The 72,089-nt window shown below is 38.5% G+C and overlaps 4 protein-coding genes and 1 long non-coding RNA gene across 5 annotated transcripts in view; 1 reads left to right on the top strand and 4 right to left on the bottom strand.

The window, feature by feature from the left end:
• Positions 1 to 1,962: 1,962 nt before the first annotated feature.
• LOC129276528 (uncharacterized) lies at positions 1,963 to 11,992 on the bottom strand. The gene is made up of 2 exons (XM_054912906.2): positions 11,727 to 11,992; positions 1,963 to 5,764 (listed from the first exon to the last, which is right to left on the bottom strand). Exon 2 carries the CDS (start codon positions 5,731 to 5,733, stop codon positions 3,811 to 3,813), a length of 1,923 nt encoding a protein of 640 aa, XP_054768881.2. The 5' UTR covers positions 5,734 to 5,764; positions 11,727 to 11,992; the 3' UTR covers positions 1,963 to 3,810.
• Positions 11,993 to 16,770: 4,778 nt separating this feature from the next.
• Positions 16,771 to 49,192, top strand: LOC129275759 (uncharacterized). The gene is made up of 11 exons (XM_064109110.1): positions 16,771 to 17,299; positions 24,197 to 24,669; positions 29,657 to 29,803; positions 33,213 to 33,389; positions 38,858 to 38,964; positions 41,253 to 41,539; positions 42,001 to 42,353; positions 42,913 to 42,995; positions 43,904 to 44,181; positions 45,739 to 45,884; positions 47,393 to 49,192. Exons 2-11 carry the CDS (start codon positions 24,274 to 24,276, stop codon positions 47,705 to 47,707), a joined length of 2,289 nt encoding a protein of 762 aa, XP_063965180.1. The 5' UTR covers positions 16,771 to 17,299; positions 24,197 to 24,273; the 3' UTR covers positions 47,708 to 49,192.
• Positions 49,193 to 50,850: 1,658 nt separating this feature from the next.
• Positions 50,851 to 57,278, bottom strand: LOC129275756 (nucleolar complex protein 2 homolog). Its single transcript, XM_064109143.1, has 7 exons — positions 57,244 to 57,278; positions 56,740 to 56,851; positions 55,022 to 55,135; positions 54,214 to 54,315; positions 53,283 to 53,426; positions 52,527 to 52,640; positions 50,851 to 52,241 (listed from the first exon to the last, which is right to left on the bottom strand). The coding sequence occupies exons 1-7, from the start codon at positions 57,276 to 57,278 to the stop codon at positions 51,666 to 51,668; spliced, it is 1,197 nt and encodes a 398-aa protein (XP_063965213.1). The 3' UTR covers positions 50,851 to 51,665.
• A 4,294-nt stretch (positions 57,279 to 61,572) lies between these two features.
• On the bottom strand, positions 61,573 to 67,937 carry LOC129283035 (uncharacterized). Its single transcript, XR_010295706.1, has 4 exons — positions 67,841 to 67,937; positions 66,476 to 66,551; positions 65,708 to 65,905; positions 61,573 to 64,353 (listed from the first exon to the last, which is right to left on the bottom strand). It is a non-coding gene; the product is annotated as an uncharacterized LOC129283035 (long non-coding RNA).
• Positions 67,938 to 68,177: 240 nt separating this feature from the next.
• Positions 68,178 to 72,089, bottom strand: part of LOC129275757 (nucleolar complex protein 2 homolog) — a 10,181-nt gene continuing 6,269 nt past the window's right edge. Inside the window, exons 6-10 of the mRNA XM_064109502.1 lie at positions 71,350 to 71,422; positions 70,423 to 70,533; positions 69,614 to 69,727; positions 68,944 to 69,132; positions 68,178 to 68,354 (exon numbers count right to left, since the gene is read on the bottom strand). Coding sequence (XP_063965572.1) covers positions 68,211 to 68,354; positions 68,944 to 69,132; positions 69,614 to 69,727; positions 70,423 to 70,533; positions 71,350 to 71,422 — 631 coding nt within the window. The 3' untranslated portion in view covers positions 68,178 to 68,210. The remainder of the gene's footprint in view (positions 68,355 to 68,943; positions 69,133 to 69,613; positions 69,728 to 70,422; positions 70,534 to 71,349; positions 71,423 to 72,089) is intronic.

Here is a 72,089-nt window from a genome sequence, read left to right on the forward strand (position 1 = left end):
TAAAATATTATTGAAGTGAATCACTTGAATTTTTATAAAGAGCATGCAATTTAAAGAATGGACATTCAAAGTAATTTTTCCACATGTGAATTCATTATAATTGCAACATTTTCTTTCTTCAAATGTGTTATTTCTATGTTAAGTAGGTGCATGGAAATTAAGAAATGGGCATTCAATATCAGATGCATGGCGTGGCAACTGTTTAGTCAAACGAATTCTCGTATAGGCAAGCATGTTTTAGATCAATGCATTTAATTTAAGATGTTAAGCAACTCACTTAAAATATGTTGATTATTCGGCAATTATATATCATGTATAGGCCTACTTTTCCCGTTATTAATATTTGAATTAATGTTATAAAATTTACTAGAATAATAATTTTTTTTTTGAATAAAGGCATAATAAAGGCATCGGTTGATGGTGTGGAGCCATCCCTTCCAATCCGCCATGCTTGATATACAGAGGATCACCCATGAAATTTGATAAATTTGAAAATATGTATAAAAAGGGACATGTCAGTGCATGACGGGGTTACACTTCGTAATTCCGAAGGTTCTTTATTCCGAAGGTTCGTAATTCCGAAACACGTAAATTGCCTATACCTCGATGTTCGTTAATCCGAAAACGAAAAAGGGTTCGTTAATCCGAACATTTGTGGCGTTATTCCGAAGGTTCGATAATCCGAAAACGAAATAAGGTTCGTTGTTCCGAAGGTTCGTTAATCCAAAAACGAAATAAGGTTCGTTAATCCAAAAACGAAATAAGATTCGTTATTCCGAAGGTTCGTTAATCCGAAAACGAAATAAGGTTCTTTATTCCGAAGGTTCGTTAATCCGAAAAATGAAAACCGGGAAAACAGAGGAAGGGCAAGTGTGGTGGTGGGGGGGGTGAAACACCGTTGCTGTTCAATTGTTATGAGGATGGGAAGGCAAGGGCGGCCGAACGAATTTTCGTTTGGGGGGCAAAGCCAAAAATGACACTCGTACGTCAAAATGGGCACTTTGGTGATATTTTCACCATGAGATTATTATCATCTGCGTGAAGTCATTGTGTGATTTATAGTAATTAAGTAGAGAAAAACCTTTTTGAAGTGACTTCTGATTATGGAAAGATGTATATTTAGGCTTTATTTTTCGCGAGAGAGTAAAATGAGCGAGCGGTTTGGAAAAAAATTCAAAGCTGAAGTTGTAAAACTCGTTTTGGGGGTCAATTACTGTTAAAATGGCATTATTGCGAAGTGTTGCGAGCGTGAATCACAAGCTCAGACTTTTGGAAATTTCATAAAGGCCTAATAAGACATAATAATAATAATAATGATAATATTATTGGCATTATTTATCAAGGGAAGCCACGTCATTTCTGAAAACTGTTCTCCCAGCGGGCTATTATTATTACCAACCCTAAGGCGTTGGAGCGTTGTGGCCCAGTGGATTAGTCTTCGGACTTTGAAACAGAGGGTCGTGGGTTCGAATCCCAGCCATGGCGTAATTTCCTTCAGCAAGAAATTTATCCACACTGTGCTGCACTCAACCCAGGTGAGATGAATGGGTACCTGGTAGGAAGAAATTCCTTGAATGCTTTGAGCGCCTAGGCAGCCCAGCTAAAGCCGGGGTAATAATAATAGCAGGGCCCGCTGGGAGAACAGTTTTCGGAACTGAAGCGGCTTCCCTGGGTAAATATACCTGTATTATTATTATTATTATTATAAGGCGCCCAAAGGAAGGCATTTAATGAATTTCTTCCTACCGGGTACCTATTCAGCTCACCTGGGTTGAGTGCAGTACAGTGTGGATAAATTTCTTGCTGAAGGAAATTACGCCATGGCTGGGATTCGAACATACGACCCTCTGTTTCATAGTCAGAAGACTAATCCACTGGGCCACAACGCCCCACATAAAAAGTAAACATACCGAGCATTTTTTGTAAGCATGAAAAATGAATTAACATTGTTAACACTACGCGTAACGATCAATAAAATTTTATTAACATTCATATTTTTAATTACCATAGTTATGATCATCGTTTGGATTATCATGATCATCATTAGTATAACTTTAATTTTCATTACCAGCAGAAGCTCTTATTAAAAATGACATCCCCTCCAATACAAATCCTATTATCTGGAGGTTACTCGCACGCGACCAACACACTTGAAAATCATATAATAAAATACAAAAGAAATAATGAGTGATGTCATCAGTTCCCCCATTTCATGCATACCGAATTGGGATGTTCATATAACTGTTTTGTGAAATTAAGCGAAACTTTAAAATGTCACAACTTTCTTATTTTACATCCGGTCTTGATGAAATTTTCAGTGTTATGCTTGTTTGATTTTTCTCTTTTTATTCAAATCAACTTATTGTTGGGGTGGACTTTTGCTCAGCGCCGAACGGAGGATTCAAGAACACAGTAAATGTGTTGAAAATCCCCGTCAAATGAGAAAGCAGAGCTGGGAGGTTTAAGTCAAAAATTTTGTGAACCAGATTAGCAGTTTCGTCCCAAGTTTCAGAGTTAATGAAAACACGCAAATTATCATTTTTTTTTAAAATTAGGACTAAACTGCTGTTTTCATTCACATATCTTCGACAAAGACTTCTTTGTTGTTCTTGACGGGCGTTTGGCAATACATTTTCTCTGTTCTTGGATCGTCGTCGCGTCGCTGAGCAAATAATCTTTAGTTTAAGGAACACAGGGGAGAGTTTCATCAACATTCTGTTGTCTGACAAGTTATCAGATCCGAGAACTTTCCTTGGTTTTGACTGGCTATAGGAAGCACTGTTACTAAATTAACTAACGGATAAAACAGGACTTGTCCAACAAAACATCCGACATATCTTTTTTTTAAACACTTCACTGGTGGGTGTTTCATAAAGCTGTTCGTAAGATACGAATTACTTTATGTACAACTGGTGATCCTTTCTTGTGCTATGTGAGATCCCTATGTAATTGATTTATGACCTAAGAACATGTTCCAGTCATTCGTAACTTTACGAACAGCTTTATGAAACACCCACCCGGTATCATAGGTAGTACCCCCCCCCCAAAAAAAAGAACAGTTATGAGAATTCAATTTAAAATCCGTAATTGACTAAAATGATAATGCTGAAGGAATCTGACCAACCCAATAAGCCAATGGATAGTGGTGAATTGAACAAAAGTTTGGAAAGTTTATTTCCAATCCGTCTAATGCCAATTCGTCCAATTACCAACTCGTAAACTATAATTTGGTCTACCATCGGTTCGTCCACTCACCACATGGTCTACTTTCATTTAGTCTAATGCCATTCCGTCTAAACACCAGTTGGTCCAATAGCCATTTAGTCCAATACAATTTCGTATATTTGGACTCAGTGTTAAATTGTGCAAAATGAATGAAAATGAAATGGATATTAGACCAACTGGTTATTAGACGAAATGGTCATAGACGAAATGGTGATTAGACGAAGTGATGATTGGACCAAATGGTTGTTAGACGAAATGTTGATGGACAGAATGGCATTAGACTAAATGAAAGTAGACCATGTGGTGAGTGGATGAGTTGGCAGTCGACGAAATTCGGAATAGGCAATTTACCGTTTGGAAGACCAACTTTCAGTATGTACTTCATGAAGATGAATATCAATTAGGCTGTAGGAAAATGGCTTTCTTATACATGTTATAACAAAATAGACGCTGTGTTTTTGTGTAGTTATGCCAATATGATCACTTCATCTTCAATGGTAGGGTAGACCGCACGCCCTCCCCATGGACCCAACTTTGCCCCGTATATCTCTCCTCGGGCATGTCGGGAAGGAGGGGTGGCGGCAATCAGACTGATATGATATTAATGGCGTCATCGTCGATTTCCGAGAGGATAGAGTCGTGACCTAAACTGAAACCAGAGTCCCAGTCCTTGTCGGACTCACTCGCGTCCGGTCTCGTTGCATCGATGAAATTAAGCGAGGCGACATCCATCTCCTTGTCAGGGTCAGCATTCACCGGTTCATCAATGTCGCTTTGTTCAAAGATAACATGACCATTAGGGATAGTCTGCTGGGTAGTTAGATCTTGATGTGGTTTGATATGAAGATCATTCGGAATGTTTCCACTATGAATGGTAATAGATTGATCATCAGGAGAAAATCCTTTGTTGATGACGTACCCGTTTTCGCGTGAGACTGGGGGTGACGATCTTCCGGTTTGACGCTCGGCGTGGTTTTCGATCACTGCATTGAATCTCAAAACCTGTGGCGTCTCCTCGTTAACATGTTTCGAGTACCCATTACTCCTACGAATTCGGGAGTCCTCGATATCTTCTCGAGTCAGGGAGCCGTTGTCGTCATCGCTGACCACAGGATCGATGGCGGTGGTCTCAAACACGACTAAGGGGTTGACGTCGGTTTCCCATTCGAGCCTGCCTTCGATGCCACTCGACGCGACTTCGGCCTGACCACGCCTCGATGACGCCGACGATATCGTCCAGTCTCCTTTCCTCCTCCTCGCGTGCTTCCTGAACATGAGAGCGCATAGGACGACGATGGCGACGAATAAAAGCAATCCAATCACCAAACCGATGATGAGGTATCGTGTGTCTATGATTCTAAAAGTTCTGACATTGACCATTGAGGTGGTTATTGTTGGGCTTCTAAAGTAATTACCTGTTGTTGCTGGATATTCGGTTGTACTTTGATACACCATCGGTGTCACAGAAGATTCTGTACTATTTGTTATCGCTACTGTTGAAACATGACTTGATGTTGCTGGAAGTTCCGTTGTAGTTGCCCCATCTACTTCCACCACAATCACTGATGCATACATACTGGTTACTAGCCTTTCATTGTACTGCAGCATGCACTGTACTATGGGTTCTGTGTAATTCATTGTTATATTCGAGAACACGATTTTGATGTAGGTATCACTAAAGCGCAAAAGGGTGTGTTGGATCGCCTCTGCTGATGCGGTTGGAGCTACCGCCAGTCTGGCTCCGCTCAGAGTCGTAGCACAGGAGTAAGTCGCAGAACCACCGGGATTTATAGTTTCTTGTAAAGGTGTCAAGGATAGGTAGCTATCAACGGGATTTGGTACGACGAGAACACGGTCGAAACACGACGTCGACACGGATGGACATGAACTTGATGAAGAAACAACGGTGCATTGAAGCGTCGTCAACAGAATTGAGCTCACCGAATGGAAGGCGAGAGCAATGACTGAGTCACTTCCGGTGTTGACTGTGATCGTTGCAGGGTCGTCATTCACCCAAGATGGTTGTCCAGATGAACTACTGCAAGATATGTTCTCACCTTTCTCTACAACAGGACCGGTGGCTGCGCTGATCCGACAATCATGTTGAGAAACCTTAGAGTCAACAACAAGTCTCCGGACTCTTGATTCTGTCGCGTTCGTCCGACATGAATAGTTTCCCGTATCCTCAATTGTGGCTGCTTCGAATGATAAAATCACAGATTGGCAAGTACTGTTCTGGGATGAGCGTATGACGGACACCTCTCGCGTTTGAAGTTCTGGAGCCAGGGTTGTTCCGTTATAGAGCGCTTCTCCATTCCTGTAAACTTCGACATCGTCGGTCTTTCCTTCGCATTGAACGGTGAAATTTCCGCCTTCGCAGATGTTTTCTGAGCTGAGCAGTAGGGTGAGTTCGTCTCCCGTGCACATCTGACCGGAAGTAGAACTTGCCAGAGAAAGGACGCATGAAAGCATGGTGAACACGGTAGAAAGGGAAGTTGTCAACGCCATCTTGAAGCACCAACCGTTCACTGCCAGGAACCTGCACGCAAGGAACAAAACAGCACAATGGATTGTGAAAAAGATTTGGTGTCTTTGAAAAAAAAATCTTTCTAGTTTCTTGGCGATCAATGTTCAAATTTATATAAATTTTACAGAAACCCCTTTTTCTATTTAGAGTCATCAGGGTCATGATTCATAAAGATTTGTTATGAAAAACAAATGCCCATTTTCTATAAAAAGTTTACTATTAGCCAATCAAATTCAATGATTTATTTGCTTTAATGCAAATTTTGTTATTGTAATAATTTTATAACACGGGTCTTAGGTCAGTTTAAGGCATGGTCCAGGCTGGAAATATTTATACTTTAATAAATAGAGTAAAATTCACAAAGCAAAATGCTGAAAATTTGATCAAAATCAGATAACAAATAACGAAGTTATTGAATGTTTAAGATTTGCATTATTCCGGTGAAACAGTTATAGGCATGTCTTTATGAATATTCATTAGGTGGGCTGATGATGTCATATTCCCACTTGTTCTTTTGTATTTTATCATATGAAATTAGGTTTATTCAAAAAAATTCTACTAAGAACGAAAACAATTGGATTGAAAACTGATTAAGTGCATTAGTTATTTATTGCCGCAACTTATTTCATCATAATGGAGACACATCATTTACACATGTATGAAATAATGAAACATTAATGATATCATTTAATCACATAAGAAAAAGGAAAGTGGGGACGTGACATCGTCAGCCCACCATAATGAATATTCATGACGATGTGCATATAACTGTTTTTAGAAAATATTGATAAACTTTAAAATTCAATAACTTTGTTATTTGTTATCCGATTTTGATGACATTTTCAGCATTTTGCTTTGTGAATTTTACTCTATTTATTTATATATAAATATTTTCAGCCCGGACCCTCTCTTTAAGTTTACTAGATCACATCCGAGGAGGCAACGAAGTAAGCAAAGGCGAATTGACCAATATGCACTTTCAAAGTGTCGACATTTATAGTGAAAATAAAACTAAAGAGGGCGGGTTGTATATACAGACTAATACTAGTATTCGATTTGTTACGCGATATATCATGGGTATTTAGTTATAAATGTTTCATTAACTTTTTTTTCCACCAGCTATATCCTCTCCCTTTCTGACTGCCTCCTATACACTGTTAACAATAATTTAAACAACGCTGTTTATTATGTGAATCGCACAGAAGTTTCATTTAAACATGTTTAAACATTTTAAACAAGACAAGTGTTTAAAATCTTAAACAACCATGCTTAAATTATTGATAATTAAATATTTGAATTCAAACCTTGTTGTTTAAGATTTTAATCACTTATTTAAAATGTTTAGAGAACTACTGTGCGATTCACATAGTCAACAGCGTAGTTTTGATTATTTTTAACAGTGTATTACATCATTTTTGTTATCACTAGAAATACGGAAGGTGACGTCCCCTAGCTATACACCCCCTGTCGCCTTCCCAAAATACTGTATACTCGTCTATAAAAACGACGGGGGCAAACAAATATTGTTTTACGATTGGTTTGTACACAGGTCATTTTGGATGGGGTATAATACAACGAAATTATATTTTCCCTTTGTATTGATGTTCTGAACTATACCGTTCTAGGCATGTCCGTGGTTTGCCATGCCCTGTCAGTGGCGTAACAGGCGGGGGCAGGGGGGGGGGGGCAAGCTGCCCCCCCCCCCTGGCAGAGCTCACCGGGAAAATAAAATAAAAAACGGAAAAAATAAAAAAAGGGGAAGAAAGGGAAAGGGAAAGGAAAGAAAAAAAAGGGGGAAAGGGGAAAGGGAAAAGAAAACTAAGAAAAAACATAAAAAAGGGAAAACGGAAAGATAACGGGAAAAGGAAAGAAAGAAGAACAAGTGAGAAAGAACAATTCTCCCCGATATACAAATACATTAGCATGATTAGTAAGACAGGGAAATAAATTAAAGATGACAAAGACACAAACAAAAGCGGGAAATAAAGGCAGAATGGAATTAGCCAAAATCTAAAAAATTGGAAAATAAAGAATAGGGACAAGATAACGAACACTACCGGGCTGCCGAGGATTGAGATAACGAGCGGGAAGAAAAATGGATGGTATATAGCATGATGTCATATGAAAGTCTATCATAAACTTGCTAAATCTCCAAAGGCTCTGTCCAAGAGTCAAGACCCCGTGCATTGGGGGCTCTTCATCTGTAACCTTTAATGGGTTCTATAACGGGCCCCTATATGGACCCTTCCTGCATTAAGCTTTACAAACGTTGAAGCACTGGCGTACCGGGGGTGGTTCCACAGCCAAGGGGAAATAAAAGAAAATAAAGGAGGCAGCGAAATGAGATGAATGAAAAAAAATATATGACATGATATTTGCTATATAATGATGTAAAAAGCTATCACATAATAAGAATTTCATTTTAACAGGCCATTTTTTCTGGCTCGCTTCGCTCGCTGGCGACTTTTTACAAATTTTCCCACATTTGCTATGATGTGCCCCTCACAATATTTGGATGATTACGATACACAACTGCATTGAATTTATGTGTTGTGTGAAAGCTATATAAATATATACGCAATTTGATTAAAATAAGTGGCCATCTGTAAGGTTTAAAATGGCTTTGATATCAAGAGGTTCCGAGGCTCTGCCCTGGACCCCACCCATAAAGTACTGTTATATGATAAGTTTGAACCATGGCCCCTAAAAGTTCTACAACCAATTAAAAAAAATGAGGAAAGAAAGGAAAGTGTATTATATTTTTCTGAATATCACGTTAAAATCTATCTTCATGTTAGATTTTCATGAAAAGGTGATTTTTTTTATCTCGCTCGCTTCGCTCGCTCGGGACCTATATTAAGCTACTTCTTGCCACAAGCGCCATACTCGGGCCCCTCGAGCATATAGAACTTCGCCCTGATGCTCACAATCATAACAAAATTCCAGTTCACCGTGGCGTACAAAAAAAGGAAAGGGAGGAGGGTGAAATATGATATCATCTTTTAACATTATGTCAAAATCTATCACAAAATTTGATTTTTGCAATAAAAATGTCAAAATTTTTAGCTCGCTCGCTTATATATATATATATTTGCCCGATACGCCATATCGCCCCCTCAAATTTTTTGCCTTATGACGCCATTGCCTGTTCCATGATATGACCGGGACATTTTTTGCTCTTGCCCCCCTGGCCACCGACCCCTGTTACGCCGCTGTGCCCTGTCTCCAAGAAATAGTCATTTCATTCTTTGAACACTCATATTTAACGAACACAAATCACATTAAACATCGGCCTCAAAACTACTGAACAATTGATTATTAAATCGTTATTCATGAGGATAATCAATAGTTATTATTCATACAATTTCTACGTCCTTGCCCTTAATGTGCTTGATCTTAACTGTAACACGTTAAGGGGCGGATCCAGCTTTTTATAAAGGGGGTGTTGGGGTGGTATGCGAGGGAGCGTAGCGACCGAGTCCAAGCGAGCGGAGCGAGCGAGGGGGGAGGGTGTGGGAGGGGGGTGTCCCCCCTCCCACAGTAGGGAAAATTTTTGAAAATCTGTGTGTGAAAATGGCGTTTTCTTGCATAAAATAGAATAAAATAAAATTACAAGTTTAAAAAAAAAGATAAGATTTTAAAAAATGGTCCCCGGATTTTTTTTTTTTGGGGGGGGTTGCAACCCCCCCAACCCCCCCCCTCTAGATCCGCTTCTGCTTTTTTTTAATTCAATTTATGCCAACGTAATACGTATAGTCATGTGACAACTCGCTCGGATATTTTGTTTATGAAATTGTTTACTAATGTCACAAGTACACCCCCTTTATATGACGCGTTCCAATCGATGCGTTTCTTGAAAGAAAAGTATTCAGAGGTCGGACCGTGTAAATATTGTATTCTATTCAAAGCTGGATTCTAACAATCTGAGTAAATTGATATCAAAAGGAAACCATACCGTGCAAACAATTTACAAGTGATTAGTTAGGGCAAAACGAACGAAAATATATTTCGTGTGTAATGCGTTTTGAGTGGGAGCTCGTGAATTAAGTTGTACAGAAAATGAAAAAGCAATCCAATCTACCCATGTTGAAAAATTGTTTCCTACATATTCCTCGATATATCTTTTGCATTTAGATGTTGTTTTTGTATAGAAGACTTCTTTAAGAACAATTGTGTGTAAACTAGGGCTATAAAATCATAGTATGTTAATGCAAAATAAACCATATGAATTTATGGAGGATAATAAGTATATATGCCAGACATTATTTTTATACTTGACTCGTTAAATGTTCTTAGCATGGAAAGAGACAGGCCTAAATGTTATATTCAAGATAATATACTTCAACATTTCAACCATTATGGGAAATCCAAATTTATCAAAAAATGCAGTATTTTTATTTGGAACATATTGTTAAAGAGGCCTGTCGCACGTGTTCACAGTGTGTTCACATTGTGAACTATATGAAGCTGTTATTCACACTGTTTAAATGCTCAAATTAAACAGTGTGAACGTAACATAAAGTTGAAACTTTTGATCTGAACACAAAGACAGAAAAAAAAATCGAAGAATTACCTCGAAATATGTGAACATATTTTCAAACTGTAGAGACCTCGACTGTCTGACTGCTCACAGCGTGTTCACATGGTCGACTGTGTGAATGTGTGATTCATACTGTTGAGATGCTCAAATTTAAAAGTGTGAAGGTGGTTCGCATTGTGTTCCACACTATGACACACACTATGGGACACTGTGTTCTTTTCAGGAGGGCAGCAAGTTTAGTTAGTGTTAATTAAGGCGAAAAAGGTAGAATTCATAGAGGTTATAGAGGAAAATATATCCAACAAGTTTTTCTTATTAAAAAGGTATAACTATTCAAGAAATATTCAAGCAGATATACAGCATAATTATCACAAAGAAATGATTTGGCTAAATAAAGATATCGTAAACAAAGGGAAAATGCTATTTTATAATGAATTAGATAAACTCTGATATTTTGTTTGTGGGGGGGGGGGGTTTAATGGATGATAAGGGTTTTCTACCTATAGATAAGATTAGCGCTAAAATAGTAGTTAAGGATGGAAGGTGGTAAAGTCAGTATGCTCGTATACGACAAGCTATTCAGTTATGTGGCAACATGTCTTTGTTAATGTTAATGTATATAATGATATTAGATTGGTTGATAGTATTATTTCATTAAGTAAATTGACAGTTAAAAAATATATTATGAATTGATCCAAGTAAAAACCGAAAAATCTAAAGCAGAGGAATTTTGGTGTAATACCTTAGCATTTGACTGTTTACCAGTTTGGTTATTTAAGTTAAAGTTTGTTAAGGACAATGTATTGGTCAATTTTGATTTTAAGTTCATGTATAATATTTTGGCAACACTAGCTAACCTGTTTAAATGGAAATTAAAAGAAAATGACCAATGTTTTTACTGTGATCAAAAAGGTGATTGCAGTCATATGTTTTTCTCTTGTAACATAATGATAATATTTTGGAAAAAAGTTGAAGAAAATGTAAAGAAATATATTTTGCAAAATTTTCATTTCCAGCCATGTCATATATTATCAGGAATTTCATTTTGATCAAAAGAAAAAAATGATGTAGATATAATTTTGAATTATGCTTTATATACCATTTATAAATGTTTCGCTGGAAAAGAATCTAAAAGGAAAATAACGATTCAAAGGCTGTTTAATATTTTGTATCGTTTACAGATAGAAGAAATTGTGAAATCCAGAAAACCATGTATTTCCCTCCAGAAATCGAGGCAAATGTTAGCACTGTAAATATATTTTGTTTGATAAATAAAGAAGACCAGCAATGGTTATTTTACAAAAAAAAAATCCAACAAGTTGCGAGTTACGAATATCCAAATACATCTTGAGCTTGACTTAGCCTTTTCTACTTTTAATGAGCCTACATTGACAAGCATATTGTTATTTACTTCTTTCGAAACCATTTTCTTACCTTCACAAACGAAGTCACTTGCTGGTGGATAATCTAATCCCATCCTCATTCGATTGCTGTACAACCTATAACCAAATCATGCCTATCAACCATCAAGATTAAAAGATTATCTTATCCAGCTCTCACGCGGCCAGTCGATTGAGACTGGAATAAACACCATATACACCTCTGCATGGACATCGCTGCTGCATTACCCACATACTCATACTACAGAAGAATCTTTTATTATGATAAAAAGTTCAACAATAAGTGAATATCATGGTTCAACAGTCAGGGTCATCTTTGCTATAGAATTGCAAAGTTTACCAATTCTCTTTCATACAATGGACTGGGTGTAGACAAAAGGTATTTCCCGAATACTTCAAGACAAAGGAGTTTATGGGCTTGTTTTGACGTCATGATTTACGACAATTATTGCGTTCGACAGGCTAAAACACTTTGACCAAACGATCGAGATTAGAAAATTCTAATCCTGAGAATTGGAACATTTACCGAGGAATACTCCAATTGGGATTGGATTTTCCCGGCGGTCACTCACGAAATAATGTCAGTATGATAATATGCTGCTCTTAAAATGACTCCTTTTCTTGGCTATATAGACATCAGTTCCCAAGCTTATAATTTTCACCCTTTTCATTGACCAACCCGTCCTCCCCCATTATAAACCCCCATTTAGTTCTCGAAGACCCCCCCCCCCCCATTTCATGCTAAATTCCAGTTTCCAAGCCCCTCATTTCCTAACGTCTTCAGTTCTCCAGGGTATGGTTTCAGATTTTGGGGCCGCATACACTGTAAAAACGCTGTTTACAATTTTAAGCACGTTGTTTAAGCCCATCACTCAACTATCGTTTAAACTGTTTAAACAATTACTGTTGAAATCTTTTAACAAGTTTTTTTTTAAGTTTAAACAATTACAAACAGGTTTAAACAACTTTTTAGAGTGATAGGCTCAAACAATGTGTATTTTTTCTGCTATGTACCCCTACCCTTTCCAATCCGAGTGACCACCCCAGCACCCCTCCCTACTGGAATTTCCTGCCGCTCGTATATGTTGTTCGTTGGGCAGGGGCAGATTTGGAAGCAAACATTACATAAATGAAACGAACGAGGTACCATTTGATAATTTGAAACATGATGTAACTGATATTTTTGTTATTGGGTAATCCCATAAAATAATGCCAGGGGCGGATCCAGGATTTTTCGAAAGGGGGGGGGGGCACATTTTCCCGAGGAAAAAATTGACAAGCAAAAAAAAAGGTCTTCACGTTCAAAAGGGGGGGGGGCACACTTCTTTTTTAAAGGCACTGTTACATTACAAATTTTAATTGTGCCTCTCAAAAAGGGGGGCTGTGCCCCCCTGGATCCGCCAGCGATGTACGTCCGACCCCCAATATGTGGGGCCTTCATGAAATTGTCTGTCTCTGATTTCTTGTTCCTTTGACAGCCTGTAATGTTCTGAAAGGACCATGACAGTTTATGAAGTGAAGTAAAACTTGAGGAAAAAATGGGGGTCGGACGTACAAAAAGGTTGATCATTTTATTGAATTGCCATATTACACAATAATACGGAATGACCCAGACAAACTTAAATTTGTGCAAGACTGCTCATGCAGACATCAGCAATTCCACCAATGATGGTCAAAATCCTAATTTAGCACAAAGAACATTGCCAGTGGCAGTGGATATACAATTCTAAGCAATTATAACCATAAATTCTCTTTCATATTATAAAGCAGTGAGTTCTTCAATATATCCAGTCATAATACAATAAAACGCATAAAAATTTTGACAAAGATTAAAAAAACCAGACGGAATAAATAAACGTTTGACAAATCTTGCACACAATAAACGATTGAAACTGCATTCCAATTAAGTTCTGTATATCCCCTGGCAAATGGCATTGATAATACTATTTGACGGAATCAATACAGAACTTGAAATACATGCATCTATAATTTGCATGTTTTACTACAATGAAATACATAAACGATTTTGTAATTGAAAAACAACGTGTAGCAACACACTACATGTGTCTCGACGTTTGTGCAAAATTTCGAGTTATAATCGGACCATTCGAGGCCGAAATCTGAAGTGGGGGCCAGAATGACCCCTCCCAATGCAAACAAGGGTCTGATGTTGAGTTGTTTGTTAAACTGCAGGGCGCCTTTGGAAAGCAGTTTTGCATAACAGAACAGGCCTACCCTGCAGTATAAAATAAAGGAAACCAATAAATAAATAAATAAATTCATAAATAAATAGAATAAATAAATAGATAAATAAACTGATAGATAAATAAATAAATAAAAAGCCCAGTTAAAAAAAAGCTTTAAATCTTGCAAATGGAAACGATTTCAATAATCCGCTGGACAATTCAAAGGGTTTGCCCGCTGTACACAATGTAAATCACATATTTTGATAATTTGCAAAAATAAAAGCTACATCACTGTTTTTAGTCATTTTTTATTTTTCATTTCATGTTTCATTATTTATCAGTGTTGACGGTTTGATGACGCTATTTCAAATCATGATGGATACCAGCTTATTTTGTTTACCTTGATTTAAATTAATGTAGGCCTATCGGTATGATTGGTGAACACGAATTATACCACTGTTCTCAAATAAGTTTTAATTAAATTACATTTCACATTTTGTTGATATCTATCGCAATTTAAAATTCCTACCAATAAATTGACATGAAGATTCATGGAAATATGTATTCGAATGCGCTTGCTTTGTAGACGGATTTATCCCCGCCATCATTATTTGTTTTGATGAAAATATCAGTTTTCTTTGCATTTCATCTAATAACATATGCACACCAATTTGTTTTAAAAAACATCAGTGCTTAGTTTGTTTGATCTGTCTCCATTCATTCAGTGTCGTTTATTACGTACGACACTGGATGGTTTCATCAAAAAGCACCCCAGTCCTCGGTTTTTACCGAAAGAGTGTGTTAGGACTTGGGAGCATGATGAAGACACGTGACTTCACTTTCAACCAATCATATGGCAAGGCCGCAATCGGGGTAATCACCAACGAGCAAAACGAGTGTGCAGCACGATGCAACGCGAACGTGACATTTAGTTTTGCCATGTGAAAGAGTAAAACGAGAGAGGGAGTAATTAATGGAAGAAACGATTCCCGCATTTAGTCAACTTATAATATTCACAGGTAATAATGAATAAAGCTTATTATGTCTATGCAATTAAACTTTGGTCGAACTGGATTTAAGAAAAAGAGAGAAGGGGTAGTACACAGGGGCGGATCCAGTATCTTCCAAATTGGGAGGGGGAGCACATTTTCCCGAGGAAAATTTTACAAGCAAAAAAAAGGTCTTCACTTTCAAAAGGGAGGGGGCACACTTCTGTTTCACCGGCATTTTGACACTACAAATTTTAATTGTGCCTCTCAAAAGGGGGAGGGGCACGGGCCGGCTGTGCCCTCCCCCTGGATCCGACAGTGATAGTACCAATGTATTTTGATATGATAGGAGAGGGCACGGCGGCGTGGTGAATCAAAGGTAATTTTTTTTTCAAGAAAATTTACCGTATATCTATATCTTAATCATGATAATGTTTTTTTGGAAATATATCATGGTTACACAATCAGATCATCACGTTTCCATATTCTCATTTTTTTCACATTTCCTTTACATTTCTCCTCAATATAGTTTCCCCCTTTTTCCATAAAGAGGGGATCGCCCCTGGATAGGGATGGTGCCCCTCCTTACCCCCATTAATCTTATGGGAGTGTTACCTCAAAAATACACAGTAATTTATAGGCGAATTGGGTTTGCATAAGAACTCACGTTTGAGCAATTTGGGGTCTGACATGCATTTACGAAATATTGCGTAATCCAAAAGTTTTGCAAGACTTGAAAAAAAGTCACGACATGGCGCCGAGCCAGCCTTTGGCGTTACAGATTTTATCGCGAAAAATGTCGGGGGGGGGGGGGGTGCTGAATCAGACCCCAGTCCATGGCCATATGCAGATTTTTTTTTCCCGGGGGGGGGGGGGGAAGAAGAATAAAAAAATCGAAAGCGAGGGATTGAAGCGACCCAGATTATCATGGGGAGCTTTTGCATATTCGAAAGTGAAATTAAAGGATTTCATGCACACTTTTAGTGATTGTTATGAAAATTTTCAGTAAAGAAATGTAGGTTTCCAAAATTTCTGAGGGCAACTGCCCACCTGCCCCCCCCCTCCGCTGCGTACGGCCATGCCCCAGTCTTATTTAAGGTCAATGCATGGCTCCCTCGCATGGTAATTCTTATAGGCTCTTTCTGATTAAGGCGCCAACAAGAAAATGCCGGCGAAACGTTTAGAAATTAAAAAAAAAACATTTGTCAATATTATTCTAGGACATTATTCCATTACGATACAAAAAAAAGACATTAATCTTTGGCATAAATCTTGAAATCGGTAAAAAAAAAATCAGATCGAAAAGAGGAGACAAAATGAAAACAAGTGAAGCGACGGTTTGAGAACCATAATTCGCACTTCACTATTTGGATTGCCACTCTAGATTTTCGTGTTCCAACAAAAAATGGGGGCGGCAAGTGCCTTTTTGTCCCCGTTTTTCATTTGTTCGGCAATGACTCCAAACAAAAATATAAATAAAAAGTCAATAATAACGACATTGATAATAAAAACAATATTTATTCACCCACGGTAGCCACTTTAGCTCTTATAAACTGGTCTGTTCATAAGCGGGTCCTGCAGAACTATGAATTTTAATCGCCGTGGATTTTTACAGATAAAAGCATCTGTGATACCTAGTCTCGTGAGTGGTGTAGGCCTTCAAACATGATAAGGGGAGGTGGAGGTATCTCTGAATAATGTAATTATTGCCCTTCTCTTTTCTAATACGTCGACATGAAGACAGAAGGTTCCATTTTTAAAGTCTTTGGCATGACTTTGCCGGGGATCGATCCCACGACTTCTCGTTCATAAGGCAGACGATCTATACCTACGAGCCATCATGACTGTTAAAGACGCACGATCTTATATGTGTTATAAACTTGTTCGACACTAAGGGATGATTATACATTATCATCTAATAAAATGTTAGCATTAGGAGTCTTTAGGACTATTATATAAGTATGAACGAAAGGAGGAAGTTTTGTTTATACACTGATCATCATGACCATCATGATCGTTATGCGTCGCTCGCAGGCTTCCAACTTTCTAGATATATCATCGCCGGAAATGCTTGTGACGAGAGAGATTATTTTGTTAAAAACCTTGTCTTTGTCCAAAAGGCGAATGCCTTTTCTTCCGTTTGAATTCGATGCGACGCAGTACATGACAGAGCATCAGGAAATTTAAGGTCTCTCGATGGTTCTTTTCCGCTCTCCGCCATTCTTCCGTACCGGAAACAGTGTTTATGTCAGATAAAAAGCCTATCCCCGAAGCTAACATGGCACGGATCTCGGGCGCGAAACGGCTACGTTGATTTTTGCCAGTTTCCCTCTTCGTGCAGACGACCGCTGTATCGCCCGCCGTACACTTCGCATTTGGACGCGTCTTCTACGTATGGACCTCTGATAGCAAGAGTCGAGGGAATAAAAAAGGTAAGTTATCCAATAATATTATGCATCTAATTTCTGAACAGCTTAAATATCCTTGTTTTGACTGAAGATATCTCTTTTAAAGAAGTGGTCAGTAATGTCTTTCGTGAAAATGATTGACAAGTTTCTTTGATTGGTATCGAATACACACATTATGCTATAGTGTGTTTGAAAGTGACATGTTTCGATTTTGTATATTGTCACATTACACTTAATCTTCGTGATAAAGTTTCAAACTTTGAATATAATTGGATTTCATTCATTCTTAATTTCAAATAGCATTTTCCTTTCGTCTTTTTGACCCCTTAATCATGTTGGTTGTCTTTTCTTTTTGCGAAGAAATGACAAGCAAAACTAATGGTATTTCTGCTAACTGTGGTAAACGATATTCAATAATTTAAAACACGCCCCCAAAGTGGCGTGTGGGGAATTAAAGCAAGGAAATATTTGCAATTGTAAAATTGCTTTCTAAATTTACAATTGATAGATGGACTTTAACTATATTAAATAAATTCGACCCTCTGGTTTAATTGGAACAGCACTTAATGCAAGACTTATGGTTGAGTTTTTGACCCAAAACTGACTTGCGGGTGATTGCAAGATTTTTGCAATGCCCCAATACTCCTGGGAGTCCCCCAAATAAATAAAAAATAAACAAATAATTTGAATAAAACTACTATATCAAGAGACGGAACGAACATTTAATATTCAACCCGGTGGATATTTAGGCATATTCAAATATGAAATTTTTATGATATTTTCGTTTGGCATGACTGTGTCTTTTTTCTTGAGCTTGTCTCGCGATAAAACGTGAACATACTGAACTAGCAAAGGTTGGAGGTCGACCATCCCATTTGTATTTCGATTATTATGAAAGTTGGATTCATCTTTGTTAGTTATAGGCCTATGCACATCATTAATTATAAATTTGAATAAGAATAAATAAATAATATCAAGAGGTAACACATCAATCACATATATGATTATATATATTCCAAGTTTCTGCCGAGATGTGACATCGTTTCGTCATCATGACGTCATGCGGCACCAAACTTTCAGCGCTGAATAATCGTCATTTCCCGAAAACGTGGTATGTTATTTTCAACGGGAATACATGATTGCGATGACAACGGGTGGATTTGAAAGGGATAAGGGCGATTTCGTCATAATATAATGTGACCTGAAGCTTGATTTAAGGAATAATACCGCCACAATTTGCTAGCTAAAGCACGTGCAGGAAGAATTTTTGTATTTTTTCTAAGTCTAAAACAACGATATCATATTTTCTTCTAGGATTTAAAGAATGCGTTTCATGTCTGAAAATAATTCAGTAAGCAATAATTAGCCTAATTGTAATTCAGCGGCGTAACACGGGTCGGTGGCCAGGGGGGCAAGAGCCAGAAATTTCCGGTCATAGCATGGTATGAACAGGCGTAATGGTGTAATGAGGCGACGATTTTGAGAGGGCCAGACATTGCGTATCAGGCAGAATTTATCTTTAAAAAAACAAAGTTGCGAGCGAGCAAAAATTTTGACATTTTTAATACAAAAATCAAATTTTGTGATAGATTTTGACATGATATCCAGATAATATATTTCACTCTTCTCTATTTCCATTCCTTTTTTGTGGTCTGTACGCCACTGTCATGACTGTGAACAGGATTCTTTGCGGCAGTAGCGTGAAGAGTAAAACAAACAAACGAGGGGCGCAGTATGGCGCATGTGCTAAAAAGCTGCTTAAAATAAGTCCTGAGCGAAAAAAATCACATTTTCATGAGAATCTAACTTTGAGATATTTTTTGACATTATATTCAGTAGATAAAATCATATCCTACACTTTTCCTTTGCTTTTCTTTCCTCCTTTTTTTTTCTTGGTTGTAAAACTTTTTGGGACCATGGCCCAACCCTTCCATATTCATATACGGCAATGCTATGCGGTTGGGGTCCGGGGCGGAGCCCCCAGAACTTCTTGATATCAACCTCGCAGATTGCCGCTATTTTAATCAAATCGCGGGTATATACAGAATATAGCTTTTACACAACACATTTATCCAACCCAGTTGAACCAAATAGGCTATTTTGAGGGGGCAAAACATAAAAATATGGGAAAGTTTGTAAAAAGTCGCCAGCGAGCAAAATGAGCTGGAAAAAAATTGCCTATTGAAATAATTAAATTCCAATTATGTGATAGATTTTTCCCTATATATTCAGCAAATAACACAATTCATTGTTTCCATTTATTTCATTATACGTTGTCTCCTACAATTTCTTTCATTTTCTATTGGGTGTGGAACCAAGACCCCCGCGCCTGTACGCCAGTGATTGAACGTAAAGCTTAATGTAGGAAGGGTCCCTACAGGGGGGGGGGGGGGGGCGTTATAGAGCCATTTGAAGGTTATAGATGAAGAGCCCCTACTGCGTAGGGTCTGGGGCAAAGCACTGGTAGCTTATTTGCATAAATTTAGCAAGCTTATAGCACGATGTTGTATGCAGTCCATCTTTCTTCCCGCTCTTTATTTTCTATCCTCGGCAGCCCGCTCGTGTTATTTAGTTGTTTTCTTGTCCCTTTTCTTTGTTTTCCAATTTAGCCTTTGACTAATTCCATTCTACCTTCATTTCCCGCTATTGTTTGCCATTTTGTCTTCTTTTAATTTATTTCCCATCATGCTATTGCATTACACAGGCCTATTTCGGAATAATTTGTTCTTTCCCAAATGTTCTTCTTTCATTCCTTTTCCATTAAAAAAATTCTTCGTTTTCTTTTCCCTTTCCCTTTATTTTCTCCTTTCATTTTTGCCTTTCCTTTCTTTCTCCCTCCCTTTTCTTTTTTCCCCGTTTTTTTTCCCCGGTGAAATCCGCCAGGGGGCAGCTGCCCCCCCCTGCCACCCCACCTGTTACGCCACTGTTGTTATTGTAAGCCTAAGGTGTATGCTGAGAAACAACCACACAATCTATGTATCTTTTATCTGATCACAATTTAAATGACCTATCAGTATTTGAAACATATTGTTTTCGATAGGATAAGGTTGTAATGCATACGTATTACAGCTAAATTCATTTGTATCTAAGTTACGAGCGTCACTTCTTATTTAAGGGGAGCCACCCCCCCCCCCCCCCCGATAACCACACCTGATTTGAAATCTGCGTTAGATATCTACATACTCTACTTGAAACTTGTATGGTTCGATGCCCGGATGAATGGTGATGGATTTAGAATGATGTTCAAAGCGCAGCATGATCATCGGTATTAAAACTGGAACCTAAGAGGATTCGATATTGATATCACGAACGGTTACATCGACACCCCGCTACCTGTCCTCGTCCCTCGTATCCTGCCCCCCTTCCTCACGCATTACCCCCTTCTCCGCTGAGTCATTCCCAAAATGGCCCAAACGTCGCCGGCGGACGTGGCGAATTTGGGAGCGGAGAGGCGGTAACTAGGAGAGGAAGCAGCGGGGCGAGAAGTCGTGAACTCGTCATCAGTTCGGCCTCTGTATAATACGATCGAGGTTTTGGATTTATCCACGAGTTAGCCCTCCAGCTCTCGTGTCCTTTAAAAAGAGAACACGCACACACTCCCAGGGACTTCCCGTGTGAAAGTGAACTCACGACTAGCCTTTGACTGGTTTTCGGTCTCACTTTTAAATAGGCCTATACTCACTTTCACTGGCGTAAAGATGGGTGCTTAGGGTCCATGACCACCCCGAACCCCCCCCCCAAAAAAAAAATAATAATAATAATCTCACGACCAAGAAAAACGGAGTAAAACAAAGAAAGTGGAAGGAAAAGGAGTGAAATATGACATTATTTTCTAAATTATTATGTCGAAATCTATCACAACGTACATTAGGGTTTTGTATTAAACAGTTATTTTTTCTCGCTCGCTTTGCTCTCAGCCTTTTAGAATTTTTGTCTGATAAGCCATGTCTGACCCCTCAATTTTTTTTTTGGGGGGGCTTATTACGCTACTGCTCCCATTTAGAAAAATGCCAACCAAATCAGCTGATCAAGTTGCCTACCTAAGCATTCTACATTAATTTTTGTCGCTAAAAGTTCATAAAACCAACAATTCCACTTATTGACATATTTTTATATTTGGTATCGTAAAAATCCTACATCCTACGGGCACGTCATTCATTTCTTTTCCGAGTAATTAATCTTATGTTTTCATGTATATGTCCAGTGGCACAGGCAGACAGGGGGCGCTTTCCCCTCCCCTCTCTCCAAAATTTGGGAAAATTAATCCAAACTGACCTTTCGTATATCGTTTTTTCATTATCGTTGTTTGAAAGTTTTTATTGCTAGCAATTGCATTTTAGGATGTGCCGACCACTTTCTCTCTTGTCGGAAAAGTCAAGGCATTTAAAATCAAATAAAGAAGCAATTGAAAAAAAAACTGAGAGAGAGAGAAAAAAAAACCAATGAGGTCCGAATGAAAGCCTCATCATCGACCCTCTCTTTCCATCTCCCCTTCTCTTCACTTCACTTCTGTCTCATTTTCTTCCTCCATCTGTCTACCTGGTTCATTGCCCGCTCTCACTCAATTTTCTCTCTCATATTGGGGCACAATGCCAACCCGCATGCCCAAAATTAAAATGGTCTAAAATCTTATGTCCCGTATACAGGTGCGTGGGGGGGGGGGGGGGGGGGGGGGAGGAGAGAGAGGGAGAGGATGGGGGGGGGGGGGCAAAGAGTTGAAATTTCTCTGTCTTTTAATTACTTTTGATTTCTACTAAGGCGATGGTATACTGGATCGAGCTCCCATGCATTAATATGCTTAAATCAATAATAAATCGTGTAAATGGATGAAACTACACCTAATTTTGATATCTTAAAACTACCAAGAAATAATTGTGTGTTGTCAGGTTGAGTTTCTGAACCTGACAAAGTTATGAATGCCATTGTATACACGTCTAGACGTGCAAACAAAATAAATTTATGTATTTCGCAACAGCTCAAAATTTCCGCCTTTCCTCTTGGTTTTAATAAGTTTTAGTGTGACTTCCTGGAGGAAAAGCAAACGACTCGAATACTAATTTATTGTTCCCAATCGTCTTGTGTAATTGTATCATATTGTTTAATTGACTTTATTCATGAAGGAAGTTTAATATGAAAAGATGGACGCCGACCCATTGCCTGATATAGCAGTACGAGAAGATATTCACCTTCATAATACTTGTAGCGCAAAAAGGGACCACAAATAATAATAGCTCCATAAAAGAATAACAATTAATTATGCACAAATCAACTCTGCCGATTTTTCTTTCCATTTCGTTTTTGTAATTCGTTAATTTGTAAATTCATCGTGTTTCGTCGATATTCATACGGTTTCTTTTTCCTGCTGGAAAATCATGTAGATTTTCAACACTTTAGTGATTGCCCCCTTTAATTCCACTCTCCACTATTTACGAGTATTTGGGGGTGACGAGAAATATATACTCCTGTATTGTGAATTCCCTCCCCTTATTTCTATGAAGATTTTGGCTTAGGGTTGTAAAATTCACTGGCCGGCCCGATTTGGCTTATTTTGGTTGATTGTTTTGAAGTTTCTCGTATTATGTAGCTTTCCACTGTTGAAGTTTTACTGTAGTCCCACGTGCGGAAACAAGCCTCGCCTCTATGACGTCAGTCGTCGCGGAGCGAGCGGAAACTTGGTATTATCTACGTTGGCCTTATCGAGTCCACGCAAACCTCTGTGGGGCGACCAGTCTGCAAACCCCCTCCCCTAACGGGCGGCTAACATTATTCAACAGGCATACCCCCCTACTGCCCTTTCATCATCCTACCCCTCTCTGATCATGCCGAATGTGGGCTCAAAGGATCTTGGCATACGACTGGAAATTGGAATCTCGCCCCTCCCCCTGGTCTCCCTCTCCCCGCACCCCTCTCCCTTTCTCCAGCCCTCTCTCACTATTTATCCACTCTCTCTTCTTCCTCACCCCCTTTATCATTGATATCTCCCCCCTTCAAGGTAAAAAGCCAATTACTTCTCCAAATTCGAGTAAAATACAGGTTTCGACACAACAGGTCCCACGTTGTGCGTTCCGATCGCTGTTCATTTGCATTATCGAGAAACAGTAAACTTTTTTCTTCAGGCACGTGACCCGGTAATGGCGGTCAGGTTAAATTTCCGTCGATTTCCGTTCGTTTCTGCATGCAGTATAATAGCTTCCTTTGGCGTGGGTTTGGGACGGCTAAGCATGGTCAAAAGAGCTCGAATAAGAAAATGACGTCACTTTGGAGAAAGAAAATGGCAGACAAATCCAATTCCAAAGGCCGTACGCGACATAAGGGACAAGGGGCAGTTGCCCCCCCCCCCTCCCCGAAATTTTGAAAACTTACAGTGCATTATTTACACTGAAAATTCTCACGAAATTCACCAAAAGTATTGCACAGTCCTTTTGTTTTGCTTTTGAAAATGCAAAAGTGCCCCCTAGCCAAGCTCGGTCCCTTCGCTCCCTCGCATTTGATTTTTTTTCAAAGTTTGTAAGCGTCTTGCCCCGAGGCTCTGAGTGAAGGAAAAATACATAGACGTGAAGGATTATTATTTTGTAGCCGTCTCAGAGTTTGTTTTCTCGAAAAACAATGATTTAGGCCCTCCTCATAATAAGCTTCATGATCTCTTTTTGGTAGCATGATATAGGGCATCAGCTTAAAAGACTCATCGGCATATTCCGCCGTCCGTTCCATAAAACTTCTTATAATAACGAATTTGCAATAACAGTTAAAAGCTACTGATGTAATCATTCAATCTCATTAATGGCTGATAGTAAATTTGTTATGTTTGTGTATTGTTATCATAACAAGTCTTTATGAAAATGGACCCTAATATTCTATATTTTGTGAAAATATTAGTCATATTTTGACCCTTTACATTAAAAAAAATCTTATTCTAAAAAGGTGGTGCCGACGAAATCTTGACTCAGGAGTCATAAGGAAAAGTTCATCATCATCATCATTCTATACCAAACTCCAGTATGGGAGATCCTGAAGGGTCAAACGATACCGAAAAGCAAAATGGAAATGACACTGCTTCGCAGACACCGACGAAACCAAACCCGGTGAACATGGTGAAAGTCAAAATCGAAGTTGACGACGACGATGATGACCACGAAAGGGGTGTCGGGGTTGACGTCGAGAATAGCCGACAGAAAGACTTGAAAGCGATGCTGACGTCGGATGCGAAGACGAGATCGATTCCGAAGAGGGAGACGGATGATGCTGTCGGCAATGTCGGACGAGTTAGTACTCGAAGGAATTCGGACAATGCAGCAGGAGACAATGGAATCATTGATTCAGCAGGTGCGATAGAGAACGAAGAAAATGGATCGGACGATCTTAATCATGATCGATATTCACCGTTCGATGGGATGGTAAGTTTTTATAAATTTCGTTTTTATTGAAATGGAATCTTCATCGGTTTTTTTTCTCTGTCTGTCTCTCTTCCTCTCTTTTATTGGGGGGGGGGGGGGGGGGGTTACGTAGCCTATAATGGCTTACTCTAGTCGTCTCGCCTGCTCAGCAGAGCAAGATTATATTAGTTGCCGCTTTTCTGATGGCAACGGCGCGCGTCGTCAACATTTAAATTTTTAAGTTTTTGAAATGTCACCATAAACTTAGTAATTATAGGAAGTATTTCATGAAATTTAGACATAGGGGTAATCAAGTACTACTTCACCTCCTGCTCGAGTAGTACCAAGTCATGTGACCAAGATCAATGGTCATTTATAGGGTCAATTAACTAATCAACATCCGAAATATTAACCAAGGTTAAGTTTTTGAAATGTCATCATAACTTTGAAAGTATGACTCTAGTTCATGAAACTTGGACATAAGAATAATCAAGTACGATTGTCTTGTATGGGTTTCAGGTCACATGATTATGGTCAAAGGTCATTTAGGGTGAATGAGCTATGATCATGTTGGTGGTATTTATTGAAATGTCGTCATGACTTTGAAAGTTTATGGATCTAGTTGATGAAACGTGGACATATAAGGATAATTAAGTATCACGGATCGTCTTACACGAGTCTTAGGTAACACACGTATCTTATCATGAATGGTAATTATATTGTGAAAAGAAAATTATTCATATTAGTAGTATTCAAAGTCAGCAGTGCTGCTACATTGCATCGCGTTATGCAGGCGAGACTGCCAGAGGCGTTCCACTTGTTTATTGTCTATACGCCGCAATCTGCTTTTTTTGTCAATGGGCGGTTCGTTGCACCTCACGTTTTGCGAGTTTAAAAAAAAGAAAGAAAAAAAAGTTAACAAAAGGGGGAGCAATCCTCCAAACGAATATCATAGTCAAATTTTCATTATCACTTAGTAATAGAAGGGGAAGGAGACACCCTCGTCTATATGCCCCGAATCATTGCGGCTCATTCCGAAGAATAGATTGGTTCGGCTGACCGGCTCGCTCAGAGCAGGATCCAGACAGGATCAGGGGGATATGGTGGACATTGGACAAACAAAAAACGTAAGATCGACGACACAGCTTTGACAAATTTCTTTCAAAATTAGATTTAACAAAAGTAGCTAGATGATTATGATAGTTATGTTGGTGGGGCATAGTCTGCACCGGAGTCGGCACTAGAAGCTGCAAAGGAATAATAACAGTAATAACAATGGCATAGATCAAGGACAATTTACCTAGGCTAGGGTAGGCCTATAGTCACTTCAGTTTGTAATAAATGTTCTTCCAGCGGGCCCTGCAATAAATATTATCAACGCACCCGACTGCTTTAGCTGGGCTGCCTAACTAGGCGCTCAAGCACTGAAGGATTTTTTTCCCTATCGGATCCCATTCACGTCACCTGGGGGCCGTTTCATAAAGCTGTTCGTAAATTAAGAGCAACTTTAATAACGACTGGTGAACCTTTCTTACGCGCTAAGCCATTGCCAGTCAACATTTTGATGTATACAATACAGGAAAGGATCACCAGTCGTTCTTAAAGTCCCTCTTAACTTACGAACAGCTTTATGAAACGCCCACCTGGGTAATTGAGTGCAGCACAATGTGAGTAAATTTCTTGCTGTTCAAAGGAAAACATGACTATTCTAGGCTTGGAATCGAACCCACGTCCTTAAAGACGAGAGTCATTACCACTGGACCAGGACGCCCCCACACAACGGGCTCTAACCTAAAATAGAAGTAGAGTACACCCCTTCCGAGGGGCCCTCTCCGTCCGTACCCCAAGCATGACACACGACACGCCAACTTCGCCCTACATTTTGTAGCGATGACGTGACGTAATCTATAAAAATAGCGACATTACTCATCATCGTTTCCGGCTTTGCTTATACTGCGTTAGCGCTCAATTTTGCGCATGTCTATGGCGCATACACGCGCTGCGCTTGACTACGCTGTCGTACGATTGATACGCATATGACGCGCATGAGAGTGCGAATATCCTGCGTATGTGTGCGTACGTCAGCATGGAGCGCATGGGATGCGCAGTCCGTCGAATGTTAAGCAGACATTTTAACATTAACAAAGCTTGGCGATTAACGTTACGGTTAGATCTATTCCAGAATGATGCCGAACGGGATGATGCGAATGCAAATGCCAGATGGCATGTTTATGATGATGCCAGAACAAGGTCAAGGACCCGGAGGAGGACCTATGATGGCCCCGATACCAATGCCAATGGGCATGCCAATGCCAATGGCCCCGCCGCCCATGGGATTGGGAATGCCAATGCAGCAGGTGGCCGCTTCTTGCCCGGACCCACCCCCACGGGCGGCCGATGTGAATGTTACTGAGGGTAGCGCACCTCCTGCTTCCACGACCATGGTGTGGTCCACGGGAACTGTCTCAAACGATAACGATGTGCAAGAGAATGTTTCTGGCGCTGCTGTCGCTTATTACACTGCTGAAATGAAGGTAGGACAAGTCAACTAGGCCTAGACTCTAGATCTAGCTTAGATTTTTTAGAACTAGACTCTAGGTCTAGAGTCTAGAGACTCCAGACCTAAAAAGTTTCTGGCCAGGCCTAAGTTAAGTTAGGTTCTACGTAGATCTAACTTAATCTTAGATTAATCTAGATCTAGCTAACGTTAGGTCTTGATCAAAATCTATTTTAATAGTCTAAGTAAACGTTAAACTAAAGGCCTAGATCAATCATATCATAGATCTACACCAACGTTAAGCCCAATCTAAATTTACTTTTTATCAAAGTAGGCCTAGAGTCTAGACCCTTTATACTATACTATATAGATCTCTACATGTATGATGGGGTGTCCAAACTTCGCGCACTTTTCAAAAATATTCATCAGGCTGATTTTTTTTCACAAAATATTCATAATTCATACAAAAAGAATTCAAGAAATAGTTACCACATTGACGGCAAGATCGTAAAGTATAAAATCATGGACGAAAATGTGAAGTAGGTCAAGGGCTTTCGCCGGTATCGCGATCTCAAAATTCTATTCCGATCGGCGAATGCGCGCTGTGCTGGAAAACCGTTCAGAAAAAGTGTGACCTAACTTCGCGGACCAAAGTTTTTGTGGAGATTTAAACAGAAACTCAAGCTGAAAAAGTGAAAAATTTACATCAGATTGATGGCAAAATGCTATAGAATCGGTTAGTACCATATTTAACTCACATTTTTGATGATTTATGCTTGCAAAATGGTGATATCGTGATGCTTGTTGAGAATATCAGATTTCTTCAAAACGGGCGCTAACGGCGACAAATTTGCCGATCTTTTGCCAATATTTTCATGAATACTGAACTCATCCTAAGGAAACTTACACTAAAGGGTAATTTTAGGTCGCTTTTCACGTTGGTGATGTCAGATTTTAAGGATATTGGCTAGTTTTTTAGATAATGACCGTCCGCGAAGTATGGACACGCGCGAAGTTTGGACTCACTGCCATAGATCTAACTTGTTCAGTCATGTAAGTGAGATAAACTTTTTTAAGCGACAAAATGTTAGTTAGGTCTACCGTTATAAAAGAAAGCTTAAATGTCCTATTATACTAAAACAAAAATAGAATCTACCAGTTACCACCCAAAAAACAAAAACCGACAAAGAAAGTTAACCTTCTCACTCTAAAATTTTTGGTTCATCACCTACATATAGCTATGAGTATGATCCAGTCTAATGATTATGATGATGAGATGATGATGATGTGATAATGAGATGAGATGATGATGATGGTGATGATAATGATGATGAGATGATGATGACGATGATGATGTGATAATGAGATGAGATGATGATGATGGTGATGATGATGATAATGATGATGAGATGGTGATGAGATTAGATGATGATGATGATGAGGTGAGATGATGAGATGAGATGATGATGATGATATGAGATAATGATGGTAATGATGATGGTGAGATGGTGATGAGATGATGATGAACTGAGATGATGAACTGAGATGATGATGATATGAGATGACGATGATGATTCTGATGATGATGATGAAAATGATGATGACCTGTGGAGGCTGTGGTTATGATTAAGATCCACATCTTTCAAAATGCATCACCGATGAAGTAAAATTATTCGCACAGTCAGAGGGGTAAAAATAATATAAAGACGCGACGAAAATAATTAGGTCTGATTGCCTCTGTACGATACAAATGAAATAACCATGATACATGGAGATCTAACAACAAATGATAATTATCACCAAAACCAAATGAACATCAACAAACATCAAAACAAAACATGAAAAAAAAAAACAATCACACGAGCAAAAAAACTAAAAATTAAAAAACAAAAAATAAAGAACCGTAAGAACGAATATTAAATGAGATTATTTATTTTTGTTTAGAGTGGTGTTTGGAAAAACCTGAAAATGCGCTTTATCAAATATCTTCTGGGTTGAATTGGACGGGATGAAAAAGTGGAAAAATTGAGATTTGGGAGAAATACAGTAACAGTTATAGCAGTATAGAGCGCAGTACTGTCTCACTCAACTGCATGCGCTTTGATACTTGGTATCATATACCCAGCCCGGAGCTGAGCCGCCTTGTCGGCGCTAAAGCGTCAAGGAATAAATTCTACCGGGTACCAATTCACCTCACCTGGGTCGAGTGCAGTACAATGTGGGTAAATTTCTCGCTCAAGAAAAACACGCCATGGCTGGGATTCGAACCCACGTCCCTCTGATCGAGTTGTAACCACTAGACAACCACGCCCCCATTAAAAGAAAAGAGTTGTAATGTATTCAAATCAAGCCAGATCATAACCACGATAACATATTTAAAATTCTAAAAGTATTCCTTGATAAACTTTTCTGTATGATTATATTTTGGATTTAATCTTTAAAAAATCTGAAACAAAAATGATCACAAGTCCAGATATCTGCTATTTTGTACTCCCTGTTTTATGTATACAGTGTGAAAACTCCGAGAGCGATTTCTTTAGCCCGATCCAGGACCAGAGCGGCAACGTGATACTAGAAGTGGCCTGTGGATCAAACAATGCCTTACTTTACGTCAATAAGCTCTGTCAGGGATCCAAGGGGCAATGCATTTTCTTCGAGGTAAGTTCATCTTTAAGATACAGTGGTGCTAAGAAGTTAGTGAACCACACCAGGGCCCCGTTGCATAAAAGTTTCTATTATGCTAACTTTGCCATCCAATGGTAACCAGTCAGACTGCAGGTCCCAAGAAAGTGGCTTCTTTCATCCAAGTGATATTCATGACTTGAGATGTTTTGCATATTTAATGAGCTTGATGCGGACCAAAACACCTCTTTTCATTCGGTCATTGCTGCTCTAATTATGCATCGAATTTCATGAATTTGGTACCATTGTAAAGAAGAAGAATCATTCTTTCAGGTCATGTGTTTGGATTTATTCAACGATTTTGTAATATAGGTTAAATTTTTGATCTAAAATATGCTATAAAATAAATATTTTCACCTGACAAAAGCTGCTATTTTCACACTTTATTTTTGTTTGAGCCCAAATGATTTTTATATCATGATAAAGCTGAATATGTATGCTTTAAAATGATATAGGTTTCAAAATAAGAATTGGTTTAATCGGGTCAAGATCACACTTTTCATTTGCCAAGTACATAAAACAGCTTGAAAACAAGTATACTGCACTCTGATTGGTCAAAAAGACCACACAATGGCAAATTCCAACGGTTCCAGTGCCTGGGTTCGTGGGAAGGTCACACTTCCCATGTGGTAATCTCCTCAAATACCCCGCGCCTGTTGTTCTGTGAACCTTATCCAGCCAATCAGAACTCTGGATTTCATGCAAGTACAACATTTCAGAAATCTCGTCTTGTACCTTGGTGGGAAAAGTGTGATCTTGACCCGATTAAAAGGTGCCGCATATCAAGTGTGGCATCGTGAGAAAGTACAGAAGTTCAGCTTTATGGTGATATAGATATCATTGAGGCTCAAAATAAAAAGTTTTGCACAATTTGCAAAAGAAAACAGAGGAAGAAAATTCAGTTTTGAGGCACAATTTCAGGCCAAAATTTTACTTATTTAACAAAATATTGTATACAAAACAAATGACCAATATGAAAGAGTAACTTTTACTCTATCTGATGGTGCAATAATATTTAATTTAACTTGAGGTTAAAACAGGTAAATTCTTAGAGAAAGAAAATCTCACGAATCACGAGATTTTGCAAGGAGGAGGATTCAGCCACGAGATGATTTGGATGAATCTGGCCTTTTTGCTCATTAAGCATAGGGACCTGCGGTCTGACTGTAACTTGCATGGAATCCTTGATTCTGATTGGCTGTTGATCATCGTTACCATGGTAGTTACCATTGGATGGCAAAGTTACCACATTGGTAACTTTTATGCAACGGGGCCCAGAAAATGAACATATTTGAAAGTGTTCTAGTTCTGTCATCTTTTAGATATTTACATGTAACTGTGGAATCAGGTGATAAGGTGATAAAATATTACATTCAATTTCAATAAAGTTTGTTTCTCAAGGCTCGCCGGCCTATTGTAGAGTCGTTGTCTACATTCAACACTAAGCATGAAGGAGTGCATTTTCTTGTGGGGTTCACTAACTTTTTAGCATTTTAGCACCACTGTAATGTTAATGATTCAACGCTTAGAAAATATTCTTGGCCTTCAATTTTGTTTTGAGGAATCAAAACGATGACCCTTGTATTCCCCTTCATGAATTATTATATATGGAATCAATTCATTCTATTTTTACTTGTTTTACATTTTATTTTATCATCATTATTATGATGATGATTTAATAAATATTTAATACATATATATAATAATTTGAATGAGGGAGGGGGTGAGGATATAACACAGGCCCACGCACTAGCGTACCTACGGGGGGGGGGGGGGCAGGGGGGGCACTCTGCCCCCCCTGACGAGTCAAAACCCATGCAAAAACGTATATTTGCCCCCCCTGACGAGCTTGAAGAAGACCTTTTTTTTTTTTTTTTTTGCTTGTCAATTTTTTTCTGGTACAAAATCCTTTATTTGTGATCGAAGACCTTTTTTTTTTTTTTTTTTTTTTTGCTTGTCAAGTTTTTTGGCGGACGGTTTTGCCCCCCCCCCCCCTGTGGAAAATCCTAGGTACGCCACTGGGCCCACGTAAAAACCAAAACAAAGTATTTAAGATATGGAACACTTTGCTCATTCTTTGGTAATTCCTTTTAAAAGCCTATTTATCAAATCATGGACCCATGGTTTCGGTTACATTTATTTCTATTATTGGAGAGTTCTGCTTCCAGACTCTTATATTTATAAAAATTGGTTACCATTTTAGATGGTTCATGAACGGACTGTATATTATGGTGACGGAAAGCGTTCCTTATTTCTGTTTAAAAGTTTATTCTGATTTCAACATTTCTCACTCCAGGTGGGTGTTTCATAAAGCTGTTCGTAAGTTAAGAGCGACTTTAAGAACGACTGGTGATCCTTTCTTGTGGTAAGCGGTATATTCATTGGTGATGGTTATGCGCGTAAGAAAGGTTCACCAGTCGTTCTTAAAGTCGCTCTTAACTTACGAACAGCTTTATGAAACACCCACCCGAAGTAGTAATGGTAATAATATGAAAAATAATATTGATAATAATGATGAAGGTGATAAAAATAATAATAATAATAACAATAAACTGAACAATAATAATAATAGTAATGACAATATTTAGTAATGATAATAATAAAATTATAATAGGAATACTAATATTATTAATGATGATAATACTACTAATAATAAATTATAAAGCTCCAAATCCATTATGCAGAGTGCTCTAAGTGCATAGAGAATTGAAAAGAAAACAGAAAAGCTTTGGGCACACTTAAAATATTTAATAGAGATACACGTTTTGATGTCTTCGGGAAGGCTATTCCACGAAATCAATACTTCTATTTTCATTTCCCATATTCTTCCTGGAGGGAAAAGGTTGTAAGGCCGTAGTCGTGTTAGTATTTTTTTGAAATTATTTTACAGAAGCTCTAGTGGCAATCCATTTCCTTGTGTGAAGCTTTTACTATTTCCGATTAATAACAGTTATTTCGGTAATACTGCGGTCTGGTAACAGTATTGGAAAATTTAATTGTGTATAGGCCTATAAGCTCTGCCGGGATCCAAAGGAAACTGCATTTGTTTAGGTAAGACATATTTCAGAAAAATTGTTTGGCCTTGTTTGAGGTATCAAAAGAGGGCGATTTTATTGGCCTCCATTTTATTACTTTTATTGTTATCACAATTGTTATCATCATCACTATAACTTTTTGAATTATTTATTAATCTATTGCCATTTTGTTTAACTTCTGAATCTTTCAAGAAAACGCATCAAAATTTCTGTTCAATTCTTTTTAATTTCTTTTAAGCGCGTTTATCACTCTACAGAGTGGATTTGGCGCGATATAAGTCCATTATTTTTATTACCATCATTCTGAACCTCGCGTTTATTTACAAATCACGTCTTCTTTATATGTCCAGGAGCGGTGGTACACGCCCAACGAGTTCCAGTTTATCAGCGGGAGAGAGACGGCGAAGGATTGGAAGAGGAGCATCCGACATCGCGGCAAGAGTTTAAAGATTCTGATGGGGCGTGGTCTTCTGATGGCTCATCCGCTCATGTGCGAGTGCGACACATGCCGACTTAATTTCGCTTCTGTAAGTAGTTCGTATGATACACACACACACACACTCTGGTCCGTATTCTGAACTCAGCTTCAGTTTAAACTCTGGTCTAAAGTTGTGGTTCATTCAAGTATGGATAGCCCCTTGCGACACGAATCACAAATCACTAACAGTACGGGGGGCCGTTTCATAAAGCTGTTCGTAAGTTAAGAGCGACTTTAAGAACGACTGGTGATCCTTTATTGTGGTAAATGGTATATTCATTGGCGATTATTACGCGCGTAAGAAAGGTTCACCAGTCGTTCTTAAAGTCGCTCTTAACTTACGAACAGCTTTATGAAACACCCACCAGGTGTGTGTTTCATAAAGCTGTTCGTAAGTTAGAGTGACTTTAAGAACGACTGGTGATCCTTTCTTATGGTAAATGATATTCACCATTAATGTTCATTGGTGATTATTTAGCGCGTAAGAAAGGTTCACCAGTCGTTCTTAAAGTCGCTCTTAACTTACGAACAGCTTTATGAAACGGCCCCCAGGTTCGATTTTTCAGCTGATTTGTTACTCAGATCATTCATTTAACTCTCTGGGAATAATAACTAAATGACCCTTTCGCCATTATAAATGATGAAAGACCACGGTGAACGTCAGAAACATACAACGTTCATAAATATTGACTTTTCGGCTTCCCATAATTTAGCAAAGAATTAAACCATGCCCTCGTTAAATCGGACCTCAGAATGCGGGCCTACATTTCTAGTGCCCATGCGGCACGGTAAACAGAGTCTCCCATTCTGAGAACCTAAAAATAAATCAAGTACTTGGTTATTCAAGTTTCTTCCGTACAGTTTCCTACTAGATGTTTGTACAGTAACTGAGATTAGAAAAAAGGTTGCATTACTTAAAAGGAAATTCAGTCAGACAAAAATGTACACCTGAACAAGAAAACTCCTATTTGTTCGTGATGAAATTTCGTGAGGAAATCGACGAGCGAAAAAAAAAGAGTTAAGGATGTTCTTACTTTAAAACATGTCACATTGACAGTAAGTACCAACCTAAATATACAGGTAAAATTATTCATTACCCTTAACACAAACCAATCGTTCTATAGATTCGTCACAGCTATGGCAGGAATACATATACAATGTTAGACAATATCAATAATACGAAGTCTACATCTAACCTAGATTTCATAGGAGGAAAAAAAATATCAGAAGAGTTCACTTTTTTTTACCTAAATGAAATATGAATACATCGCCTCATAAAATCAGAGTAAAAGTCAACCCCCCCATTTCTTGTAATGCTTTATTGGGAGCCATATCCTTAGTACGATTTTTTGTAAGACAGAACTACCACCATATGCCTATATAATTCCTCTTTATGCGTTTAAAAAGGAATAGAAAGTTAAAGCTGTTTAGAAAATACACGAATATATTTTATCGGCCTAAAGGATAGGCCATTGCTGTTCACTTGTTTTATTTCCTTGTGTCGGACTGCATACTTTCGATGGGTCAAACAGCACTATTCATAGTCACGGAAAAAAATAATAAAATCACGGAACTGTAGCGAGAGCATGATAATGATGCATATATATACACACACAAGGAAATCACAAATATGTTATTCAGCGTAAATATGCAAATGACTTTGGATCTAAACGGAAATTTGTCGCAAAAACAAACGGAAATGATGCCGGTTGAGCGATTGAGTGAAAGAGAGTTCGAAAGCGCCAAGAGCGGAAACGAAGCGTGATGTGCGAGGGGCTATCCTCCATCTGGCGTAGTTCCCATAATCCAGTGCGCCGACAAGCGGAAACCTCACGACATCCGGTTTGGGTCATCGGTCATTGCAAATAAGAGAATGTATGTAAATAGACTAGACAGGATCTTATGTTGTGATCAACATAATACTATAGTGACCATTATTTTAGGGGTAATGAATAATTCATTTCATCTAATAAGACATGACAGTAGATTAAAAAAAAGCGAAATTGAAAGACGCTTATATACCCCATCCTCAGATGTCTAAAATATGTAAAAGGTTGATTAACTTGGGCTTATATTTTTTTAAGGTCGCATTTTTTCTACTACTACTACCACTACTACTACTACTAGTACTACTACTACTACTACTACTATAATACTACTACTACTACTATAATACTACTACTACTACTTCTTCTACTACTACTACTACTACTAATTCAAGAAATACTAATACCGCTGCTATTACAACAAGAACAACAACTATTACATGTACTACTAAAACTATCAGTACTAGTACTAATAATACTACGAATATTAATGATAATAATGTCCATGATTTCCGTTTGGTTTCGGAGAGACGGTGAAAAGGAGAACGCGAGAGAGAGAGAGAGAAAGAGAAGTTTAGATATATATAATTACAGAGATATACATGTATAGAGAGAGTGAGTGCCTTTGACGAATCAATCGTTATCGATGGATGGGATGAATCTGACCAAAAAATGAAATGTTAAGAGCGCCATCTATTTTTCATGTTTCTCAAAACAGCCACATCTGGGATATCGACATCAGCATTTATCTTTTCCCCTTCCCTCTCGTTCTCTACACATTAGAGCTCGCTCGCGTTCTAAAATCAGTATGACGAACTCAGAATAAAATGATATGCTTTTAGTTTGAGATATTTATTACCAGATTCAGGATATCTTTATTTTCCTGCATGGTTCATGATCAAATGACTGAAATTTCCATCTGCATTTATAGCATTTGCCCTGCGTGTATGTTTTAAAAACAACAACGCAACTTGCGATAACTTAGTTTAGTACCAATCAGGGGGCGGTTTCATTAACACTTAAAACTAGTGTATATTTGTCATCGTTGTAGTTTCCAATATGGAAACCTTGATTGTGATTGGCTGCTGAACTGCGTTGTCGTGGTAGTTGCCATAACTGCAAAGTTACAATTCTTGTAACCCTTAATGAAATAGGTCCCATAGCAGGAGGCACATTTAAGATTGATTCTATTGACATGGTTAAATATGCCCGTTTTTTGTTGCCGTAACTCCCGTAGGAACTCTGAAAAGCAGTTTTCCGCCGCATCAACCCCAAGCTGGTATATTATCAATTTTAGAGGAAAGATTTGAAGTCTGAGCAATCAGTCAGAGTGGCTAAGCTTACAAGACGACAGAAAATACTCCCGGGCCTTTGTTGAGGTTTAAAGTGGAGAAAATGGCCGAGCGGGAATTCGAACTCTCAACCTCTCAATCGTGAGTCCAATGCTCTCACCACTAGACCGCACAACCCCTTATTTGAAAAAGTAAGAAACAGTGATTGCGTGTCATTTGTGTGATCGTAATATCCAATCTTTCTCGTTCTATGTGCGTGTGTGTGAGGGAGGGTGTGTGTGTGCGTTCCAACTGGAGGAAGCGTCATAATTGCCGTGACGTACACAAAGATGTGTGAGTGGGTGTGTGAGTGCGTGTGTGTGAGAGGATGTGAGAATGCGTGGTGGTGAGGGAGAGGGTGTGTGTGTCCAACTTGAGGAAACGACATAATTACCGTGACATACTGTACACAACAATATTAAAGGCGAACAATAGACGCTAAGGAAATAAAACATTTACATAAGGAATGGAACGGTGGTACTTTCCATGCAGGCTTTACATGTGACTTGGAAAGAAAAACAATCCCGATGGAAGAGAGGTGAATTTTGTTAATTTGTGACAATTTTTGTAAAAAAACACCCACTTTGTTGAAATTCAGTGTCTTCTTTAGTCACAGGGGATGAAAAGGACATTACAATAATTTATTAGAATTGAGCACTCAGCGCGATAAATTGAGTGTATTTAAATCATCACATTTATAATAGCTATCTATATCAAAGAGGCAAAATTGGTGAAAGAAGTACTACATTATGTACGTATGCACTTCTTTCAAGAATGTTGTCTCTATCCACGATAGACGTGCCAATTGGCTATTACCGCAGGTATTTTGTACTTAGTTGGCTATTACTACAGATCATAGTGTCTATGTCACCCATTTCATGACGCAATCTATCCGTGTAGACTTGATGAGATTGTAATCAAGCAGGAGATGCAGCCATTTTAATCTATTAGCCTCCCTTGGAGGAAGGAGGCCCCCTATCACGAGGTTATCCGTCCCCTAGCTCAGCTCATCCCGTGTTCCTGTATGCACTACCGCTCCGCCAAATCATCCCAAAGACTTGACAAAGATATTGCTGAGCTTTAGACCCCCGCAATAGCCTCTTCTCCCTTTATTTCCAGGCTATCACAGAGAAACATCCCCAATCATCAACATTATCATCGTCCCGTTTAATAGCAGAGAAGAGAGACAGAGAGGGAAAGAGAGAGCGAGAGGGGAATAAAAAAAAATGGCGATAGAGTCTCACATCCTCTCCCCGCAACTCTCCCGGGGATTTCCTGCTGAGCCGCGGCCATCTGTAAGTGAATATGTGAGCGGAAGAACGTTCAGGAAGGAAACCGTCGGGGTAGGGCTGTCCAACTCGAGGGGTTTTCTTCTTCTCCTTACAACTCGGGGAGGAAAATCCGTCTAATTTGAAGTAAATTATCGAAAGCCTTGTTGCATTTGCACAGGATGAATAGTAAATACATTTTGACGCGGGTTCCTGTAGAGGAATGAGTGAGGGGACGCGGTCTTTGTGATGAGAAACAAATTGGTTTGCGTAATGACAATGTAGGAGGAAAGGAGAGAAAAAAGTGGACATATTATTTTGGCGCCGGGAACGAGCGCTGCATGGCCAAGGGAAAGGAACGATCTGTACATCCACTAATGTTGACAACAACTCATTTTGACGCCATTTTGAAGTCTATGTCTTTGTTTTACCGAACTACCAACTTGTAGATCTTTTATTCCATGATGTACCGCCACGGAATTACATCTATGTGATCATCGCTGATCTTGGAGAGTTTGACAATCCCAAGTAGATCTACTCTGATAGTAACTTATTTTTTCTGTCCACTTCATCTGTATATTTGCCCAGTGATTTCGAGAGGATGGTTTTGGTAAGAAATAAGCAGATGCAAACTTTGCTCTTTGGAGTCAAGCACCTACACGCAGGATATCTTTTGTCATGCATTATTGTTTCCGAAATACGTACATGAGTATTTATAAAGTGACGCCATTTTAGCAAGAAATGGTTTGTGTGTGGCAATGTGGCGTCCTGTGCAGAGCGTTTCGACGTTCTTCCGATATTTCATGTTGGATTCATTTCGGCTGCAACTTCTGTTTGCAGGTGCATGAATGCTTTAAGTGTCAGGTTATATTTTGTTTGTTAAAGGTGTTGAGGTGTAAGCGTTCCTGTATCATATGTTTATGGACAATTTTCAAGACTACGAAAGGCATTTGCCTCTCTTCTTGAGTAACAATACTCGATATAGACCAATTGCCTGAAGCCATGACCAAAAAAAAAAAAATCTTGCTAAAAGAGACAACTTCAGCTTGTAAAGCTCTTTTAATTCATAATCATTTTTTATTCCTGTTTTAGAAAGGATTGCGATCTGGTGATCGACGAGGGGCAATGACGACATCATCGTCCAGTTCGAACGGGTCGTCATCGATGGTTGACAGGTCGAGACTTCGACGTGTTACAGGGTACGTATGAGAGGTTTTGAGGGATTAAGAGTTGGAGGAGATGAGATGTGTAGGGGAGGGATGTCTTTACAGGCTGTACCTAGGATGTTAGCTTGGTTCGTCTCTGTCAACGTATACACATCCAAACGAGTTCTCGGATCCCACCCTGGATCAATTTTCACATACTCATCATCAATGGTAAAAACAAGATTTATATGACGAATTAGTCACGTTGACAATTAGCCAATCGAATTTCATGATGTCATTAGCTTTTAACAATTACATCAAGTTTTATGAAAAGAGACCCAGCCGCCCATGATCCATTTTCATAAACGTTAAGTCTGCAACTTAAATGTAGGTTAGCTGACCACCTTACCTGCGGTGAAACCCGTAGTTTTGACCGGATGAGAAACACTATGACTCAACTTTTATAACAATTTGTCACTGCAATAACAACTTTTATTGCAACTTGTCATCAATACCATTTAATGAAAACGGTCAATTCCGGAAGGTGTTGAGCTTGATTGAATAGTCATAATCATATCAGAGTAATCTGTGAACAGATGATCGAAATGGTGGTGGTGTTGATTTTTTACCCGATTGCTAAGAAAGCATGAATGCTTGTAAGCAAGCAACCAGAGGACCGACGGCTTAAGGTCCTCTCCGAGGGACCTGGTAATGAGGATAAATGCCTGACCAAAGGGCACTAGCGCACCAAGTAGGAATCGAACCGGGTTAGCGGAATCAGAAATCCCCGTTCTACCGACTGAGCTAACGTGCCTCCTATAAATAAGAAGGCTTAATTTGGAAAACTTTCATTCTGAACTCCTAATGAATCATATATAAAATTAATCATTGATGTAATATGCTACTTGACCTTCTGCCTTGATATGAATATCATTTTATTTGAAAAAAAAAGTGTTTGTTCTCATTTGACCATGGTTAATCATTTTACGAATGGGCCGCGCAGAAATCTAATTATGAGAATGAAAAGAATGTTCAACTTCAATGTATGAAGTCTCTCTGACGAAACGAGCTCAGTTTGCTGAATGATAAATCTCCCATCAAAGACGTGATGTCATCTGAAATTGTCAATTCCTGTATAAATCAGTCCAAACGGAAATCCCCATTACCGTCACGGAAAATGATAAAAGGGCTCCCACTTCTCTTTCTTTACAACGTGACAGGATGTTCGGGGAAGGGGCGAAGGTTGCGTGATAGGGGTGTAAGCAACAGAATGACAGTGCCTATTGCCACTTTCCAGATGAAATCAATTTAGATGACATTTATTGAGAGTTTGCTTAAAAGGCCGTTATTTCCGCCTTCAATAATGACAATGAAATCATGATGTGATTCTTCAACCGTATGTTCTTCAGCGAAATGAAAATTCTATTAGATGGACCTATGCGGCCATGTTATCATTTATCAATCATTTTCCTTAATGAATTCAGGGTCATCTGTCATTTGTAAATAAAATTGTATATTATGAAAGGGCGCGGTGGTCGTTTGTAGCTAAAATGTGAATTTGTCCACCCCTGTGTGTGTGAGTGTGGAGAAGGGAGAGTGGGCCACACACATCCCAAGGATCATCCATTATAGGCCTAACACAATAAAGGAGGGACACTTGGCACCTTATTGATACCTTTGTTTACTTGCTTACGAAATGACGGTGATTGAAAAAAAGGTCAAAAATAAAGTAAAAGAAGAAATAGAGGTACTGTATGTTGTTGCGGCTAAGTGAATAAGCCTCCGGACTTTAAACACACGGTACGGGGTACGAATCCCTCCGCGGCACTCGCGTCCATCGGCAAGACGTTTATCTATATCTGCCACTCTCCATCCAGGTGGTTTCATAAAGCTGTTCGTAAGTTAAGAGCGACTTTAAGAACGACTGGTGATCCTTTCTTGTGGTAAAGGGTATATTCATTGGCGATGGTTAAGCGCATAGGAAAGGTTCACCAGTCCCTCTTAAAGTTGCTCTTAACTTACGAACAACTTTATGAAACGGCCCCCAGGTGTATACATGGGTACCCAGTATATACATGCGGTTGGAAGTAATTCCTTGAATGCGTGAGCACCCGATCGGTGTAACCTTGCTAAAGTGTTAAAACCGGGTAATAAATAGTATGCAGCGCTTAGAAACATTTTATGAAGCGATGTATAAATGTTGCATATTATCATTATTATCAATATTTTATTAATATCATCATCATTCATAAAGACATAGTTGTGATAACGACACTGCTTACCAAGTAGTCCAGCTAAAAGGGTCACAACATTGAATCATGTTTGTATGTTGTCATTTTCAGACCAGATGGCGAGGGTGGTCATCTCAACGAAATCATCGACCAGCTCCAGCATAGCAACAACAATGGCTACTCTAATGGAAGCCACCACCACGCGTACGACAGCGGTCGTAAGCGATCTCACGGCGTCGACAATCCGAGCCCGACGGGGTCCAGCCCGTCGTCTATGCCGTGCGGGCTTGCGTTGGTGAAGCGACCACGGAGCGTCTCGCCGAGAGACGACGATATCTATGACGAACAGCAACGGAAGATATTCGAAGCTGCAAACTCGCCAGAGCCTCAGAATATAGGTGAGTTTCTTGAATAAAGTAACCAAATTGTTCAATGATATCAAGACTCAAGACATACATGTAGATTAGTTGGGCGCATACCTCAAGAATATGGAGATTTTATACAGTGTTTGTTAACAATTGCCCATTAGAAAAATCACCTGGAGATGAATAAGATAGTAGGTCTATGACAATCACACTCCATTAAGTGCCTTAAGATTCTCTTAATGGGTCAACTTTCTCTTATAGGAGAATTTTTAAGGGATAATACACAGAGGGAAACAGCGTTGAACGTGACTAAAAAGATAATCGGAAGCACGAAATGTGCGCTGCTGATTGGACAAAAATCTAGTTGCGTTTGATTTTATTTTTTGTGTACAACGGCCTGCTGATAATGGCTATTGCAATTGTCTCAAGTTATTGAAGGCCTACATCCTATTCATCCATTAAAGTATTTACAAAAGCCATTACTGTCATTATAGAAAACCTTCGTCGTTCACTCAACTTGAGTTCAAGCCGCTCCAACTCCCCATCAAACAGCGACCACCAGTCTCCCGGCACCGGATCGCATCCCGTGTTCTACGGTTGCCATGGAAACGGACGAAACGCCCCAACCGTAATGGTCGCGGCATCAATAAACAACAGCAACACTACTTTGCTAACAAACGGTTCGGGGCCCGCAGATCTCAGCCGCCACTCGTCCGCTTCGCAGCAGAGCGCCACATCGACGCGGCTATTGCTTTCACAACCGCCTCAGATGATAGTGAAACATCAGACGAAATCCCGCAAGCAGACTGCACCGCAGCACCTAGACGTCGGTAACCACGGAGACGAGGTAAATAAAACCGCAAAACCGCCGTTGCGGCATCGGTATGAAACACTTGCAAAACTTGTAAGATCAAGCAGTAATTTATCGGAGATAGAATTTAAAGAGGGGAGTAATGGCCTCCATTTCAATCTAAAAAAAAATCTGTTGTCGGCGGTTGTGACTAAATCGGTGTGCCATTCATGACTGATCCATGGCTGGAAATAACGGTTACTCTAAAAGGTTTCCAGTGTAAAGCTGCTTTCATTTTAACACAAGAGGCTCCGCCGATTCGTGGATCACTGGGATACATTCACTTTTGCTCAGATATTTCATTCCGAGTTTTTTTCTTTCCCACTTTCTTTAATAGATTTTTAAAGTCTTTTATGATCAAATAGATAATTTTAAAATAATATTCCATCAAGGAATGAAAATATAAATATAGAATTACGAGGATAAAGAGTTGATGATTGCAACCAATTTGCTAATCAAGGCCGCCGATAAAAAAATGTTATTCTTATTCATAGTATGATTCAACAAAATAAGCCTTCCGTATTATTCTTATTCATTTGGTAATGCTCTATTTCAGGCTCATCCTCATCGGGCCGCCCACATCGTTCTTTCAACTTACTCTGGACAATCATATAAAGCAAATGCTGCAGTCCGGCCAAGGTATAATGGAATTTACTTTATGAGATCTTTCACCACTAATACTAATAGACCTTGGACCCGTTGCATGAAGCTTTTGCCATAAAAAAAAAACTCTGGCAAATAACGAAAACTCTGGCAAAAAAAATTATTTCATTGGAAATTACACATAAAAAAACTCTGGCAAAAAAATTGCCAGAGTTTTTTATGGCTAAAGTTTTATGCAACAGGTCCCTTATGTATATGACGTCATATTCTCATAGCGCCCTCCCTCAGAGTATACAAGAATACGTGTACTAAACGGAATTGTCAGAGATGCGCCAGCTATTCAGATTACCAACACATGCAAGCTAATGGCATCAGCCTCGAAGATGGTGGCACGATGACGTCATTGAATAAGGTCTATTGGCGGGTTCAGCAAGAAATGTATTTTAAGTATTCATATATGTGGCAATCTGGAAGACAGGAATAAACGTGTTTTTTTTTTTTTTGGGGGGGGGGGATTTATATAATTTTTTTAAACACTTTTCTTCCATCCTCATCACCGAAGGCACAAAGATCAACTTAAAACTTTTGGTATATCTGGCGCAACGAGCTGCATAACTCCTTTATATACACCGGCGTGTGGGCTTTTCATTATTAAAAATATAACAAGAAAGTATTCTTGTCTTCGGGAAACTTGCAGATTATTTTCAGCCTGTTCATTTAACTGAATAATGTTAAGACTATTAAAAATGATGGCAAAACTTCACAAAATCATGAACCTTACCTTATTCATTTAATTCAGTCATGGTATCTTAATATCTATGTTCTGTTAAATTTCTGAATCCAATCCCCCCCTCCTCATATTTGGAGAACAATTAATTGATATATATCAAACATGTCACAATGGAATCTTGGTTTTTATGAAACTTACGTTTTCCTTGTTATAGATATCAGTCGACACCTGTATACAACCACCGCGGCACCACCAACTCGTCTTCTACCCATCACGCCACGGGAAGCTCCGGGGAGCTGAACCTCTCAACAAACGGCGGTTCGCGGCGAACGCAATCTTCCAACATGGCGGCCGTAACGCGAAGCCCGTCATCACAGCGAACCCCCGGCGCTCAGATGAAGATGATCGAACTCACTCGGCCCGAGATCGGTCCCTCATCCAGCAGCGGGTTCAGCAGTAGACCAAGCAGCACACATAGCAGCTCAAATATAGGTAGGCCTACGAAAAGATACGATATATATACCCAGTTGTTGTGTGACCGGACAGGTTGTGTGTCCGAACGATCAATTTTAGAAAGTCATTTGGAAAAAATTACATGCGAAGTTTCATCAATTTTTAGTACAAAATGTGAGGAAATATTATAAAGAACAAAATAGAAGATGATTACAAGTATTGAATTCATATTTTTAGTGTAATCCAAAGACAAAAAAGAAGGCTTCAAAAAGATAAACTGTCCGGACACCCGACCCCCCATCCTACAATATAAACAAAGATTTTTGTAACGTCCTCACTTCAGGCCATTGACGGGGCCATTGACCATAAAAAACACCATGAAATAGCATAAGCTTACATGCAGTGCAGTGTGCACAAGTTTTTAAGTAGTGAGTTTACATCTTATGAAGATAGGCATCATACTTTTTGATGTGGTCTTTTAAAGTGTGGGTTATCATGACAAGTATTAGAGTCGCATAATTTTGTCCAAATGGGAGAGATGTAGAGGGAGGGGGGGGGGAGGGGTGGCAGGAAGAATAAAGAATATTGAATATTCATAAAAGCCAAACAACTGAAACACTAAAACTTTTAGTAAAAGTTCTTTAAAAGTGTAATAAGCTTACAGTGCATTTTTAGAGTAGTGAGTTTACATCTTATGAAGATAGGCATACTTATTGATGTGGTTTCTATAAAATGGGTTATCATGAAAATTATTGGAGTCGCATAATTTCATACCAAATGAAAGAGAGAATAACTGATAATAACAAGACTAAAAAAATGTCGAAAGTGCAATAAACTTACAGTGCATTTCCAGAGCAGTGAGTTAACATCTTATGAAGATAGGCATACTTTTTGATGTGGTCTTTTTAAATATGGGTTATCAGGATAAAAATATTGGACTCGTATAAATACCAAATGTAAGAAAATTGATAATGGGAAGGGGGGCAGGGAGAGGGGAGGTGAATAACAGATAAAAACCAAACAACCGAGTTTGTCAAAAGTAATAAACTGACAGAGCGTTTTTAGAGTAGTGAGTTTACATCTTGTGAAGCTAGGCATCATATTTCTTGATGTGGTGTTCTAAAATGTGGGTTATCATGAAAAGTATTTTGAGTCGCATAATTCTGTACCAAATAAGAGAGAGGGGGTGGCAGAAAGAAGGGTGATGAATAAGAGATAAAAACTAAACAAGAAAAACACAAAAAAATGTCGAAAGAGTAATAAGCTTTCAGTGCATTGTAGTGAAATTACATCTTTAATATGAATAGAGACACCATACTTTTTAATTTGGTCTTATAACATGTGGGTGATGATCATAAAAAACAGTTTACTTGCATTCTTATGAATATAGAATGAGAAAGAGAGGGGGGCAGGAGAGAGAGGGGATGGGGCAAAAGGGAAGAATGTGTGGTGTTGAGCAGATAATTTTTTCAGGCTCCATCTTTCAATGTTGAACAATCTAAAAGGTATGTCACCATATAAACAACATCACTCGAGTTACCAGGACCAGTATTGCAGCATTAAGCAAGTGACTTATTTTCCTTTCTCTTGTGTCAGGCGAAGAAGGCAGATCACATACTCCTGTCCATCCTCAAATTGGCAATGCAGACACAGTCTTTCTCCCCGCAGATATAACATCATGGTCCATCTCGGACGTTTCTCACTTTGTCCAGTCATTGAAAGGATGTGAAGACTATTGTCAAGTGAGTTTATTTTCTTGAGGCTACTTAATTAAAAAAAAATTTGTGTGTGTGTGTGTATGTGGGGGGGGGGGGGTGGTGCATCGTCATGGAAAGCTACTGCGTATGTTATACACCGTAGGCAGCACCCCCCCCCTGGAAATCCCGCTGGTATTCTAAAAAGTAGAAATCTAATCAGAATCACGTTCGTTTGGGAGTGAAAACCTTAATTTTTCATATTTTTTGCTTGTCAATTTTATTTTTTCAAAACCAGCACCCCCCCTGGAAATAAATTGTTCCCAGGGCTCTGGTGTGTAGTTTAAAAAACCAATTTCATAAACATTAAATTGGAAGATTCAATTTTCAGTGTAATAACCAATTCTAAAAGACCTATTCCAAGAAAACCAGCATTAACGAAAGAGGATACTAAATCGTTTTTGTCTCACCTGCATAGCAGAGTGAGACTATAGGCGCCGCTTTTCCGACGGCGGCGGCGACGGCGGCGGCGGCGACGGCGGCGGCGGCGTCAACACCAAATCTTAACCTGAGGTTAAGTTTTTGAAATGACAGCATAACTTAGAAAGTATATGGACCTAGTTCATGAAACTTGGCCATAAGGTTAATCAAGTATTACTGAACATCCTGCCTGAGTTTCATGTCACATGACCAAGGTCAAAGGTCATTTAGGGTCAATGAACTTAGACCATGTTGGGGGAATCAACATCAAAATCTTAACCTAAGGTTAAGTTTTTGAAATGTCATCATAACTTAGAAAATATATGGACCTAGTTCATGAAACTTATACATAAGGTTAATCAAGTATCACTGAACATCCTGCATGAGTTTCACATCACATGACCAAGGTCAAAGGTCATTTAGGGTCAATGAACTTTGGCCGAATTGGGGGTATCTGTTGAATTACCATCATAACTTTGAAAGTTTATGGATCTGATTCATGAAACTTGGACATAATAGTAATCAAGTATTACTGAACATCCTGTGCAAGTTTCAGGTCACACGATCAAGGTCAAAGGTCATTTAGGGTCAATGAACTTTGGCCAAATTGGGGTATTTGTTGAATTACAGCCATAAATTTGAAAGTGTGTTGGTCTAGTTCATAAAACTTGGACATAATAGTAATCAAGTATCACTGAACATCCTGTGCGAGTTTCAGGTCACATGATCAAGGTCAAAGGTCATGTAAGGTCAAAGAACTTTGGCCACGTTGGGGGTATTTGTTGAATTGCCATCATATCTCTATAAGTGTATTGGTCTAGTTCATAAAACGTGGAAATAAGAGTAACCAAGTATCACTGAACATCTTGTGCGAGTTATAGTAGTTTTCAAAATCAGCACTGCTGCTATATTGAATCGCGTGATGCAGGTGAGACGGCCAGAGGCATTCCACTTGTTAATGATTGAATTCATATATTCAAGAAGATTCCATCAATTAACTATCATAAACTTTTCCCTGTGCATTTGTACAATTTAATGTTGGAATTATAATCTGATTTTTTTTCTTCCAATGGTAGGTGTTCCGGGAGCAAGCCATTGATGGTGAGATTCTTCCCGTACTCACCGAAGATCACCTTCTTCACAACATGGGTCTGAAGCTGGGACCGGCTCTCAAGATCAGACTCCACGTTGCCAGACGTCTGGGCTTCACGCTGGACGGTCAGTACTATAACACCAGCGTACCTCCTCAACCCACCCCCCACACACCCCAGCTCCCACCACCGACGTTAACACCTCAAGAATCAGCAGCCACCCCTGCCCCGCCCCGTTCGGTTACACCAGCGACGGGAACTTCAAAACCTTCTAGCGAGGTGTTCACAGATGATGTGTAGTAGTCGGGAAGTGCCTTTTACAGTTGCAGACTTTCATAACAGCCAGCTTACAGAGGATGTTAATTGCTTAGCAAGTGCCCTATAGTCATTTCAGACTTTCGTAACATTCGTCATTACCTGTGCTATGGAGTGATTGTTGCCGTTGGGCTAGATGTGACCCGTCTGTTTAAGGAATGTTACTTGTTGGTGAATCCTAGACAGTTCATAACTGTAACATAACCAGACAACTCCCATGGCATAATTGTTCTGATAGAGCGAAAGACAGAAGCCAGGAAGGAGTTTCAGATAGGAATTCAGTTTGACTTCGAGTTGCGCTTAAAATTCCTAGTCGTTTATGGTGCATCAACACATCTCCATATTTGTGATTTCATGCTAAGGCTTAGAGACGTACGTGCCTTCGTGAGATAACATCAAAGAGATTTATATTTTCAATATACCATATGCATTCACTTGAACATGATCTTCCATTTAAACAGGACTATATAGGTGAAACAGCCAAAAGGTCTATGATGTTACAGCTGGAACTGTGATGTCATCATTCATATTCATTCTACATCATTTGATTTAAGTAAGAAAAGTCCATGTTTCTAAAAATATGCATTTTAATTTGTTACTGAAGTGTGCAAATGTTCACAATTTTGTCACCATCATGTTAACCCCAGGTTTTCGAGTTTTTCTTGTGGATCTATCAACAAATCAAAAGTACAAGCCTTAAACTATATCTGCTGAGAGAGAAATAAGTTAAAGTTTAAAAAAAAATTATTGTATGTCATGAAGGTAAAGAGCAATTTTTCTTGATTTTACTTTGAAATTTATACTTGTCTAAAAATTGTAGAAAAGTGCTATCCACTACTATTTATACTTTGTCAGCAGATTTTACTCAATGGGGCCGTATGTTAATATGAATCCTCGTAAAATAAATTGGACCCACGTTGTCTGCAGGATCTGATAAAAAGGATTCATCCTAAATAATCTCGCACTCACTTTCTAAAAGTAGGACAGAAAAAGCACACTAATATATTCACAGAACTAATTATATAATTTTGTTTTTAAGATAAATATAGTGTATGAACAGCAGAGTATTTATTTTTAGATATATCTGCGACATTCACTGAAGCTTCTCTGGCTAGTGCAATCTTTCTTCATATTCTGGGTATCTCAAAAAAAGTGTAAGTGTTTTCTTAATTTGATGTTTGAAGGTTGCTTACACTCGCCGACTCGAGCCTTCTACTCAAGTCTCTCACCCTGCCTACTACTCGGCTTTCCACTCCTGGTTTACAGTCCTTTTAAGGACTACACTCATTCAAAAAGAATACTCTACTTCCCAACCTCCACTTTCTCGCCTTTCCATTTCACCTCCATTTCTAACCACCTATCTCGGTCCTTCCTGGACTTTACACATTCCACGAGCGTTCTACATTTGTCTTCAAAAAGACAGATTTCCCCCATATATGATGCAAAGATCATTGCATTCAGTGTATTTTTTTTTTTAATCCTTTCTTCTCAAATGACCATTCATATGACCTGTATGATGTGAAGGGGCAGCTGTCCCACACACCTCTTGTCAATTTCAACTGTTTCAAGTTGACCTGCAACCTTAGGCTTCTCACGAACAGCATTACATCATGAAAGGCTCTAGGACATCGCCCAAATCTGCAAAATTCTAAAATGTTTGCATTTTAAGAAATGTCATGGGAATCCCCCTTAATAGGCAAAGCTCTTTATGATCCACCATTCTGCTTTTTTTTTTTTGGACATCCTGTATGTTGCAATATTTCTTGCCAGGGTAATATACCCAACGGACGTGATCAATTTCATCCAAACGATTGGAAAAAATATGCAAATACTTTGCACATTTGCAGATTATCTGTCACAATTATATTTGAATATTTCAAGATATTACCACTGTTTCAGTTTTTGCCAAGACCTAAACATGAATATTTGTCAAGTTTTAAGTTTCAGGTAACTTAACTTATGCATGTGTATTGCAAACTTTGATACATTTTGTTTCTCATTCCTTGCCTTTTTTTTCATGTAGAATATTTCATTAACATGTCAGAAACTTCATTTTTTAGTGGGTAACTATGTAGATTTGCAATTTATTTGTTCATTCTGTTTTGGAAGTTTGATATGTATGTATATTTGTAAATTCTATTTATTGTTAAAAACTTTCATTTCGCTTTCTTTCACAGTTTTTGAATTTCTTTGCAGCTCGTTGCATATTCAAGATATTTTGCATTGTATTAAGCTTGTATCAGATGTATGTATATATTGCCTTTTCTAAAAAAGAAATTATATATTAGTGCCTTTATCGCTTCCATATTGTATAAATATGTGAATACCAAATGTATGTGCATCGACAAAAAACTAAGAACAAAGGGGTTTTTGTAATAAGAAGTGCTAATACCTGTTGTATCAAATGGATATTTTAATAAATTTATTTTGATAATGAAGTTTGGTGGATATTGTATTTTGTTTGTAAACTGATTCTACCGCAAGGTCTGTAAAGCGGGCCATGTTTCGATACTTGGATGCTAGCATTGTCATGAAAGCAAGAAGTTTTCAGTTTAGGGTAATTCATAAAATAATCAACCATTCTGTACACCTGACCCCCATTTTTAAAGGGATACTCCAGGCTGTGAATTTTACTCTATTTATTTAGAAATAAATATCTTCAGCCCAGAGCATCCCTTTAAGAATTCTTAAATCACTTCGTGAAACTGCTTAGGTAATGATCATTTCATAGCATTTAAGACAGTCATAGAATCAGAAATCATGAGCTGTGGGTTGGACACACACATTTAGTGGAATTGCCCTTCACGTTATTCCAAGAAAGTTTCTACACTTAATTCAACCCCCCTCCCCCCAAAAAAAAAGAGCTCAATAAACTTGATTGGCCATTTGGCCTACAAAACAAAGTAAAACACAACTTGCTCTTTGTCAACCATTTCAGTTTCAGAGGTGTGCTGCTATAACAGCCACCTCCAATGCACGTTATGCACCAAACAAATAAACTTTCTTGATCTTTCTTCTTTCTAAATGATCTCCCTTAACCCTAACTCCTATTTCCAGGATAGCTTGCAGTCATATTAACAATGTGAACTACAGACACAAAAAATATACTTTCAACTGCATTATATCTGCAAATATTGATCAATTTTTATTTGTCTTTATATTACTACATCAATTTACTTGTCAGTCATGAAGTTAATTGATTTATACAGGGGATCTTAAAGTATATTATTATACTTTGATGGAAGACTTGCGTATCACCTCTTGGGCTATTTCATTCATTCATGCTAGCCTACGACCAAGGCCCCCGTAACAAAAACCTTAGCATAGATCATGTGCAGGGGCAGATCCAGGATTTCCAAAAGGGGGGGGGGCACATTTTCCTGAGGAAAAATTTGACAAGAAAAAAAAGTATTCGGGGGGGGGGGGGGGGACACTTCAGTTTTAACAGCATTTTTACATTACAAATTTTAATTGTGCCTCTCAAAAGTGGGGGGGGGGGGCATGGGCCGGCTTTGCCCCTCCCCCCCTGGATCCGCCAGTGCATGGATCATCAAGCATACAAATAAACTGGACGATTGATCACTTAAATTGGGTAAAAGTGGAAATTAATTCAGTCTGATAAAAAGAAGATTGAAAAAGAGAACCCAGGCCAAGTAACAAAGCTTTGTGATTGATCATGGGGCTAATTTTTTATAATTGACCATACAAAATACAATCAATCATAGAAGTTGGTCCACCCATGAATAATCTAAGCTTCATGTTACAAGGCCTAAGGGTCCGTTTCATAAAGAGTTACAACTAGAGCAACCTTGCCATTATGGCAACTACCACACAAACCTTGATTACGATTGGCTGCCCAGTATTATTTCCATGGTAACTGCCATAATGGCAAAGTTACAACAGTTATATTAGAGGTTTTGTCAACTGCAAACCAACACATCCTCTAGCTTTTCTTGTTGACTTTCTTCTTGTTCTTCTTCTTCTGAGACTTTAGCGATTTCTTCAGAGCTTGTTGGACACCTTTAGGTTTACCCTTTGATGATTTGGAGGTCTTTTTACTTGGCCTTGACTTTCCTTTCACATCGTCGTCCTCATCGGACCACATTGAAAAGTCCTCTACCACATCGTCCTGGTCATCGCCACCCTCCCAGATGTCCTCTTTCCTGGGTTTGGATGCTATCTTTGACGACCTCTTCAAAGAGTCCTTTGACGTTGACTGGTCTTCAACATCTTCATCCTCATCGCCCTCTTCCTCATCATCATCATAACTTAAATCAGCAAAGTCCTCTTCATCTAAATCTTCCAGGTCATCGTCATCGTCTTCATCGTCACCATCACTGTACTTTCCCTTCTTCTTTGGACGCTCCTGCAACCTCTTCTGCTTGCGCTCCACCCTCTTGAAGAGATCTTCCTCGTCGTCTGATCCGACGTCCTTCTTGAAGAGGTCCTTCATCTCCATCTTGCTCTCTAGCTTCCTCTTCTTGCTCTGAGTCATTGTGGGAATCTTATCGTCAACAAGCTGGGGATAAACACACAAAAAGAAAGAAGAAATTTAGCACACAGTCACTACTGCATACCGGGGCATTCACTTCATTTCTATTTTAAGCAGGCAGAGTATAATATATGAGAGCACTTCTAGCAGGATTTGTTTCCCAATTCAACAACTGATCTGTCCCTTTAATCATAAATACAATTATAAAAAAACATTTCTGATTTGGAGGTAATTTGATTTGGCTTTATAAGAAGATGCCAATACACCAGACGGTGGCCTGTACTGTTTCCAGAAGTAAAAGACTTGACTCACTCTTTCTTTGCCTGCTTCCTCGTGTTTCAATTCTCTTTCTCTAAGCTTCTTGTAGGTCACATAGGTTTTCAAGATGGCCGTTCCTTGCTCTCGACTCTTCATCTCCCATGCCTTCTGAAAAATCAAATCAGCATTAAAATATTGAATGATAAACAAAAAAAAAAAAATATATGAAAATATAAATTTTCAACAATCCCACACAATATTGACACAAAAACCAATTATTTTATATCATCAAATTAAAAATGTTCTTGAACTCTCTACAGACCCGCTGCCCTTATTTTTTGGCTTTGACTAAAACAAATTTCAAATCTCCAAAGTGGACTTCTTCTTCATTTTTTAAGTTCTGATCATTTCATTTTCATGTAGAATGAAAGCTTTCAAAGCAAACAGGGAATTTGCATTAGTTAAACAATGGTTTCACTTGTGTGATTTTGGGATTATTGAAATGATAACAAATTCACACAGTTTTCTCAAATGGTAGCTTCACCACACAAAAACAAACATATGGGACCACACAAAATTCTTGCATTGACACTTGGGCAGTAGTTTTCAGACTTTACTTGTCATGTTTCCAATATGAGATAAACACTTGGAAATTTGAATGGACTTGTCAGACATTTTATTGGACAAGTCCTGTTTTATCCGACAATTACCTTAGTAGCTGTGCTTCTAAGCCAATCAGAATGGGGGACAGGTGTCAGATCCGACAACTTGGACGAAAATAGTGATCAAACGCTCCCCAGATATACTCACAACTGCTCTGTCGTCTGCTAGTCCGAATGAAACCTTTTCTCTCCTCTTTGTTATCTCTTGGCAATTCTCCAAGACTTTATCCAAGAACTGCTTCATCTGACGAGTAAAGTTGGCAACCTTGCATTTCTTCAGGAACGTTCTCAACTGAAAAAATAAAGGGGGATACGTAATAGAAAATGAGGATTTTTAGTGACAGAAATAATAATAATAATATGAACTATTTATATAACGCAGCTACTATATTACTATACTCTACCGCGGCGCTTAACAACTGGTATCATAATTATTATTACCCCAGCTGTAGCCGAACCGTCTTACAGGCGCTCGAGCATTCGAGGAATTTCTTCCTACCGGTTACCCTTTCACCTCACCTGGGTTGAGTGCAGCACAATGTGGGGAAATTTCTTGCTGAAGAAAAACGCGCCATGGCTGGGAATCGAACCCACGTCCCTAAGATTGAAAGACGTAACCACTAGACCACGACGCCCTCACAAGAGAGACAGAAATTCAAGATGAAGTAAATATAGAGACCTGAATAGTTCACACCATGTACATGTGAAGAGCCATTATTCAACATCTAATTTTTTTTCAAAATTCAGTCACAGCAGAATTCAATCTTCAGGAAAATATACTTCCATAAAGTTCTTCTTGTTAAGAATAGCTCCTTAAAATCCATTCGAGAACGAGAATATTTTGTCATCAAAGTATAGCAAGAATCTTTTCCCTCTTCATTGTAAATCATTTTGTGTAGTGACTCTCTACAAGTCTTTGCTGGTTTGGGGCAAAAAGGCAATAACCTTGACATTACGAACAACAACATGCAAATGAATAGCAATCATACAATCATATAATGATGGCAACATCAGGCCCAAATGATCAAACAATGAAATTAAGGTTGGAAAAATGAGAAAAGAATATAAGTAAAATTTACCTCTAAGACAACAGGAAGGGCTAGTTCAGGGAAGCCGATACGATGGCAATGAACCTGAAGATGCTCTATGAGAAGATCATATACCTGATCCATTACTCCATCCTAAAAGAATGTTAAAACATCAGCCAAAAGTTAATATTAACATAATAATAATAATAATAGTTACATTTATATAGCGCTCATTACACTTTGTTTCTAAGCGTTTTACATTGCAATTATTATTACCCGGTCATCGGATCCTGGCATGCCGCACACAATGTATGCACTTTCTCCACTCCCTGAGGAGCATTCCAACAAGAGTCCCTAGATTCAATTGCTAAGCATACTACATAGGCTTTTGCATTCTACTGGGTACCTATTTAACACCTGGGTGGAGAGTGGCAAAGTGTGGATCGACACCTTGCCAAAGGACGCTAGGCCGTGGTGGGATTCGAACACACAACCCTCTGATTGCAAGAAGAGAATCAGAACTGCTACACCACAACACTTTAACATATTTATAAACATTATTAACATGACATATCAACAAAAAATAATTTAAAATATATTCAGGCAAGAACAATACTTTGCATTGAAAACATCAGTTTTCCCCCTTAACATTTTCACATTTCTACCTGTGCTAATGCAGTTAAAACTCACATTAACATTAGGCCTGTCATAATCCAGTTTGTAAGTCCGTGCATAACTTTATAAACAATCAATTTAAACACTATCCCCCCTCCTGTACAATATACATAGAAAAAATAAAAGGGTGAAATGTTTATCCACCTGACCTAAAAGCTTGTAAGAAAAATGATAACTCTCTCACCTTGAAAGCTCTCTCTTTCAGCTGTGAGTTTGAAAGCCGTAACATCACAGCAAAGTTGAGGGGTTTGAAGCTAGCAATGGAATGTTTCTTGTTGAAATCTGTTTGCTGGAGAACCTGAAAGAGAACCGGGAGAAACTCCTTATCATAATCAAGTTATGTCCACTTTACACTGCAGACAAAATGTGACATACGATTTAGGAGGAAATGATGGATTGGTTATCAAGGTCTTGGTTTACAGTTAATCGTCCACACTCCAGAGAAGTTGATCACGTTTTTAGAAGGGCGCTTGAGTCTGAGGTGGCTGGTCAAAGGGGAAGGGGGCGACCGAAGAAGACATGGAAGAAACAAATGGTGGAGGAAAGTACGAGGGTTGGGCTGAGGAAGAAGGATGGTCAAAGGGGAAGGGGGCGACTGAAGAAGACATTGAAGAAGCAAGTGGTGGAGGAGAGTAGGAGGGTTGGGCTGGGGAAGGAGGATGGTCAAAGGGGAAGGGGGCGACCGAAGAAGACATTGAAGAAGCAAGTGGTGGAGGAGAGTAGGAGGGTTGGGCTGAGGAAGGAGGATGGTCAAAGGGGAAGGAGGTGACCGAAGAAGACATTGAAGAAGCAAGTGGTGGAGGAGAGTAGGAGGGTTGGGCTGAGGAAGGAGGATGGTCAAAGGGGAAGGGGGCGACCGAAGAAGATATGGAAGAAGCAAGTGATGGAGGAGAGTAGGAGGGTTGGGCTGAGGAAGGAAAATGGTCAAGGGGAAGGGGGCAACCGAAGAAGAAATGGAAGAAGCAAGTGGTGGAGGAGTGTAGGAGGGTTGGGTTGAGGGAGGAGGATGGTCAAAGGGGGCGACCAAAGAAGACATGGAAGAAGCAAGTGGTGGAGGAGTGTAGGAGGGTTGGGTTGAGGGAGGAGGATGGTCAAAGGGGAAGGGGGCGACCAAAGAAGACATGGAAGAATTAAGTGGAGGAGAGAACAAGGGTTGGGCTGAGGAAGGAGGATGGTCAAAGGGGAAGGGGGTGAGCGAAGAAGACATGGAAGAAGCAAGTGGTGGAGGAGAGTAGAAGGGTTGGGTAGAGGGAGGAGGATGGTCAAAGGGGAAAGGGGAAAGGGGCAACCAAAAAAGACATGGAAGAAGAAAGTGGTGGAGGAGAGAAGGAGTGTTGGGTAGAGGAAGGATGATGCATTGAATGGAGTGAAGTGGAGGGAAGGGGTGAGGGTGCATTCTGTGAGTGTGAGGTGTATACAGCAACCCCTACAGTAGAACACTAAACCGGATTTATAATCTGGATGACTATCTGTGCCATCTCCTCCCCCTTCTCTCTCTTTCTATACTTTTCTCTTAGTCTTTTTCTCTCTATAATAATAATAATAATATTTTGCATTTATATAGCGCTTAACACATCGGAACGACATCTCTAAGCGCCTTACAGATATATTATTAACCCTGTCATCGGATCCTTGCATGCCCTTGCACCTCTCACCTCCCTGGGGTGCATTCCAACAAGAGTTCCAAGACTCGATCGCTAGGCATACTACCAAAGCTTTCGCATCCTACCGGGTACCCATTTAACACCTGGGTGGAGACTGGCAAATTGTGGATTAACGCCTTGCCAAAGGACGCTAGGCCGTGGTGGGATTCGAACACATGACCCTCTGATTACGAGGCGAGAGTCAGAACCGCTACACCACGGCGCTTCCACTAATATCTACTTCATCTACTGGACCTACCTCCAATATGAATGGAAGAAGCGGGATGAATGTACCGGTAGCTTCTGAGAGGAGATTCAAGGCTCGTACAACGTGGAATCGTAGGGGGTAGTAGCGTGCAGCTGGGATAAGCCTGTGGATAAAAATAAATGTCAAAACTTCAAATTCATCCCCCTTGCTGCAAAAGGAAATTGATTCTTGGAGACACAAACTTTGTTGGATGATCTTACAATACAAAATGTACATCTCAATTGAATATTATAATATGGATTAAAGAGGTATGTTCCTAATTTCATGAGCATAGATCTAAAATTGAGAAAGTAGATCAGTCCACAATACTGCAATGATATGTGGTTACCTTGGCAATTCAGTATTTGACACTTTGAAATATGTGTATTGTGCATATCATCCACAGATTATGGGAATGCCAAATTTGATGTAAACTGTGCTAAAATATTGAAAGTATTCTGGAAGTTACTTAACAATGACTGTGTGATGTGAGTTCATTATCATGTGCAATCTCACTGACAACTACATGGTAGTGAGCATTCTCTAGGCATGATCTGACTGATCTGGGCCCCGTCTTACAAAGAGTTGCGATTGCTCTGATCAATCTCAAGTATATGGAAATCAGACCTGCCAACCTCTGGGAATGAAAAACTGTATTCTGTGATAAAAAAAATGTATTTTTCCCCAAAAAAGTGTATTTCATAATAAAATGCTTGGTGCACTCGCTCATCGCGGCGCTCAAGCTGCATGCAAGCTAAAATGCGCACTGCTCTTGCAGATGAAAAAAAACCACAATGAAACATGTGTATATCTTCACCCTGGTTTTAACAAAATGATTGAAAAAAAAACAAGTTACCTGAAATTACATTGATCTAATAACCATATTTGTGTACGTTTTATGAAATAGAGACATATAGAGATGATTTTTCTCAATAAATTATGATTTTGTAAAAAAAAAAAATATATATATATATATATTTTTTTTTACAAAAAACGTACTGCCGTATTTTGGTTGTAAAAACGTACTAATTACGCCTAAAACGTACTGGTTGGCAGGTCTGGGAAATCCATCAATGTCATAATTTTTCCTTAGGAAATTTGCTCAATGTCCTTTGAAAACAAAGAGAAGCATACTGAACTGTCAAGAAAACAGTAAATGTATGAATATACATCACTCCTAGAAAATACTTTGAACAAACATGTAATTTTAGATGTTGACGTTGCTGGCTTTCCATAGTTGTGATTGATTGGATTGATCAAAACTTCTTTGTTAGATGGGGCCCTAGCGACATGACATCACACAACAATAAATTTAAAGGTCAAGTCCACCCCAGAAAAATGTTGATTTGAATAAATAGAGAAAAATCAAACTAGCTTAACCCTAATTCTCTCGACAATTTTCGCGATATATCTGCTGCGCAAAATTTTTTGACCTCGCCGCTCACTGACTTTTTACTTTCAAGTCTCGCGCAAATTTTGAGACCAAATTAGTGACGCCCGGGTACGCGGTAAGACATTACGCAACATTATGTAAGTGCATGTCAGACCCCAAATTGCTCATAAACGTGATTTCATGTACAAATCCAATGCAGATTGTGTATTAGCCAAAATTCATAAATGTATCATTATTTCTACTTTTACTGATTAAACTTAATTAATTTTGCCTTGTTTATGATCAGAAGTCTGGAACGATTTCCATCGAAAAATGACAAAAAGTAAAAAAACAAGGAAATACATAAGAAATTTAAAAAACAATAAAATACATAAGAAATCGGTCTTGGTACCAGAATTGTTTTCATTCACAATTGTTAGAAATGCTATAAAGAATATTTTCACCAAAAAATAGCATTCTAGGAGCTTTATTTAGTGAATCAGAGCAAAAAGTATGATTTCATGAATAAATTAGCATAATTAATTCATATAAAATAAAAATATATGAATTCAGTGAAATTTACCGATGCAACTGCGTAGATTAAGTCATTCTCTACCATCATGCAAATTTTCGTTGTGATAGCGCAATCCGCGACTGAGATCTTAAGGGGGGGCCATAATGGCCCCCCCCCCCCGGGAGTGACAACAATCAAAATACCCCGGGAGATTTAGGGTTAACACTGAAAATTTCATCAAAATCGGATGTAAAATAAGAAAGTTACGACATTTTAAAGTTTCGCTTATTTTTCACTACACAGTGATACGCACAATTCAGTGACATGCAAATGAGACAGTCGATGATGTCCTTCACTCACTATTTCTTTTATTTTTTATTGTTTGAATTATACAATACTTCATTTTTTACATATTTGACAGTAAGGAACAACTTGACTGAACCATATAGTATTAAACAATGCTAATTCCACAGGTTCAGGGAGGTTAAGTCTCCTCATTTGCATACCAGCCAGGATGTGCATATAACTGTTTTGTGAAATTAAGCAAAACTTTAAAATGTCACAACTTTCTTATTTTACAACCGATTTTGATGAAATTTTCAATGTAATGCTTGTTGGATTTTTCTTTTTTTATTCAAATCAATTTTTGTAGGGGTGGACTTGTCCTTTAGGTTGAAACAATCCCTGACCTGCAAAACTTGCATCAGACTAACTTGTATTATATAGACCCCCTTCAATCCAAGGCAATCTAAACACCATGGCCCGAATTCACAAAGGTGGTTTCGTTTGAAACCATGGTTTTTAGAAACCGTGGGTTTTAGAAACCATGGTTTTTCAAAAACCATGGTTTCTAAAACTTGCGATTCACAAACGATGGTTTCTAAAACCCACGGTTTCAACAGTGGTCTCAAATGAAACCATGGTTTCAACAGTGGACTCAAATGAAACCATGGTTTAAACCGTGGGTTTTACCTCAAAACCAGGGATTTCCCCTTTTTTAGCGTGTACTGAGCATGCTCAGTTCATTGAAAACTTACATTCAACAAATAGCACTGGTAATATGGTCTGATTCTTCACTTACTACAACTTTTTTCGGTGAAATATAAAAAAAAAAGTGTAATTTTATGCGCTTCTAGCTATCTCGCGATTCCGGCCCGCGTTTATTTAGCTGCTGTACCGTATTGGTACTTGACTCGGCCCCGGCTCAAGAACTGACTTAATTTTGTGATCATAATTCATTTTCTTCACTTTTGTCGCAGAAGATAGACTTTCTTGTATTCCCTTAACTCAATTTCTTCATAGAGAGAGTAACATTCACTGTAGATGCACGATTGTTGAGGTTTGTCATCTTTTCTCTCTGATCGTGAGTAGCGAAAATCGGATGAACGATTCGGTGCTTTTCATCGCAATACTGCGTAGCTCGGCCCCCGTTGCTGCCGGGGCGCTTCCGCCCCGAATATCCTCAACGGAAGTGGGCGTGTAAAGAGCCGAGCTGAGCTGAGTGAAGCTTAATTTGACATCGTAGGCTCTGCCCTTCTACATTTTGAAATAAATGATTTTGTTTATGTATATTTATTTTCAATGGTGTATAGCTTAGTTTTAAGTAATAATAGGCTTCAATTTCTTTGACTTGTGGATGTTCGATTCAGGCTAAAATTAAATCCCCACTCCTCAGCATGCGTACAGTAATAAATTCACCAGACTAAAACCATAGATGGAGCGACCGGGAATTCGCGGGAATTACAGGCCACCGCCTTCTTCCTATGATGATGATGAAATGTAGTACTAATATTTAATAACGTACGCATGCCGAGGCTGCAGGGGGGGGGGCGTTCTCGCCCCGGCCCCCAAAATATGGTGTGGGCATGCCGGGCCGAAGGAAGCGATCAATAAAATAAAAAAATAGGGGACATTTTTTTACAGAATTTAAAATAACATGGATAAATTGATCTAATTTTGCCCCTTTCAATTCCTTGTTTTCCCCTGATTTATTTTCTTTAACTTTTCTTGCAGCTTAATGAATAATATATTGCTTTTTTATATTATTTTTCCCTTGGCCTTAGAATGAGTTCTATGCTTATTACGTGGCTGTTTGAGTATTAAGGGAAAATATACATGGGGCCGGCTTGGTACGCAGCAGTTGCCCCCCCCCCTGGAATTTTTAATAATTCAATTTTACTTAAAATTTTTATATCCACTGAAAGTGTGCATGAAAAAATTCAGTTTCACTTTCAAAAATGCAAATTCGGTTAAGTATACAGTGTTTACTATGTAATTATTCAAATTTATATGGTAAATAATAAAACCACTTTACTAAGGAATATTATATTTCAAAAGAAGTATTTTGACTGTTGAATTCTATCTTGTGTATACTGTATAGGCATTTTCCTGAGACAAATGGAGATGTTGAGAGGGATTGAAATGTTGAGAGGAAAGAGATGGTGATGGAGATAATGGGAGGGATGGAGGTGATGAGGGTGATTGAGACGGGGGGTGGAGATGAGGGATGGAGGGGATCGGAGGATGGAGATGAGAGGATAGAGTGATGGAGATGGTGAGAGGAGGGATGGAGATGGTGAGGAGGAAGGGAGATGATCAGAGGAGGGATGTCGATGAGAGGGATATATATAGATAAGAGTGCTGGAGATAAAAGGCGGATGGAGATGAAAGGGGGATGATCATTACTATCGTCGACATCATTACCATCAACACTAACATCACCATTGCTATCATCTTATCGTCATCACCAACCTCATCATCAACACCAACCCATCATCACCACTAACATCATCATTACCATCACATGTATGATCATCACCACCACCAACTTCATCATCACACCATCAGCAGCAACAACACCATTAAAATCCTCATCACCACCAAAGTCATCTTGATCATCTTCATGATTATTTCGTCCAAATCAGGAAAAGGGAATTAAGACTACTCTTGTATCTTTTCTGTATATCTTTAATTTGCATGAAATCACCTGGTACCTTGGAAAATCACATCAGGAAATTGCATAAAAATATAACACACTGAAAATCTAATACTCAATTGGCATTTTATAACATATTGTAAAATTACAAATATTTGTGAAATAAATAAATACTTATTCCAGGTTTTGATATCTTGCCACATTCTTGTATTACAATACAATAATGGCCTATATGAATAATCATTAGTGTTCATTATTAGCTGGTGTTTTTCTGGTTGACCGAGTCAAGCTCTACTCGTTAGGCTGCCTGGTTTCCTCAACTAGGCCATCAGGTTATCCTTGGGGGGGGGGGGGGTCAATTGAAATTATATTTTTTCCAAGAAAATACATTAATTGCCCTTTAGTTTCATTCATGCCCCCTAAATGTGCATGTGCCAGGCCAAGCTAGTGTTTTCCCAGTTGCCCGAGTCGAGCTCTATTCATAAGGCTCAGATAGGTTGTTGCCCTGTGGACACATGAAAAGAATACATTTCAACAAAAAACAAGGTGAACCACGTGTCTCGCCTGATATCACGATCAATAAACTATGCAATATGATCTTTTGACCTTATCATCCTCTTGGACATACATGTACATGTGGTATTTAATACCCAATGGTTATCTGTGCAAAATGTAAACACAACTAATGCAAAAACAAAGAAATTAGAGCAATTTGAATTGATGATCCTTGACCTCATCATCCTCATGGACACATATGCATATTTTGGAGCATGCAATAAACTTTCTGGGAGCTATCAAAGTTCTAAACATTTGAAAAATACAGTTTGAAATATGTGAGAATATTTTACATGAAAAAGTAAATGAGGAATTTACATTTGATGCTTCGTGATTAAATAGTGTTTTTTTAACAAACTGTTTAAATTTAAAAATCATTGAAGATACATGTAGTCTGTGAAAGAAACTAAATCTGATAAAAGTTAATTTCAAATTCTTAAAAAAGAAATAGATTAGATAATTTCCTTTGTATTCATGTGAAATTCTCAAAAATCATGTGCTATTTCAACCCTAAAACCGCGGGGGGGGGGGGGGTGAATCAACCCCCCCACCCTCGACATTTTCCACGACCATTCCACTGTGAGAAATTATACGACCGTGCCGCTCGCCAACATTTTATTTTGAAGTCTTGCACATCTTTTGAGACCAAATTTACGATGCCTGGTATGCGGTTGGAAAATTACTCAACATTACATAAGTGCATGTCAGGCCCAAAATTGCTCCAAAATGGGATTTTGTGTAAAAGGTCAATGTTGAGTTTTCTCATCTTCTTAATAAAGAAAACCAAAAGGTTGAAAAACAAAGATATACATAGGAAATTCATAAAACAATAAAATACATAAGAAATTCATTTTCAAACTAGGATTTTTTTTATATATTTGATTGTTAGCATTTTATAGCAATGGTATAAAAGTATAATTTACACATAAATTAGCATAATTCATAGAAAAGATCTGACAATTTTGGAAAAATTAACCATATTTCATTGCACATTACATCCCCCACTATTATCATACCAATTTTACGTTTACGTGATCATTGGCCAAGATCTCAAGGGAGGTTGCTTCAACCCCCAGTAAAAAAGCGTTAAAAGACACATATAAATAATGAAATTCTTACATGTACATACAAAAATACCTGTTCTAGAGCAAGTCCACTGTACAACAAAAAGTTTATTTGAATGGATAGATAAAAATAAAACATGCATAACACTGACAACATCAAAATATGATGTAAAATAAGTAATGAGTGACATATCAAAGATTCACACAAATCACTTATATGCACAAAACAGGTGATATGCAATTAAGTCTATGTCACAGTCTTTCTTTTGCATATCAAGATATGAAATATATTATAAAACTTGAATTTTTACAGAATTCACAATTATAAGTCTTCATTGAATTGAGTTCAGGTTGCCACAATGGCTTTTTACACAAATTTCAGGGAGAAATCAAAGCATACCGGTACACCTGTATTACACATTATGAGGCGAAAAAAAATCATATTTAATGATATATTTCAAAAGAAACGGTGAATGGAGAACGTCACTTGGTCGCTCATTTGCATAATGACCAGGATGTGCACAGATGTTTTGTGAAAATAACTTATAAGCAAAACTTCAAAATGTCAGAACTTTCTCATTTTACATCAAATTTTAATGAAAGTTTCAGTGTTATGCTCATTGGACTTTCTCTATTATATCAAAGAAACTCTTTGTTGGGGTGGACTTGCCCTTCAAACAAGTACAAAGCTTGTGTTCCTCCAGGAATTCTTATTATCTTATATAGACATGGGTCCCATCGATCACACCTATGACTATTGAATTCCTGTAGTTCTGGTACTCAAAATAATAATATAGGGTATTTATATTGCGCACATATCAACCTTATTAGGTGCTCAAGGCGCTCCTATATTACCCGGCTAAGCTAGGCGTTCACAGCTTCTTGAGGAATTACTTCCTACCGGTACCCATTTACCTCACCTAGGTTGAGTGCAGCACCGTGTGGATCAGTTTCTTGTTGAAGGAAATTACGCCATGGCTGGGATTCGAACCCACGACCCTCTGTTTCAAGGTCCGGGAGACTAATCCACTGGGCCACAACGCTCATACAGTTGTTGTTGGGTAGCCTCAATCTCATCTCTGGTTGTTGAAGTTCTCACAAAACCTTTCTTCTTGCTATGGCTTGCGAAACATCTTTGATCACTCAACAGCTGATGTCTCATCACCATGTATTCCCTGAAATTATCCTGTAAATGAAGATATATTGCCAGAAGTTGCACATTACTCTGAGATTTTATTTTTTCAGATGACAAAGAGAAAACAAGAAATAACTATTTCATTGTCTTTACATTTAAAGATTAAAAAAAAAAAATCATTTTTGATCCCATATGGAATCCTTTAACCCTAACTAGGCCGGGCTTTTTTGGCTGTTGTGTGGCCGGGGGGGGGGGGGTTGATTCAACCCCCCCCCCCTGAGATCTCGGCCGCCGATCGCGCGAGCGCCGCAAAAATTTGCACGCTGGTAGTGTGCGATGTAATCTACAAGGCTGTATGGTAAAATTTTCCAAAATAATGAGATTTTATTTTATATGAATTAATTATGCTAATTTATGCATAAATCATACTTTTTGCTCTAATTCACTAAATAAAGCTCCTGGAATGCTAATTTTTGGTAAAAATATTCTTTGTAGCATTCTTAACAATGGCAATTGAAAAAAACTTCGGTTTGGAAATCAATTTCTTATGTATTTTATTGTTTTATGAATTTCTTATGTATTTCTTTGTTTTTCAACCTTTTGGTTTTCTTTGTTTTTTTTCACCAGATTTATTGCACAACCTTTTTGAAGCATAATTATGCTAAAATCAATTGCTTTCAGCTGTTTAAAGTAAAAATAATCATATCTTTATGAATAAGATGAGAAAACTCAATTTGCATTGACTTTGTACACAAAATCACGTTTTGGAACAATTTTTGGTCTGACATGCACTTACAAAATGTTGCGTAATTTCGGAACTGCGTACCCGGGCATCGTAAATTTGGTCTCAAAAGATGCGCGAGACTTAAAAGTATAAACTCTGCAAGTGGCGCGGTCAAAAAATTTCGCGCGGCGGAATGATCGCAGAAAATGTTGAGGGGGGGGTTGATTCAACCCCCCCCTCGGCCATTTTAGGGTTAAATACCATAGAACTCAGTTTAACATTACTTTACTGGTCTAAAGGCTAAACTTTTCCCAACCCCATAAACAATTGTGTGACAAACATACATTGAGCAAAGCAGATGCAATACTTTTTTCAAATAACCAAGATAATTATACAACCTAAATGTAAAGTATGGATTTTGGAAGAATCTGTCGACAATGGATGACAAAACTTCTAGTTCTAATTTACATTTCTGATTGTATTTTCTATTTTTTTCAAAAATATAAAATAATAATCATAGGCTTAGTTCATTGTGAATTAAAAACAGGCAGTTGCCAAAATTTATTATCACTTTTTACATTGAGTTCGATTTCTTTTTACAGCAACATCACTAATATTTGCATACACTAGGCTTGTCTTGAGATGTTTATGTCATAACTTTCTTATAAAAGAAATACTTACAGCATACAAACGCAGAATTGTCGATATTTGCAGATACAAAGGTAGTCAATCACTAGGCCCTTTGTCCCTCCTCAGGCTCAGATCATCTTCAAGCATGTTGATAAGGTAGCGTGTGGTGCTTGAAAGCTTCATCCTTGTACAAGTCACAAAGGTTCCTCCTGTCAATGACTCCTAATTGCAGTTCTGGTTGGCATATTCCTAGTGAGTTAGAATAGAGTAAGAAGCAAAAGAAAATATTTAAACAACATTGAATAAACAACAACTATGTATTAACTACCTTTACTGCATATTGTCGAAATTTATTGGCCTACCTTTTGAGAAATCTGCATATTTGGTCAGTTGACTTATGAATTCCTTATTTTGCCAACCTAATCACATTGTCATTCTCATAAATTTAAATTGATCAACTGGATCTACAAAATTTTTGACATTTAGGCATGTACTCTATTAGACAGGAATAACCGTCGTTACTGGGGATTTCCTTAACAATTTCTGACATTTCACTATAATCCTTTACGCAGTTCAGCGGAACAACCAAAATACAGAGACTGAAGCCTTTGGTCTAGTACTCTATGACCATTGATCATGTGACACAGAATTAAGATTAGTTCAGTAACTGTCAGATGTGTACGTCAACCAAGTTTGACATTGATCAAAATACATGCTTCTTTATCATGAAACCAATTTTATGATTAATTTTTTTAGATGGTGACAAAGAAAAAAAAAAGAAAATAGACAATAGTCCACATAGAAAAAAAATAAACATACCTCTCTAACAATCCTCCTTCATTCTTCAGGACAGCCTGCACATGTTGTAAGATGTTTTCATCCATTCGAAAATTTACTGCGGAAATAAAAAAAAGTACAGACCTGTAGATCTACATGAAATTATTTTTTTTTGTAAATATAATGGACATAATTCAACATCTCTCAAATCTGCCAGATTAAATGATAGTATTTCCAACCAAAATGTAAATTCATAATATCATTTGCTAAAATAATTTATTCAATGAATTGTTCTATAGAATGGCGCTTCATAACGTAGCTCATCGTATTGTAGCTACATCATATAAACAAACTGAGTCAAGCCTATGTATTACGCAGGGTGAGCAAGGGATGGCAAGATTTTGCAATGGCCACTAGTCACTAGATCGGTCTGGTAAGAAACCTCTAATTTTTCATGTTTTCATTATTTAGGCCCTACATAATATTTGTTATTCCTTTTATATGCTTTAGTTTAGGTGGTAAAAAGGTATAAAATTTAAATTAATTCCATTCAGTGTATTCTAACCAATTGGCAGTGATGTGGATATTGAAGGGGATTCCATCATTGACAATTTTACCAACTTCTTAGACACACACTGACACAGCCCTACGCAGGCCTGCCCTAGCCTAGTGCGTGCTCCGGCTCCATATTGATAAGACACTGTCAACTCAAAATTTTAAAAATATCATCACAGAGTCCTCATCCTCGAGCCGAGGCTAGATCTAGTTCCAACATTTCTCCAGTTGGATCTGAATAAGTAAATTTTGAAGAAAAAAAAATTGTGAACACTATTATTATAGACAGGATCTACAAACAATTAACAATGACTAGACAAAGTTTATAGGAAGTGTTTTCCCATTCACTAAATTTACTCAACAAGGCAATAACAACACAGCCTCACAGCTCAGTCACACTCACACTCACAGGCAACATGCCCATTAATTTTTAAGTGATGCTGTTTGTGCAGTTACTTTAATTTATACTAAAAAAATCATATCAAACTAAGGTATAAATAAAGAACAAAATTTTCTTGAATTTTGCACAATTGTGTTTGAAAGTCTGACTACTTTGGCGGCTTTGTCATGCATCGCTTCTCCAGAGCTGAGCTAACCAAGGGAGCTCCCTGGGTTAGAGCTGAGCGATTCGGTACGGAGAGCTCTTCATAATCTTTTGACAGGACACAAAACTACACGCGTGGGACTAGAAAATAACTTGAGTGCGATAATGCTTTTCCCCATCACGAGTCCACCGTTCCGCTCCTAAATCTGCATGCATTTACAGCATTAATTATAATATTTCTTCACAAACAAATACACACAGACGTAGACAAAATATTCATCGTCGCTATAAAATGGTAAATTACTCACGATGTTCTCACAGCTCGGCAAATACCGATATTACACGCTTCGCTTCTAAGTTCTAGCTTCTTTTCTTTTCGTGCAAATCTATTTATCGTCGTCTATCTCCACGTACGCCACTTGCTCAGCAATGTACCGAAATACTGTTCTGTGATTGGTCAATGTGCCTAAAAACCATGGTTTTTCTAAAACCCACGGTTTGAAACCACCTAAAACAGTTGACTCAAAATCATGCCGAAAACCCACGGTTGAAACCATGGTTTCATTTGAAACCACCTTTGTGAATTGCAAAATCAGTAAAACCCACGGTTGAAACCATGGTTTCTGCAAAAACCACCTTTGTGAATTCGGGCCCATATCTAACCAACTAACACTCAACTTACTTGATAACACCTATGGATGTCTGGACTAGAGGATACACCAAGGGTTTCAGTGTCTCATCATTGTGAAGTGTAGCCAACACTCGACACCAGAGGTATATACAGTGTATGTACTGCCAGTTATACACAGACTGGTACATATCCTGAAGATACACAGATAAACAATGAAACAAAAAGAGAATCTTGTTCAAAGGACAAGCACCTGTTAAAGTTGGACATCACAGAAGTATGGAAAAGAGAGAAAGAAGTTCTGATAAGATGGAAAAAAACCATTAATGCCAAAATCATGAATTAGTGAAATATTTTCAGATATGTAGATTCAAAGAAAACTTTAAAAAACCACACGCAAACACTAAACTGATCGCTACTAACAACTGTGACTGTTGATTAGATATTACGCCAGAGATTTGATTGCACTTATAACACAAGGACTCATGACCATTTCTCAAATTATTTCCTTGATTGTAATATGTGGAATGAAAGAATTACAATTATTCAAAACAAATAAAAAAACAAAAGATAACACCTACTGGGGAGCTTTCATGAAAGGACTTGTCGGACGTTTTATCTGACAGTTACCATAGTAACAAAGATACTCAGCCAATCAAAATCAAGGAAAGTTGTCAGATCTGACAACTTGTTGGACAGAAATGTTGAAAACGCTCCCCCGGTCTCTAGTGTAGGAGTTACAAAATAAACTTCAGTGAGATCATGAAAAAAAGCAACACCTACCTTTTTCTTGACTGTGATCGCGTTTCTGAGGTGTATAGCGAGCTGACGGATGTAGATGAACGCATGTTGGTACGTAAGCCGAGTGTTGAGAGCAAACATCTCAGTCATCGACCTCTGCATGAAGTTTATCACTGGTAGGGTACTGGGTGATGTGAACTTGGTGTTTCGAACGTAAGCTAGGTACAATTGCTGTAATTGAAAAAAAAAAATAGTTGTGATATAAAAAAATCTAAAAGAAACCTTTAAATCCTGCATGAAGTTAATGATTTCTACAGAAATCGGTAGTAGTAGTAGTAGTGGTACATTAGTTGGAGTGTACAGTAGTTAATGAATAGTTGCAGAAAAAATATAGCAGTAGTAATTGCAAATATATACAGTAGTAGTATCATCTCCACAACCGCCACCACCACCACCATCATCATCATCATCATGATCACCACCACCACCACCACCACCACCACCACCACCACCATCATCATCATCATGATCACCACCACCACCACCACCACCACCACCACTACCACCAACACCACCACCACCACCACCATCATCATCATCATCACAATCACCACCACCACCACCGCTACCACCACCTCTACCTACTCCACCACCATCATCATCATCATAATCACTACCACCACCACCACCACTTCCAGTATGACTACCTCACCTTGAGTATAAAATCCAGTCTGGATTGCTTGGTACACCTCACTATCGAGAAGAGACATAGGAATGCCAGGACCCGGACCGTCTCTTCTCCTGTACTCCACAGATTCACCAGTTTCTAAAAAAAAAAAGAAAAAAAAATAGATTATCTAATGGGCTGTCGGTACAGTGGTTCGCACCAGTTGGAACCTTCCATTTCTGACCCCCCCCCCCCACCCCAAAATGCAATGTCAAACCTGCCACTGATAAAGAAGCGTTGTGGTGCATCGGTTCTGACTCTCGCCTTGTAATCAGAGGGACGTGCATTCAAATCCAACCACGGCCCAGTGTTCTTTGGCAAAGTGTGGATTAACGCTTTGCCACTCTCCCCCCCCCCCCCCAGGTGTTAAAAGGATACAAAAGGATGCAAAAGCCTTTGTGGTATGCCTAGCGATTAAGTCTTGGAACTCTTGTTGGAACGCTCCCCAAGGAGTGGAGAAAGGGCATACATGTACATCATGTATGGGCATGCCAGGATCTGGGGGCCCGTTTCATGAAGGACTTGCGACTGTTGTGCCTTTGCTATAATGACAACTACCATGGTAACGGGGCTCAACAGCCAATCATAATCAAGGTTACCATTGTAGTTGCCATAATGGCAAAGTTGAAACAGTTGCAAGTCCTTTATGAAACGGGCCCCAGATAACCAGGGTAATTACAGGTACATCTAAAGTGCTTAGAAATGCAAAGTACTAAGCGATATATAAATATTTAAAAAAGAGAGAAATATTGATGTAAGTTTGGAGAAAAGATAATACCCTGTATTTAACTGACCTTGATTACGACCTTGACGAGCTTCGGAAAGCATGTATAATACGGGATGAGACACCTGACATGACGAAGGACTACACTCACTATGCTTGGTTCACCTACATTACCTAATAGCTGAACAAATAGAAAGAAAACAAAGAATGAATTCATTTGATATGATATCTAATAATAATAATAATAATCCATTTTATATAGTGCTTTATACATCGGAACGATGTGTCTAAGCGATTTACAGATACATTATTACCCCGGTCATCGGATTTAATCAATATCTATGTCTAAGGTATACTATACTCCAGATATTTTAAAGGTTAGAGCAACCCGTTTCCCGTAAGAAACCTGCAAGCATCTGTCTAATAATGGCTTTATTGTAGTCCCACATGTAGACTTTTATGTAGGTTGACCGAGTGTGACATCACCTGAAAACGATCTTTCAGAGTCAAGAAAGAAGGGGATATTCTTCATTTTCTATATAGTTTCCAACTAAATCAAACAAATTTTAAGGACATATGGAAACTAGATGGGCATTTCGCGGATGTAAGATTTCAGAAAATTTTGGGGTAGGATTTTTTTTTTCCTACCCCTGCTGGTTAACACTATCTGCCCATTTATTAACAGCATTTAAACATATAAAAAATAAACCTAACAAGAAATATTGTTGAAAGTGATTAATACCTCAGCCCTTTGATGTTACCATGGGAATGCAGTTTTCAACATATTTAGAAAATCAATCTTGCACATCTTTACCCCAAGACCAATGTGTTCCAAATTTCAGGAGAGTCAGTACAAAACTGAGGAAATAGTTCAACCGGCAAGATTTCAACGGACTGACCGACCGAACTAAGCTGATTCCTCTCAAAACTATGTTTGGCTAGTGTATAATAACCCAGGTCTAGACAAGACCAAAATTTAACAAAGTTAGATACAGACCTGAATGACATCAGTCAGATAGGCTTTCACATCCACATGATGGTTCTTCCATCTAGGAGAACTTGAAGGCGGTCTGTCAAGAGAGAAAAAAACTAGCACATCAATGATGTGGAGCTCATCCGGCATCTCGCAACGAAATTTCACACAATTTTGATTTCAGCCCAGTTGACACTGTAGTGAATTATATTGGTGACATAAATTGAGGATATAGAATTGAAATTGATGAAGAAATGACAGAAGCATTTTTTGAGATCTATGAATAAATTTCATATAAATTAAGCATAAATAATTTTCTAGTCAAAATTTCTTAAGTCTGTGTAGAACCTTGGCAGTCAGACTGCAGGTCACAAGAAAGTGGCTTCTTTCATCCAAGTGATATTCATGACTTGAGATGTTTTGCATATTTAATGAGCTTGATGCGGACCAAAACACCTCTTTTCATTCGGTCATTGCTGCTCTAATTGTGCATCGAATTTCATGAATTTGGTACCATTGTAAAGAAGAAGAATCATTCTTTCAGGTCATGTGTTTGGATTTATTCAAAGATTTTGTAATATAGGTTAAAATTTTGATCTAAAATATGCTACAAAATAAATATTTTCACCTGACAAAAGCTGCTATTTTCACACTTTATTTTTGTTTGAGCCCAAATGATTTTTATATCATGATAAAGCTGAATATGTATGCTTTAAAATGATATAGGTTTCAAAATAAGAATTGGTTTAATCGGGTCAAGATCA

Source organism: Lytechinus pictus, chromosome 14 (genome assembly GCF_037042905.1).
Source record: "Lytechinus pictus isolate F3 Inbred chromosome 14, Lp3.0, whole genome shotgun sequence".
NCBI classification, from domain to species: Eukaryota; Metazoa; Echinodermata; class Echinoidea; order Temnopleuroida; family Toxopneustidae; genus Lytechinus; species Lytechinus pictus.

Excerpts from the sequence above, each read along its gene's own strand:
- LOC129276528 (XM_054912906.2), bottom strand. The coding sequence starts at position 5,733 with ATGGCGTTGACAACTTCCCTTTCTACCGTGTTCACCATGCTTTCATGC.
- LOC129275756 (XM_064109143.1), bottom strand. The coding sequence starts at position 57,278 with ATGCCTAGAGAATGCTCACTACCATGTAGTTGTCA. Across the intron at positions 55,136-56,739 it reads TTCTTCCATTCATATTGGAG|GTTCTCCAGCAAACAGATTT; the intron begins GTAGGTCCAGTA and ends GTTCTCTTTCAG. Across the intron at positions 52,242-52,526 it reads AGGAAGCAGGCAAAGAAAGA|CTTGTTGACGATAAGATTCC; the intron begins GTGAGTCAAGTC and ends GTTTATCCCCAG.
- LOC129275759 (XM_064109110.1), top strand. The coding sequence starts at position 24,274 with ATGGGAGATCCTGAAGGGTCAAACGATACCGAAAAGCAAAATGGAAAT. Across the intron at positions 41,540-42,000 it reads GCCAGAGCCTCAGAATATAG|AAAACCTTCGTCGTTCACTC; the intron begins GTGAGTTTCTTG and ends CTGTCATTATAG. Across the intron at positions 42,354-42,912 it reads TCGGTAACCACGGAGACGAG|GCTCATCCTCATCGGGCCGC; the intron begins GTAAATAAAACC and ends GCTCTATTTCAG.